Here is a 72089-nt window from a genome sequence, read left to right as displayed (position 1 = left end):
TAATATAAAACTTTTATGAATATTCGAGTAACGAAATCTACGTCTTTAAAAAAAACGTCAATGCATTGAGTATACTACAATTTATATAAAAACTTCTTTATTAACTTTTTTGCTGCTAGTTTTTTTATTAATTGTGTTACAAGCTATTTACAAAAAAAAAACTTTATATAACGTTATACTAGACTAATTTTTGTTTTTTTTTATCCCGGTAATGTAAACATTTGTTTTAATTCAATTTTATTTACACAAAATTACGCAGATTTGAGAATAAAAAAGATCATAGAAAAGATAATAAAAAAGATCATAAAAAAAAAAAACTCTGTTATCAAAAACCCACAATTAAAACAGAGTTTAAAAATTAAAGTCTCTTTCAAATTCATTAGTTAAGATTAAGACCGTACTAACTAGGATCATTTCTATAGTATGCCTCCTGTCATTGTAATTCTACAAAGACAACCCGTCAAACCATGATGATGAGCTGATGTCACGGTACCTGAGCGTGATGTCGAGTTTGTATAGATGATCGTTCTGTTAGTCCAAGCGACGAGCAGAGGGTACCGTTACCGGCTGAATGGTTCTTTAATTAATATGTAAACAAATCAGTATCTCTAACTGGAGTTATATATACAGAAAAAAGTGCATGATTTTTCCTCCTTATTTAAAGAACTTTTGCTAGAGTTAAATTATTGTTGTGTCGTGTTATAGTATCTGTAATGACGTATTCTCCTTAGAAGATTCGTAAATATAAGCGAAAAAACCATTTTTCAGAATATGTAAGAATAAACAAATATATAAAAAATAAAAAGCTAATTAAAAAAAAAAAACATAGTTTGTGCTAAGAACAAACCCTTCGTTAATTAGTAAAATATACCCATTTATTTATTAGTAATCTAAGTTTCCTTTAATTCCAAATTTGCGGTTAATTAAAACCGGAAATAGTCGTTGGACGCAAATAAAGTTATAAAGACAAACAACTAAACGAGGTTGAGGAGTTCTGATTTACGTAATGGAAAAAATTGCATACCATTAGAATGGTTTTGAGTTTCCATTAAATGCAATTAGGGATGAAAATTTTTATACCGGGAAATTTTAAAAAAAAGATTAAATTTTTTAAAAAGTTATTTTTAATTAATAGGTAAATTTTTATGTCTTATTTAGGCAATTGTTACGGACAACTTTGTGGTAAAATATTGTGAAGCAGGTTATAAAAATTTTAGAATGCCTTCTTTGAAAAACACTTTTTTTTAGCATTTTGTTGAGTTTTTTTTTTATTGTAACTATAAGGAGCAACTATAATAATCTGTTTTCAAAATTTTCTAAAATTATTTTATTCTTTTATTTGCTAAGCATATTGATGTTCATTGCCGTAGCAAGCTTTGTTTAAGACAAAATTACAAAAACATAATTTGCAACCCCACCCCTAAAGGGGATGAGGCATTTTTGTCTATTAAATTGGCCTTCAAATTACTGAAAACTGTAAAATTGTATATAAAAAGACTTGATTGAATATTTACAGTATTTTACAATTTTTTTTTGATTAACGGAATTCCGGATTTTTTTCTCAACTTTTAGTTTATCCGGATATCCAAAACGTTTTCCATAGATACAAGTTTAGGTATTTTTGTAATATATTTGCTTTTTAAACTTTTTCACTTATTACTCATAGAAAATTCGGAAAAGTTAAAAACAAAATTAGAAATAATTCAGTTAAAGGCAAAATTATAAGGAAATATATTCCGAATTTTTTCCGGATATTTTACACAAACAATTTTCCGGATATTTAAAATATGGTCTGGATGATCTATGAATGATCTATGATCTATGGTCTGGATGATCTGAATGATCTATGAATGAAAGACAAAAAGTAAAGAAATATTTTTGCTTAATTTGAACTATTTAAAAATAAAGTTAGCAACAAAAATAAAGAACAAATGATTTCGAGGTCATAAATTACGCCGCTATGATTGAATAAGTGCTTTTAGAACTTGAGTCTCACTCGCCACAACCTTGCTAGGGCACTTTTGATTTTATAAACCAATAAATTAAAAAAATTATGCAATACTTTATTGTGGTTTAAATGTACTATGTATAACAACAAAAACAACAATAATAATAACAACAACAACAACATTTAACGTACTTTTCTACCATTACTACCAACTGGGCGGTTTGTGTGTGTGTGTGTGTATGTGTGTGTGAGAGTGTGTTTTACAAGAGTTATACAAAGCAAATTAATTTTTTTATTATTTTAACAAAAATTCAGATCAAACGTGTTTTCTAATGTCATTTTTAGATAAATTATTATAATCTAACAAAGCTAGTTCATTTATAACCTGTACCATTTATAAAAATGTTTTAAATGCAGTCTTTATACATAAAAATCTTCATATCTTTTTTAAAATTTATATACAATCTTTAATCTAGGGTTGCCAGACGTCTGGCTCATACGGAGGAGAATACAGCGCCAAAACTGTAAAAATAATTTATCTTTTTTAATGTGTTCTCCTTCGTAAAAGCCGGACATCTGGCAACCCTAATCTTTAAATGTAAAAAATCTTTGTTTCTTCAAAACACTGTAAAACAAAACGCAATAAAATTTATTAATCTTAAAAAGATTTTATTCTTTGTATTTTGTGAATATTTTAGATCGTAGTTGAAAGAAAAGATAAAAAGTAAATAAGTAAAATTATGTTATACACAAGCTTAAAAGCTAACTCGGAAAACATCTACTTTCTTTTATTCTACAAAATTGATATACGTAAAAGTAATAAATAACAACTTGAGTGTTTCATTGTTTTTTGGTATCGTATTTTATTTCGTCATCCATACTGACGTAAAAAACTGTTTACAAAGATGTTCATCGAATACGTATACAAAAAAAAAAAACAAAAAAAAAAACAGAAAAAATAATTATGAACATAAATCAAAAAAATTGCCGTAAAAGAATATGAATTTACAAAAAAGTTTACAATTTCCCAATGACCCCGTTAAAGTACGAATGTAATAATAGTTTTATTGTTTCGTCTAAAAAATGTGTTTTGTCTAAAAAAAAATTTCTTAAAAAATTGTTTCAAAAATGCGCGATAAAGATTGATAAACTTGATTATAAAATTTTGACCAAAAGATGAGCGTTTTTTGCTTGTGGGTCTTTATTTTATGTTTTTGGTTGAAATATTTAAAGAATACCCAAATACTACGATAATAAAACGAATATTTTTGAAACAAGGAAATTAATTTTATAAAACTATATAATTATATATTTTTTTATTTATAACTATATAACTTATTTATACAATTTATTTGTAACTATATAGTTATATAAAATAAATTATATAGCTATAAATTTGCTGAAAATTTTTGGAAATTTTGAGCAAAATTTCTTAAAAAATTTCCAAAAATTTTCAACAAAATTGCAATATTAAATTAAAACCATTGCTATAGTTACACTATAGTTAATTAATTTTTTGTGCTTTTTTTTTAAATGTTTTGTTTACATTTGACGTAATATAAATTGCATATTTTCAAATACAAACAAGGCTTCTAAAAGAAGATCGCAATAATCTTATCGTCAGAAGCCTTTTACAAAAGAGAGTAAAATATTACAAAAACGCCTTTTTACAATAAGAGTACGTAAAAGATAACACAAAAACATTAAATCGTACTTAGATAAATGAAAATAAATTGTAAGCAAGTATAAAAAAAAACTTGAACCTACATGACAATAAAAATTAATTTTTATCACAAGATAAATTAAAAATATTCTAAGATATTTTCAAAAGAGAAAATGAGATCTTTTAATTTATTTTTAAGAATAGGATAAGTTAGGGGTAAGCCGAAGTTAGGCAAAATAATTTTGTTCCAGAGATGAGCTGCATGATAAGTGATACAGAATTGATTGAATTTTGTTCGACAGAGTGGTTCATTTAAATAATAATTATTCCTCGTGTTAAACTTGCTTAATGGTTTCAAAATAAAAAGGTCTTTAAAAATTAAAGGAGATAAATCATACTTCCTCATATAAACAACTGATAAACGATATACAACTACTAAACGTATTGCGTTTACAATACGATTAGTTTATATATATATCGAGGATTTTCATTTGATTAAAAAGTATTAAGGAATGTGCGAACCGATCCGCAGAATTAATTAAACGGATTGCATGTTTCTGACGGCAATAGTAACATTGTAACTTGCTTTGATCAGTGCTACCACAGGCAATAACTCCATAACTTGCATAACTGTGAGTAAAAGAATAACAAAGTTTAGTTAAATTATTTTTATGTAAATGAGTAAGCGCCTTATATAAAATTCCGATACTTTTTGAAACTTTCGAGCAGACATAGTTAATATGATGTTTCCATGTGATGTTCTCGTCAATGAAAACCCCAAAGTATTTAGTTACAAAATCTCTTTTTATTTCAATATGTATAGTCAATAAGATTTTTTGATGATTTATGCAAGTCGTTGATATATATTAAAAACAAAAGAGGGCCTGAGATGGAACCTCGCGGAACACCACAGGAAACACTTAAAAACTGTTTATGATTAAGTTCATTACAAGAAAGAAATTGTTTTCTGTTAGATAAATAACTTTGAAACCATTTAATTACTCTTTCATTTATTCCGTTATAATTAAGTTTGAAGCAAAGAATCATGATCGACAGTATCAAATGCTTTTGAAAGATCGATAAAAATTCCTATTGTGAATTGAGATTTTTCAAAAGAATTGGAAATTTCATGTATCAACTGAATAATTGCATACTCAGTTGAGTTATTCTTTTTAAAGCCAAACTGATTGTTATATAATAAATTATTTAAATACTCTTTTGAACATGATTCTTTCTAGTATTTTTGAAAATATAGATAAGATAGAGATAGGCCGGTAATTACTAATGTCGGATTTGTCACCTTTGAATAGTGGAATAACTTTAGCAATTTTCAATTGATCAGGAAAGACTCCTTGTTCTATAGATGATTTAAGGACTTTAAAAAGAATATATTTTATTTGTTCAAAGCAATCTAAAATTATGTTACCATTGATTTCATCAGGTCCAACTGCTTTATTTTATTTAATGTTTTAAAGGCTTTTTCGAACTCATCAAATAGTTACTTTTTAGATAACTCATACGAGTGAATGCAATTACCATCGGTATTAGGAAATCTTTAAATGAGGCTTCAGTGTTCGGAATTAATTTAGATAGTTTAGGGCCAATTTCAACAAAGAATGTTTTAAATTCGTGAGCTATTGTTTGAGAATTATTTATAGTATTGTTATCCACTTTGATCATATGTGGCAGGGAACCTGAGTATGGCTTTGATTTACCGATAATTTCTTTTATTATTTACCAGGACCGTTTACAATTATTTTTTGCTTTATTGTGAATTTTAGAATAGTAATGTTTTTTTAAGATTTTTCGAACTTTTTCAAAAAGATTTTTGTAATCTTTGTATATTTTCTCATTGGCGAATGATTTGTTTTTTAGATATTATATGTATAATTTCTGCTTAACTTTTGATGATTTTTTTTTTTTAACTTTTGGTAACCCAGGGAGAATTAACGTTTTTTTGATTTATTGTTTTTTCATATAAAGGAATATTTGCATCATAAATAGAGTAAAATGTATTCAAAAAAATATCGTAAATGTTGTTTGCGTTATCAATAAAGTCGATGTTTTTCCAATGAAGCAACGATAATTGTGTTTTAAATTGCTCAACATTTTTTTGGTTATAGTTGCGTAATCGAACTTTTATGTTAGTTTTAATCATAATTTTAGAGTTGAAGTTAATGGTAAAAAAGATAGGGAAATGGTCAGATATATCTGTTTTTAAGATACCTTTATTTAAGTCACTGTTAAAAAATTAGTTGTTAGAATGTTATCAATTAGAGTACCTGATATTGGAGTTACTCTGGTAGGGCGATTTGTTAAAGGAATGGCTCCCATTTCAAAAATAGAATCATTTTTTGGCTTTTTTGGCTTTTGGCTTTTTAACTGACAAGACGCGTTTTTAGACGCGTAAGTATTTGTTTGTTTTTTCGAACTTTTTCTACAGATTTAAACGATAGTTTTTATTTCATCTGTGTTCTTACTTTACAATTATTTTTTTCTATGCACTTTTTCTTCTTCATATATTTCTTATCTGCACTCTAAGACATTTTTACTATTCGATAGCCTTACTTTTCTACTAACATTTTAATCGATCGAGTAAATTTATTTTGTTGTAATTATCTGCTTACTTTACATACATATATTTATAAAAATATATATCTAATCGAGGGTTTTATTTGTATCTAAATTATTCTTATTTTCCAATTTTTTTGATACTTTTTAAACGAGTTCTAAAGTTCTTTTCTTTCCATTCTTCTTCCTCTCATAGTTTTCATACCGAATAGTTTTGCTGTGCACCTGGTCTACTTATCTGTTTGTTTTATTTTAAATTTAGATTTCTATAAGCTTTTTTATTGTTCTTTCATCATACCTAAAGTTTTTATATCTTTATATAATATTGTTTATAAATATAGATATATTATATATTATAGAATATTGTTTATAAATATAGATTGTTAAACAAATATTTTTCCTGAAATCTTTAATATATATATATATATATATATATATATATATATATATATATATATATATATATATATATATATATATATATATATATATAATATATATATATAATATATATATAATATATAAACAATATTAGGTGTTTTACTATTATATTCATTTTTAACGAAAAAACTTACCAGCATATTTAATATATATTAGATTTTTGATAAAAATATATATATATATATATATAAAAAGCAGGAACGCAAAGAATTAAATGTCACCATCTATGGATTACAAGTTGACAAAAATGACAAATTACAAGTAAATAACTTACTTAGAGCTATTGAATCCGATGGAACTAGAGTTAGATCTATTCGCCGCCTTAAATCTAAAGGAATCATTGATCCTTTGCTTATCGAGCTTGAAGATGTAAATAGCAAAAATATTGTTCTTAAAGCATCAATTAAGTTAAGAAAAATCGAAGAATATGTAAATGTGTACATAGGTCGTGATTTAACAGCAAGTCAAAGATTCATTCTCATAGAAAATTTGATAGAACGAAACGAAAAAAACGCGTCAAGAAGTGAAGAAGAAAAAATAAAGTTTCATTACGGTATTAGAAATGATAATTTTACTAGAATTTTCCACAAATAGCCACTAGCAACCACTAATTTAGAACCTTCATCAAAAATAACTTTAAAACAAATGATAAATAACGACTATACTCAAATAAAATCTAAACATATTCAAGATCAACCTTTCGACAAAAACACTTCTTACTTTGTCTCGGATAAAGCCACTATTTTTCTTAAAAGATTTAAATTATGCTTTTCTAATCAATTCTCAGTGTTTCATCTAAATATTCGTAGTATTACCAAAAACTTTGAAGAACTCAAAATCCTACTACTTAATTTAAACTTTAACTTTAGCTTAATTTGTTTAACGGAAAGCTGGATTTTAGATACATCATTTTATCAAAATTCTAATTTTATTTTGCCTAATTACAAAGCCATTTGCTTTGTAATTGGGCTTTGAACGTAAATCTTTGAAAACAGTTGGAGGTATATGTGTCTATGTGCTTGAAGAATTCACTTATAAAATTAGATATGACCTGTCGTTTTCTGAGCCGGATTTCGAATCTTTCACTTTCAGAAATTTATAACAAACCATCAAAAAATATTATCGTAACAACTTCATACCGACCACCAAACGGAAGTTTAAACAACTTTAAAAATCACTTAAATGACTCTTTTGAAATCGCATGCAAAAAAAAGAAAGCTCGTTTTTATTTGTTGGAGACTTTAACGTGGATCTCAAATATGGTGAAAATATTAAAATACAACAATTTTATAATCGCTTTAATGAGTTTGGAATGGTGCCTATAATAAAGAAACCAACAAGAATCACGCAAAACTGTTATTCTGCAATCGACAATATTTTCACAAACACTCTTTTCCATTCCACATTTAAATCAGGCATTATTCGAAGTGACATAAGTGACCATTTTCCAGTCTTTGCAATTTTCAAAAAACCAAAAAATATACTAAAGAAAAATTCATTCTTAAAAAAAAGAATCTTTACCACCCAAGCAAAAAATATGTTTAAACTAGAGTTGTCTTCAATAAATTGGAACTTTGTATATCTCGAGACATGCGCTAACAAAAGCTACAACCTATTTCTAAACAAATTTCTTAATTTGTACGACAAGCATTTTTCTAGCAAAACTAACCGAATTAAAACTAAAAGACTTCTCAACCCTTGGTTCTCAAAAAACCTTTTAAAGTGTTCGAAGCGAAAACAAACGCTATATATATACGTTTTATTAAATCAAAGAAAGATCGCGACAAGCATAATTACTTAAACCACAAACGTCTATATGAAAGAATCAAAAAAATAGCCCGAACTACATATTTCAAAAACAAGCTATTGAGCCTAAAAGGTAACGGGAAAAAAACATGGGATGCAATTAAAGAGATTTTTGGTAAACAAAAAATTCACAATAAAGCCTTACCAAGCGTGATTACCGTTGACGACACTCAGATCTCTGATGGTAAATTGGTAGCAACAAAATTTAATGAGTTTTTCGTAAACATAGGTCCAAACTTAGCCAGTAAAATTAAACACACTCCTGTTCATTTCTCGAACTATCTATCGAAGTCTGATAAAAACTTAGAATTTAAAATACTCACTAGTAAAGAACTTGAGGATCCGATGAAAAAACTCAATACTAATAAAGCAACAGGTTATGATTTTATTTCAGCAAGCATAATCAAAGATTGCTATGGATTTATTAAAGATGTTTTATTAGATGTTTTTGACAAATCGCTCAATACAGGTGTTTTTCCAGATAAACTTAAAATTGCAATTATTACACCTATTTTTAAAACAGGAGATGAAAGTCTGGTTTCAAATTATCGACCTATTTCAGTGTTACCAGTTTTTTCTAAAATCTTCGAGCGTATAATGTATAATAGGCTATTTTCCTTTTTGGACGAAAACAATCTTCTTTATTGTAACCAATATGGTTTTCGAAATTACTCTACGGAGTAGAGTAATTTCGAAAACCATATTTTTTCGAAAACCATTTTTTCAAATTACTCTACGGAGTAGAGTAATTTGATCGAAATATATATATATATATATATATATATATATATATATATATATATATATATATATATATATATATATATATATATATATATATATATATATATATATATATATATGTATATATATATATATATATATATATATATATATATATATATATATATATATATATATATATATATATATATATATATATATATATATATATATATATATATATATATATATATATATATGGTCGTATCGCTTATTTCATTCCTACTAAAAGATTGGTCACATACGGAAAGATTTGCATCACAGCTTACCGGATATGTTTTCTATGTAAACTTGCAGCCACGATTTTATAAATTGACATGCGAGGTCGGCGGTCAGTTAAGCTAATAAACTAATACTTTGTTTTATTCATTTACTTGGTATAAGTTTTTTCTATTTTTGTAGCGTATTTTATAAAATTATATTATACATAAAGGTTTCCAGCGAGGAAGTTACACTCTTCGTGACTTGTTGCATCACTGCACACAAGTCACGAAGAGGCTGATACAAAAGTATTCTTGTTCTCTAAGCACTCATCATATATATATATATATATATATATATATATATATATATATATATATATATATATATATTTGAAAAAATTATTAACGTGACGTCATCAGTACCAAATAAAGGCCCAAATTTAATCCTTAAAGCACTTTTAGAACTGCTCGTAAGTTTTTCTTAAGATGTTATTATTTATTATAAGGTTTTCTCAAGAAGTTGTCTAACGTTTGACGTAAACATATATTTTTTAGTTTGATAAAAAAATATACATCAGCATGACGTCACCAGTATCAAATAAGGGCCCAAATTTGACCCTGTAAGCACTTTTAGAATTGTTCGTAAGTTTTTCTCAAAATGTTGTTATTTATTATAAGGTTTTCTCAAGAGGATATCTAACGTTTGACGTAAATCTGTATTTTTTACTTTGATAAAAAATATATATTTAAGCGTGACGTCATCAGTACCAAATAAGGGCCTAAATTTGACCCTTTAATCACATTCAGAAAAGCACGTAAAGTTTTTCTCAATTAAGACATCAACCTTAAACTATTTAAATAGTTTTTGTAATGTCCACTTGATTTCCAAGAAAAAATTACACGTAGCGTCCACACTAGAAACAATGCAAAGTTTTCATTACTCATTTATAGAAAATTTTAGCACGTTTAACTTTTTTGAGAAAGTTGTTTTTGCTGGCGTGTTTATTCAGAAATAGTAAGAAACTAATTTTAATTAATTATTCTATGATAGCAATTACGAAATAGTATAGCAACAAATTAACTGATTTATATTGTGTTTTTATACTAATAGAGTGTTATTATTTATATTTATGGAGCTTTAAAAGTTTTAAAATGTATCTTTAAAACTTTTATAAAAAAGTTAAAATAATATTTTAATTTAAAGATATTAAAAATGCACGAGGTGATCATTGTTATTATTTTTAGCAGTTTCCTTTGTTATTTCAATCCACGATGGCAGAAAGAAAAAAATTGTCTGGTGCGCAATATCGTAAACGACGGGCTGCAAATGAAGGGTTTATAACAAAACAGGCTGGTTCTTTGTTAAAGTATCTATGTTCACCGCAGAGAAATGAAAATGGCACAGATGAGTTAAAAAAACAAGTTGAAGCAGACAGGGAAGCCGATGAGATGACAGTATCAGAAGAGTTTGAATTACATAAAGTAATACACGTAGCACACAAAGAATCTGAAGTGCATAAAATTGATAAATTCTCTGATCTATATGCTAACTAACGCGATCTGGCAACTTGGGTCGTATTTGATGATGAAATGCGACAACTTGTAATAGAACATGGACCAAAACAAGTCGATCAGTTTGACTTTCCTAAGAACAGTATGCAAAGAAAATTTTCAAAAAACCATTACAACGGCCGACTTGTCAATGGAGATGAAGTTTGCAGACATTGGTTGCAGTATTCTGTAAGTAATGAATTTGTGTATTGCTTCTGCTGCCAACTGTTTTCCAGTAGCACAATAGCTGCGTCATCTCTTTCTTCCAATGGTTCACATGATTGGAAAAAATATGTCCGCAATTCTGTCATGGCATGAGAAAAGCAGTGAACATCTAGCGAATTTTCAGTCATGGAAAGAGTTTGAGCTGCAACTGCAAAACAATAAAGCAATTAATGCCGAACATTTACGTCTTGATAAAAAAGAAAAACAGTATTGGCAGCAAATCTTGAAGCGGCTGATAGCTTTAGTTAGAGTTCTTGGTATGCAAAATCTTTTATCCAATGCAATCAAACAAAAAATTCTAACATCTGCTTGTTATGCTAAGTACTTTTCAATAATTATAGATTGCACACCTGATGCGGGTCATGTTGAACAAATGACTATGATCATTCGCTTTTTAGATGTGATTTCAAATCCAGAAAATGGCATTGCAACAACAGCATCTATAAAGGAATATTTCTTGGATTTTGTGCCTCTTAAGGAGACAACTGGTGCTGTTATGGCTGAAACTATCATCAAGCAGTTAGGCAAGATGTCTTTATCTATTGAAAACTTACGCGGTCAAGGATATGATAATGGCAGAAATATGAGGGGGGAAAATAAGAGTGTCCAACAAAGAATTTTAGATGTCAATCCCCGAGCATTGTTTATTCCTTGCTGTGCACATACATTGACTTTGGCTGTTAATGATGCTGTTAAATGATGCTGTTAAATGTTGCTTAGAAGCAACAGCCTTCTTTGATCTGGTGCAACGTGTATATGTATTCTTTTCTGCATCAAATCGTCGCTGGGAAGTTTTAACACAACATGTTTCTGATCTCACTGTTAAACCACTGAATGAAACAAGGTGGGAAAGCCGAATTGATGCTTTAAAACCTCTCTGTTATCAACTTGGTGATATCTACGATGCTCTGGCAGTGATTGCTCAAAACACACTTTTGCATATAAACCATACAAAAAAAAGTTTAAAAAAAACTTAAAAAAAAAACTAAACAACAATATAAACTGTTAAACTTCATTTAAAACATTAAATGCCTTAAGAGTAAAAATGTTTAAAAAAAGTGATGCAAATACAAATAATTTAAACAAAAGGAAATATACAAATACACATACTATAAAGGTGAAACAAACTCTACTATAAAGGTAAAAACAACATAAAATAAAAAAATATACTTAAAAAACGATAAAAAATAAACATTAGTCTGATTCACTTTTGCTAGATGCCTCCTCTTCATATTGTTGTAGTTCGTTCAATTTTTCTGGTTGCAAGAACTCTAATGCCTCACCGGAAATAGCATTTCTTTTATTCTTGAGCCTCTTTCGGACACTACTCAACAAAGGATCGGAACTTAACAGAAGTCTGTTTATGATATCCCTATTACAAATTTCTCTTGAAAATTTCCTCGAGAAATTCTGTCTATAATCACGGAAGTGCTTGTTTCGAGCCTCAGCCGTCTCTTCCGATAATTGACCAATAGGCAATATAGATTGATCAATTATTGTGGCACCATGTCTCAATATCTTGTGCATTGAAGGAGTCTTTGGATACCATCCATAATTTTCAATAAAGTTCTGCTGTCAGTTCTGCAAACTTTTCAAATTTTTTGATATTTATTTTATATCCACTTGATAAGGTTTCCAAAATGATACTACAATTTTTAGTAAGTCCAATGTTAACTCCTGTAATGCAGGATGAGGTTTGATGATCTGAGAAAAATCTTCTTGATGTATTGCCATCATTAGTATTCCCAAAACCTGCAGTTGGAATATCCACCAGCAGCCCCATTTTCTCTTTGAATTTGTTTTGAATATTTTTTTTTGTTTCAGCTACAGTTATTTTATCATCTTGTGTTCTCGCTTGCCATTTTTTTATGGGAATGTGGTATGATAAATGTAGTAAAGATTCTAAATACCTAATCCTTGTATGCAATATCGATAAACCAAATTTAAGGGCATCTGGGTTATCTATTTTTTTTATGGTTAAATTATTAAAGTCTTTTGATGTTAGTTCACATATATAGCACCTCATAGTAGATGTCGTGTTGGTTGCAGCATTGCATACTTTTGCATCAACCATTGTAAATGCCAAGGTATGCTTTATATGTATAAAACCACCTAAAAACTTCGATATTTCTGTTTTTTTTAAGTTTTTTATTTGATCTTCTACATAGCAGATTTCTTCATTTGTTATGTCTTTAGTTTCATGGATAAAACGAATTCGAATTGGGCAACAATATCTTGTAGAAGAGGGCACAGAGTTTTGCCAAATAATCTTCTGGCTACCAATATGACAAATAAGCCGTAGGGGCACAAATGAACTTTGAAAAATGTTAGAGTCACTATCTGTACTATTTTGGAATTTTTGTTTAAATGTTTGCTGCTGTGAGCCATCACAACCCCATTTTGATAACATTTCTAAATTGCTTCTTTCTTCTTCGTTTAAGGTTTCCAAAACTTCATCTAAATGGTGTGTGTTTTTTTGATAACATTCGTCTGAATGGAATTGAAGTTTTCTCTATATTTGTTTGCCTTTTCCGGTGAGCAGCTAATATCTTCATTATTCTAGACGCATCACAATGTCCTGCATCACGCTGACTCATTTGGGCAGCATAGGTTAGTTGTGCATAAGATATTTGGTCTCTCAAAGCTTTTGTTCAACGTCTCTTGCTTGGCGAACTCAACAACTCGAAATCTTTTGATGGTCGACCAGGCCTTTTTATTATACAGGTGGGTAAACTTATGATAGCATTGAGCCATATTTCATTGTGCTTCAAAAAACGTTCTTCTATGTAGTTAGCAGCTATCCATTTTTGTTTAAAATGAAACTTGAAAGTATTTAAGGCGTTTTTTAGTGAACTTTGTTCATTTTTAGAACATTTTGTAATAATTTTGAGATGATCTTCTAAAAACACAAATTTGTCATCAATTTTTTTCTTTGGGCATTGTTTCATAACATCGTAGAGTTCTTTTCTAGTCATCTCTTTCACCATTGGTTGGGATTCTGAAAAAAAAATGAAATAAGTTTTTATTCAAAAGACAACGTTTTTGTCGTATTATTTAATCAAAATTAAATGGGAGTAATATTTGATGAGAACCTATCATGGAAAAAACATATTAGTCTTATTGAAGCAAAAATATCTTCTGCTATAAGTGTATTATATAAATCTAGGGCCTTTCTTGATTATAAATCACGCAAAATGCTTTACTTCAGTCTTGTTCATTGTCATCTCTCTTACGCTAATATTGTTTGGGCTAACACACACAAAACTAAATTAATAAGATTACAGAGGCTACAAAACCACGCATGTAAAGCGGTTAACTACTTAAAAAGATTAGAAAACCCTTCCCCTGTAATGAAATACATGAATGTGTTAAATATATCAAAACTTAATTCGCTACAAATATTAATATTTATGTATAAATATAAGAATAAATTGCTGCCAAAAGTATTTTCTGATATTTTTACATTGGCGTTTTCACAAAAATACAATCTTCGATCAAATAGCAACCATAACTATCAATTGAGCAGAGAAAAATCGCAAGTGTCAAAATTCTCAACTATTAACCAAGGTCCGTCATTATGGAATCAATTAAAAAATAACAATATAAAAGATTTGAAAAGCACTTCCTCTTTTAAACGACAAATGAAATTGCATCTCCTTAACTTCTGATATATATGCGAGTATGTTTATATATGTGTGTGTAAGTATGTTTGTATATGTGTTTGTGTATGTGCATATATGAGGATGCATATATGAGTTTTTATTCTACACCTTGTATTTTTCAGAAAAAATATTTTATTGTAAATTTACTAAAGTCATGGGCTTTAAATGTTATTAAATGTTATTGTAAATTATGTTATTGAGTTTTATTCTTCACGTAGTATTTTTCAGAAAAAATGTTTTATTGTAAATTTACTAAAGCCATGTGGGCTTTAAATGTTATTGTAAAGGGGCTCTATGAAAAGATTGTGGTGACACCAATCATCCGTATCTTCTTTTAGCCCCTGTCTGTTTTATATTTATTCTTTGTGTAACGTAAAAGTTTCATTGTAATTTTATTATTTTATTTTTATATAAACAGCGAAGAAAAAAAAAAAAAAAAAAAAAATTTTAAAAAATGGAAGATTTATGTGGAACATTTTATTTCAAAAATGCTAACTAGAATTACTAATGTTTAAGTTACATAAAAAATCTTTGCTAAATTCGGCTTAATTCATATACGAAAACAATTTTGAATATAGATTTACAAATAAAAATCTAATAGTTTTAGTCTCGAATATATGTTTAAAAAAATCTCACTTTGTTAAGTAAAAAGAAACTATACATTTATTTTGTATGTACATACCTTCTTCTTCAACGTTCATCGTGATTTATTAAAGGTTTTACAGCATACAAGCTTAAATAATACTTTTAAAAGTTGTGTTTGACGGGAAGCGTAAAAAACAAATACAATGAGCTCACACGAAGTCCGAGTTTAAACTTTTTTTATACCTGGAAGGGGGAGTGGGCAACACTAAAAATGTTGTTTAGTGATGTAGCCTTTATAAATATTTCATAATATATAGTTAATAGTATACTTTTACAAAATTTTTGTAATCGACTTTTGATCGACTATTACTTTGAAATACTCCACTGTGCGACGTGTTGTTTGAGATCAATATGACTAGTAAGCAACTTCAGGCAAAAGAAATTAGATATGCATGGCGCCATAAACTATTTAAAAAAAAAGAAGTTTCTTGTAAATCGCAGAAATGAAATGGAGTTTAAGAAAATACTAGTAGATGTAGTTGAAATTGCAGTCAGTTTAGAGATACCTGCACTTTTTGAACCCGAATCAACCCGTATCAGAAGAAAGAATAAACAATTTACGTATGAAGGAGATGACAGACATATTCAAGATCCAAAAGAAAAATTCAAAATAAACTTTTACTTTTCTATTCTTGACACAGCAATACAATCGGTTGAAGAAAGATTTTCTCTTACACAAACAATAAGTTCGTTGTTTGGTTTTCTCTATGATATTCACAGTTTACAGAGTGTAACTAGCAAAGAAGTTATGGAACATTGCTTGAATCTTGAGAAAGCTTTGCAACATGGAGACTCCAAAGATATCGATGCAGTTGATCTATGTAGTGAACTGAAATCAATTTCAAGACGAGTTGCAAGGTGTACATTGCCACTAGATTTACTAAGTTTTATTTAAAAAAATAATCTAACAGATCGTGTCCCCAACACTGTTATAGGTTTAAAAATCATCTTGATACTTCCAGTTTCCGTGGCTAGCGGTGAGCGAAGCTTCTCAAAACTCAAGCTGATAAAAACATTTTTGAGAACGTCTATGCAGCAAGAAAGACTTGCTGGATTAGCTACTTATTACTCTGTCAAGTGAACATAATACTACTAGAATCATTAATCTGACGGAACTCGTTTCTACAATTGCAAAAACAAAGGCGCGAAAAGTGAAGTTTTGAAGTTATTTATTAATATATTATAAAGTTACATGAATATACGCTTTTTAATGAATATGGATGTATGTATTCTTCCGAATGTATATACAAAATGTAATAACATAACTTAAGCATTCCTTTGCGAAAGTAAATTGGGTAGGGGGTAGGAGCGCAGCGTGTCAGATTCGCCTAGGGTGCCAAATACTTTGGCACCGACCCTGCTTGAAATATATATATTTTCAAAAGTATAAAACCTGACCAACAACAGTTTGAACACGTTAGCTTCATTTTCACGCTAAATTAATTCGGATTATGCAAATAAATTCATGGCTAAAATATTTTACAATGATTTTATCATTCATTTTATCATTTTTTTATCAACATTTTACAATGATACTTTTTTATCATTCGACAATGAGAAAAACCGTAACTTTAAGAAGGATAAAAATGACTAAAATAAATTAATTTTAGTTCTTAAGATATATTTTAAATAAACTTTCATGTGTCTACATCAATGTTCATTTGCTAAAAGTTGACGAAAAATAGAATAAAATTTGTCTACTTTTTCATTTTCCGCCGTTCCACCCATATTGCAACACGGTGCTCGGCGATGAGACAAAAATAATGTCTTCTTCTTGCACCGGACATTAATTTTATTTGTAAATTTATACAGATTGTAAAATTTCTTCAACGGCAAAATATAATGTTCAAAAAAAGAAAAAAAGAAAAAAAAAAAAGTGTTTTTAAAGTCGTGATCCACATGTTATCGTAAAAGCCTACACTACCTAAATAAGACTGATTTTAGAATATTGCTCTCCGGTTTGGTCGCCAAACCGCAGTGAAATAAACAAAAAAGTGGAAAGAGTGCAAAGACGTTTTACTAGCAGAATAGGTAACCTAAACTACTTTTCATGTTTTAATAGACTTAAAATTCTCGGTTCGGAACTGCTTGAAATTCGTCACCTTAAGCAAGACATGATTACATGTAACAAAGTTCTGAACAATTTAGTTTGCCTATATCAGGGGTTCCCAACATTTTTGTACTCTCGAGCACATTCTAAAATATTGGTAGGGTGGCGGACACCACCTATTTTATTCGGGACAGTACGAACATGTGACTACTTCAGGGTTTCTGCGTGTACAAGAAGTGATGCGCAAACAGCACTCCTCGCTCCAGGCGAGCGTCTGACAACGCAACTATACAAGTTGCAACAAGTACTGTCAGCAAAGAAACATATATACAATTTCGCAAACATATGAATGTAGTATTGGCTAACTAGTTTTTGTTTTATAACTGTGGTCTTATGTATAATATATATATATATATATATATATATATATATATATATATATATATATATATATATATATATATATATATATATATATATATTGTAAATTATCTAGCATATGCATTATGTGATTGTAGGGCATGTTGTCAGAGTCCTTCATATTTTATGGACCTGCGTGTCCTTTAGAACATGATTGACTGCTCTAATAAATTTTAATCTAACCTAACTTTTCAAGCGTGTGAAATGGCTATGGATGCCATGAGTTGCTATAATTATTACTTTAACATTGCAGAAGATGCATTGAAATTTTGATTAGTGAGGTTACGAATTGAGGTAAGCTAATTTTATGGTCGTTTTAATGAATAAATTGAAAGAGACATTCTTAAAGACTTTTATATTATTTAAATCTTATTAGATTCTGTATTTTATATATATATATATATATATATATATATATATATATATATATATATATATATATATATATATATATATATATATATATATATTTATATAATATGTATATAAAGACGTGTCCTCCACTGACACACTCGCCACTCTCATATCCTCCACCACAGCATCTATAAACCTCCTCTTAGGTTTACCTCTCCTCCTCTTACCTGGAAGTTCCATACCCAAAACCTTTCTGCCAATATAGCTCTCCTGTTTAATTTATTTCTAACAACAAACAAAAAAAAGTATAATATGAAACAAAAAATCCACGTTAATGATCCTAATTGATTGCTGAAGAATTTAATAGCTACGTTACGATTGGATTCATATCAGAAAAGGTATGAAAGTTAGAACATTAAAAGTAATCAAGTCAACATCACATCGATGTGAGGAAAATTTTTTAGTTTTAAGCAATCATGGTAATAAGAGGCGGGAGAGAATGACAGTTGCAAATTTAAATGACTTTAATTTTTTGAAAATTTATTTCAACAATCAACATGATCAATTTAAAAAATTTAAGGTTCATAGATAATTGTAATAAATCATAAAATTTTATTGACTCTTACAAAATTATTAAAAAATTTTATTTGAAGTTTTACATTAATAAATAAAACAGGAAATATTTCCTGAAAAATTAAAATTTGCTAAAGTTTTACCAATATTTAAAGGAGATTGGGCATTAGTTTGAAACTATTGTTTCAAACTAATGCCCAATATCTATTTAAATGTATACGTCTACGGCTTTAGTAGTCTATGATATATATCATATCATGAAAAAAAAAGAATATATGTACATTCCACTTTCTCCATACCTATTTAAGTCAGTCGATAACAACACTGCGATTAGGGCCATACCAGTCAATTTATTTACGCATTAATTATTATTATTGTGTAAAAATTTAAAAAGTATAAATAACAAATAAATATAGATATAATTAAACGAAAATAATAGTTTAAATTTGTTCTGAAATAAAAAAAAAGAAATAAAAATAATGGTGTTCTGAAATAAAAAAATAGTTAATAAATCAAAAGTAAGACTTGGGTAATAAAAATAATTTGGTTAATAAAAATAATTTGGTTAATAAAAAATAATTTGGTTAATAAAAAATAATTTGGGTTAAAAAAAGTAATTTGGGTAATAAAGATAATTTGGGTAATAAAAATAATTTGGGTAATAAAAATAATTTGGGTAATAAAATCAATTTGGTTAATAAAATTAATTTGGGTAATAAAAGTAATTTGGATAATAAAAATAATTTGAGTAATAAAAATAATTTGGTTAATAAAAGTAATTTGGGTAATAAAAAAAATTTGGTTAAAAAAAGTAATTTGGATAATAAAAATTATTTGGGTAATAAAAATAATTTGGGTAATAAAATCAATTTGGTTAATAAAAGTAATTTGGGTAATAAAATAATTTGGGTAATAAAAATAATTTGGGTAATAAAAATAATTTGGGTAATAAAAATAAATTGGGTAATAAAAATAATTTGGGTAATAAAAATAATTTGGGTAATAAAAATAATTTGGTTAATAAAAATAATTTGGTTAATAAAAAATAATTTGGGTTAAAAAAAGTAATTTGGGTAATAAAGATAATTTGGGTAATAAAAATAGTTTGGGTAATGACAATAATTTGGTAATAAAATCAATTTGGTTAATAAAATTAATTTGGGTAATAAAAATAATTTGGGTAATAAAAGTAATTTGGATAATAAAAATAATTTGGATAATAAAAATTATTTGGGTAATAAAAATAATTTGGGTAATAAAATCAATTTGGTTAATAAAAGTAATTTGGGTAATAAAATAATTTGGGTAATAAAAATAATTTGGGTAATAAAAATAATTTAGGTAATAAAAATAATTTGGGTAATAAAAATAATTTGGGTAATAAAAATAATTTGGGTTATAAAAATAATTTGGGTAATAAAAATAATTTGGGTAATAAAAATAATTTGGGTTATAAAAATAATTTGGGTAATAAAAATAATTTGGGTAATAAAAATAATTCGGGTAATAAAAATAATTTGGGTAATAAAAATATTTTGGGTAATAAAAATAATTGGGGAAAAATTTTATCCAAAAAGAAGTAAAATAAATGTTTTAGTAAAAACGGAAATTTTTTTTTTATCAGAACATAAACTTTGCAAAGAATAAATCGTGAAAATTTTAATAAATTTTACAAACTAGTTTAAAAGTAAGTTTATTTATATTTATACATCTTATTTATTCATCTATTTTTACGCGATTTATGTTGAAAATGTACGATGGCTGATTGTTGGATGTTGTAACATGAAATTCCAGACCAAAAGTTCAAATGGAAGTTGTACTCTCAACGCTTTTAATAACTTATAATGTGTATACTCTTGTTTAAATAACTTGTAATGTACTCTTGTTTTACAATTATGATAAAAGTTCTCGTTCATGCAAATTAGTTGTTTGCAGGTTATTGTGTAAGACTTAATTAGTGTGTATAATGATTATATGCATATAGAAATAATTACGAACAATAATAATATCAAATCAAATGCTGTATATTTGAACATAAATGTTGCTACAACTACCGTAGTGTAAATTGAATTTAAATGTAAATAGTAGAGCTGCTGATTTTGACTTAATTGTTTAACAAAAATAGTTGTTCGGCAAAAAAAAAAAGCAAATATATTCTATTAATACCAATATTATCTACTAGCTTAATTGCATAACATCATTTAACTGATTTAGAAATACTTAACTCTGTAGTTTTCTACATTTAGGAGGTCCAGAATGTTTATTCGCTTTCTTTCCGTCTGTGAGGTTATACAAAATATTTTTATTCATCAACATTTAACAAAAATGTTTTAAGATTTATAACAGGACTGAAAAAGGTGGTTTAAGAACATGCATTAGATTTTTTTAAGGGGAAAGGCAAAAAAAAATTTTCGCTACGCTTATGTATCCGAAAAGGTTTTTGCATCAAAGAACATTGTATTCTTTAATATTTAATGCGTTAAGTAAACACCTAACGAAAATGAATAAAATAATAATGGTAATAATAATAAAAATAATACTTATATTAATAAACATAAGACATCACAATATAAAAACAATAAACATCACCAATATTAATAATGCTAACAATAGTAATAATAATAGTAAAAATAATAGATAAATAATGATAAAAATAATAATGATAAAGTTAATAAGACAATAGGAAAAATATTAATAAAATCAAAAATAATAATGCCAATGATAACGATTCAATTTATTGTTTTTTTTATTGATAATTTATTCAATTTATTATTTCTATTAAAATAGCAATTTTAATAGAAATAACAATAACAAAAAAAAAAATAATAATAAGAAAAAATATCAAAACTTAAAAAATACTTATTAAAAATAAATTAAGATTAAGGAAAAAAAAAACTTTAAAAAAATAGAAAACTTAATATTGTTACATCCATACATAAACGAGCTTATACACGTATATAGTATAGTATACACTTATATACGGGGCCATGCCGAGCCAATTTTGCGCCTCGGGCCCCCCCATAAAAAAAAGAAGACAGTTAAACGAAAAAAATGATTTATTGATCACAAAATTTATCACATCAAGTTATAAGTAAAATTTGTCATTAAGGTTGCACAAACTTTAATTCAATGTCACTTTTCTGGCTTTTCTTGAGGCAAATTCACTAATGACATCATCAAAATCAATGTTGTTTGCCACTTCATTTTCAATTGAAATTATAACCAAACTAGACAAACGTTCTTGGCCCATTGTTGACCTCATATAGTGTTTTATGAGCTTAAGTTTACTGAAACTTCTCTCACACGTAGCAACTGTGACTGGTATGGTGAGGAAGATGCGAATAGCAATTGTTGTGTTGGGATAAGCATCGGTCAAAGAATATTTATAAATGAGCTGCAAAATGTCGATCGGGCTAGATTTTTTAAAGTTGTCTATCATTGCGGCAGCTTGATTTTTAAAGCTTGCCATTTCTGACTGGAAATCGGAAGAATCTCTGCCTTGTAAATTTGAGATAAATTTGCAGCTTTTTTCTTGAGTTCATCCACTGAACTTTTAGAGAGAGTGAATGCATAATGGGGAAGTCAAAATCAGAGGATACAGCTTAAAACCGCCACTCAATTTGTGTAATAATGCTGTCAAACACAAGGTTGCACTGAGATCCGAGTTCTGTTTCTGATGTGAAAAAGTGAGAGTCATCTTCAGCTTCATAAAGGCCATCCGCTTCACTTTGCGCTTCCTTTTGATTGGAAAGCCACCATCAATTCCGCTCTGGTTAGCTTTTTCTGTGGCATTGATAATGTTGTCCACCCCAACATCTCGAAAATTCTGAATGGAAGCCTTCCATCATTTCATTTTTTTTGCGGCAATGTCAATTGAAATGATTTTTGACTGAAGCAGTTTGTTTTCCCGGTCAATTAGAGAAAGAATTTGACACCAGAAATCCAACAAACACAAAAAACTGAAATCAATTTGAATGAGAAGTTATTTTGCACTGCTAACTGTGACAGCATTTGTCATGGGATTGTGGATTATGGATTTCAAAACTTGAAGAACATTTTTGATTTGTCTGTGCAATGGTGTGATTGCTTCTTTTTTGGCAGACGATCTTGTGTCACTGTTTCCCTTTAATGAGATGGTCAACTTATTTGACCTTCTGGTCAAATAAGTTGACCATCTCATTAAGATGGTCATCCTTTATTGACCGATGTCTTATGTTGTTCCCCGAAGGGCAAGATTGTTCTTGGCACAGAACAAAATTGCATCAACAATCACTTTCATGATGTCTCTCCACTTTTTCATCTCTCCACTGATAACTCTCTGCAGATCAGAATCCAGGGTTTTTCCTTCCTTGAGGTTTTTTTCAAGAGTTTTCCAATCAGAATAGCATCTTTGGTGTTCATTGCTGTTTTCATGCTCAGGAATTCTTGGGTTTTAGTTTTTTCCAGTCACAAAACCCTTTAGAAATTTCTGAGAAATCATTGGTTTTGTTGTTGAAAATAACAAACACCAAAAACAAAATAAGGAATCTTTTTTATTGCTGTACTGCAGCCAAGTGCGAACAAATTTTTCACCGTTGGGATGAATTTTTTCGTACTATTTTGAGCTGAAGTGTCGCATTCTGCTGTCAAAATCACACAGCGTGTTTAGGAAAAATTATCTTCTGTCTTGCTCTGGCCCATGCTCAATCAAAAAGCATCTTTTGTCCGTTATTATAGGCTATGTTGCTGGATCCTTGTGTTGAAAATTTTATTCCGAGGCTACTGGAATTTCTGAGATTTCTGAATGAAGTTCATCCTCGTCCATTTCAGCTGGGCCTGAAAGCTGGGCATTTTCATCTTCCCTTGTTGGTTCTGAATCAGTTGTGCAAAATTCTTCTTGACTTTGGCTGATGATCTTCTCTTCAGTTAAATCCATATGATGATCTGAACTTAAGTCAATTATAGGATCTGTTGAATTGTCATTAACTTCAATACAAATATCCTCTGAAATAATATTTTTTTCCACTGAGTTTGTTACTAACCACTTTTTGAAACAGTTTTGTAATTTCTCGTCACTTTCTTGGCACTGTTTTCTTTTCTTCTTTAATTCAGCACCAGATAATTTTTTGGTTTAATTCAAAATAGAATCATAATGTTCAAAAGTTATCAAAGGTATGTTAGTGTTAAAGGGCGTTCTTTTGTTCAGTAAATGAGCTTTAATATTTAGGAGTTTGAGTCAAGAGGCGGAATTTTAAATAATTTTCTTATCAACAGCAGCGACGCCGTGAAAACTTGTTTCGTAAACTGATTATTGTTTTTTTAATTTATTAAAATTTGCGCCCTTTCAATTATGGTGCCTCAGGCCGCGGCCCGGCCGGCCCCGCCCATGGTACGGCTTTGCTTATATACGTACACACAAATGTATACATACATACAGAAATACACATACGCACCCACATACAATCACTTACAAAAATATATACACACACGGATCGAAATAGGTACAGGGGAGGGGGCGATAGCCCCCGACATTTGGGTTGATTTTAGTTTTTTCCATTCAATTTCTTGCTACCTTAGTTGGCCCCCTTAATTTCCGTTTCAACCCCCCTCCCTAAAAAAAAACATTGACTTACCTACGCCACTGCATACACATATAGATATGCAGTTTTAAAAACTTTTTTGTATCTATATACAACTTTAAAATTAATAATTTAATACATGAAAGTCTTTTATTGTCGTTACTCGCACAGTAGAGTTGACTCTTGAAGTAACTTATTTTAAAAACTATTTGATTAGCAAGTGTTTAAAACTTTTATTTTTATAAAAATGAACTTGAGAATCTGAAAGCATTTATTAGAAGGAATCAGACAAATTAATCCATTTAGCCAAGTATTTAAGTAGATATAGAATAAGGCATTTGTGGTAAAAAAAAAAAAAAAGTTAATTAGAAAAATCCCAGGAAAAAAAAAAAGAATTTCAAACTGGTGTATTAAACTTAAACTTTATCAAGATTTACGTAATAATTTCAATTATTTTAAGATTTTTAATTAGAGATTTTAAAAGGCTTTTTCTCAGAGGAAGGATTTTTTTGACCCCGGCCAACATATCTAAAAAACTTAAAGTCGTTTAATCGATGAATTTTTCAGGATGAATGCGTTTTATTAACTTAAGCAATTTAAGCATGACAGATTTTTTTTTTTTTAAAAGAAAAAAAAAAAAAAATTAAATCCAGTCCATGTACTCGATTTCGGTCCACTGTATTTAAAAGTTAAATGAAAAATCTGCTTGGCTGCTAGATACATTTGACCGGGACTTTCAATATTTTTGTGGTTTTGAAACCAGTTACCGGTGTTATTTTACGCAAAAAAAAAACAAAAAAAACTTAATGTTATTTTTTCAGTTAATTTGTTATTATATTTTATGTAAACGATATTAAATTTGTAATTACTTTTAAAAAATTATTAAAAAAATCCTTAGGGGGTTTCCACTTTAACAAACACGCTTTAATGAGATTACTATCGTTATTTTTATAAAATACTTGATTAGAAAATATATCTAATATATATCTATACTTCAGTTAAATCCTACTTTCTATATTCGTCTTGTAAAATGAAACGGTAAAAGCAGCGATGCAATGTAATTACAACAAAATTTACGTCTAATGAAAAATCATAATTTTTCAACAAAGCTTCAAAATAACTTTTTATATTAAAATTATTAGATCGTTATAAAGCTTTGTTTGCCAAATCAAATATAGTTACATTTTTCAGCGTCATTTATCGTTTCAGTAATAGACAATAATAAGATCTAAAGAAGTCCCTGTCTCGACAAATCCTCATATGTTTTTTTATTTACAACATTTCCTACTGAATCTTCGAATTCTTCTTCAACGTCAGCTTGAAATCTTTCTTTAGCTTTAACTTCTTTTAGTTTATCCCAGAGTGAAAGCGCATCTTCAATTTTAGTAACGTTAGCAAAGTGTGCCGTGTTTGGAATATTTAGAACTCGCATTCCATGCGCATGGCGCCATTCGGAAAAATGACGTTGGAAAGCTTTAGGGCCACGATATTGTTGATTGCCACATATTTCACATTTATAATATAAATTAAGTCCATGCAATTTATAAAGCCAGTAGGGAATGGGTTTTCCATCCCAACCTGATAAAAAAATTAAAAAAACTATATTTACATAAAAAATGACAAATAAAAAATAACACTCAATAATGAAAATCAAAACACAAAATTTCATTATTTTTTTTAAGTTTTTTCTTTAATAAAAATACTACTTAACAAAAAATGTATTATTTATCTGAAGTTTTATCGAACAGCATTAAATCTGCATATTTTATATTAAAAAAAAAACAAAAAAAAAAACTACCTAAAGGTAGATTCTTTGGATTATATAACACCTGCTCTTCCTCATCACCGGATTCTTCAGCATTTGTATGATCCTCTTCTTCTTCATCAAGCTCATCAGATGTTCGAGCTTGTTTACGCTCGACATTTTCTCGTGTTGCCTGACGTTCTTCACTAACTAACTCCACAAGTCGATAAACCTAACATTAAAAACAGTTGATTTAATTTTTATATATAAAATTAAAATAGTGAGCACAAGAGAAAAAGAAAAACAAACTATAAGACTTCTGAAAAAATTGGACTTCTATTTTATACACACACGCACACACAGATATATATATATATATATATATATATATATATATATATATATATATATATATATATATATATATATATATATATATATATATATATATACACAGGATTGTGCAAATTAATTGCATCAAAATAAAAAATAAAAATCCTGGAGTTTTTCTCCAATATAATAAAAACTTATACACTGATATTTTGTGGGTCCTCCTAGTGCTGTTATGACTTTCTGTACATAATTTGGCATAGAACCTGGATTTCTGGCTCTTCAAATCAAATCTGAAGGATAGTAGTGGTAAGCTTAGTTTTAGTTAAGCAGACATATTTTGGAAGTCTTTTTTTACAATTGCCAATTGATTCTCAATTGGATTGAGATCTGAAAAGTTGCCAGGCCATTCAAGTATATTTTCTACCATTAACTTATTGACTTTTTTGGATGTATGACATGTGACTAAAATCCTGCTTAAATATTCCATTTCCATTTGGAAACACTTTTTATATCTTTGGAATTAAATGTGTTACAGAACCTCAATGTAAGTGTCAGAGTTCATCATGCCAGTAACTGGGTAGAGTGCTCCTGGTTCAACAACCCAAAAACATCTTCTTTTCTTGGTACTTGGCATATTGTTCAATATAACTGGGTCTTATAGATTCACCAGAGCAACGAACAAGCTTTGATCACTGGCCTTGCACTTCAAAATGTGGTTCATCCAAAAATAAAACCTGCAATCAATAAATAAACAAGTTAACAATTATTAGGCATGTTATTAAATAAACAATTATCAAACCTATCCAATTTAATATCTTCAGTTTTAAAAAATAGTATGATATAAATACAATAAATAAAATAGCTGTAAATTAAACAACTACATTCTTCTCCATTGTTCTTTAGTCCACTTTTTGTATTCCTTTGCCCACAAGAAACGCCTCCTTTTCATGGCATCTGTAAGTAATGGTTGTTTAGAAAGTTTTTTGGCAAACTCTTTAACAGCTATAAACCTGCTCTGCATAGTACTCATGGATGTTATGTGTAGCTAAATCATTCATTAGTTTGTAACTTGTCTCTTGTTTTTGATCACATTTTCCATGTCTTAATGGTAATAAGGTGTTGCAAAGTAATGCTCCTTGATATGGCTAACTGTAGATTGGTTTACTGAACATAATGTGGCTATGTTTGAGATTTATCAGAATACTAAAGTGAAGTTAATATTTTAGATCTTTTTTTTGGTGAAGTGTCCATCTTTTTTTATTTACTTTTTTAAAATTTACTTATCCTTTAAATCACTTAAGCTATGCATCATTGTTTAATGCATAACTAGTTTATATATACATAGTTATGGCCAAAAAGATCCGATGACTCATAATTAATATAGATAACTACATTAAAATCTAAAATGTGTGATTGCATACATATGTAATTGCATAGTTATCAACCAATAGGAAAACATTTTACATGCTTTATAGACATTTAAAATTGTGTCTAATTCAATCATTATTATCTTTGAGTATGGTTACTATGGTTACAGCATCACTTGCTAAATGGAAACGAGTAAAACTTTTATTGGAATATGACAAGTCTGAATGAATAATTGGTTCACGTTTGAAGATGTCTAACATACCTGTTCATGATGATATTCAGTGCACCAAGTTAACATATGTTAACATATGTTAACATAATCTATCCGGGAAAATCCTGTGGAAGACCAGAATAATTTCAAAAACCAACAACACAATATGCTATTTGACTGTAAAGAACATACAGATTTCAAATTTTATCACAAAGCTTTTTTTTAAAAAAAATATTTGAGACTAAAAATTTTCAAAAAGCTTAAAAATTGGACTGCGAAAATCTGTTGATGTGTCAAGTTCTCAGATGAAGTGCAAATTCTCAGATGAAGTGCAAGTTCTCAGATGAAGTACAAGTTAAACAGTTTGCAGCACAACACAATGTTTGTCAGCCACGAAACTCAAACTTCAATCATGTTGCACCTTCTGTCCAGTAACTTTGATTTGGGGTGCAATCACTTTCAATGGCTGTGCTTATGTCAATCGTTGTGGTTTACATCCTTTACAATAAGGTGACATAAAATGGTGCATTTAATTGTTTTCAAATAACAAATCTTGATATTTTATGCACCATGATGCAATTTGCCATCAAAACAAAAAGATACTCTTTTATGTTCATGTAAATTGTTTTTTAAATTAAACATTTTTAGTAATAAATGTGTACATTAAACAGTACAAAAACTGTTTTTTGTTCTAAATATTGGGTGGTCAGATCTTTTTGGTCATAACTGTATATATACATAAATTGCACAATAGTCTCTCAAACATATATTTAAAGATTACATATTTTATTATTTAATATATTTTATTTTCTTAAAAGCACACTTAAAAATATCATTTTAATTTATTATTTTTATATTTCTATATAATATATTTAAACATTATATAATAGTTTGATTATATACAGTCAGCAAAACAAGCTTGACAAAAAATATCAACAATAATTGTGCTGCAAATATTTTTGTGTTTTGAGTGTTTGCTTAGAAAATAAGTTTTGTTAATAAAATTTAATAAAGTTTATGAACAACTTCTTAAGTGATTTTCAAAGAAAATAGTTGCATGCACTCATAAAAACAGAAATACAGAGTTTACAACCATCGTGCCACTAGAAGTACCCTGTTTAATTTATTTCTCAGTAGCATTTTTTGTCAAGTTTCATGTTTTAAAGTTTTAGAGAGTTTTAAAAAAATTTGAAACTATTTTTTATTTTTATGTTTAGATTATTACTCATTTTTAGAAACATTTTTAGAGATATTTAAACTAATGGTGGAAAAAAGTCTTTGTGACTTGCAAGTAGAGGTTCTTTCAAGTATTCTGCTACTTCAGCTATCATTGTGCCATGAGGAGTGGACATGTCTAGAACAATAAAAGACGTTTAGTTCATAGGCCTACAATATTTAAGGTACAATAAAAAAACAGAAGTCCTTACAATACTTACTACAGAATTTGTGTTGATCAGTTAGTTATAAAATGACCAGACAGCATCTGGAGCAGGTGCATTGCATTTTTGATTTTTAGCAATTGTAATTTTAAAATCCTCGTCAATGGCCAAAATTTTAACTCACCTAATATTAAAATAATAGCTTGCTCAGCCCTTATCCTGCACCTAAAAATCTTTTTTTAAATCTGGGATCTAGTATTGTTGCAAATGCATATATAGGTTCTTTCTCCCGGTCTGCATCAATGCAAAGATTCACACAGTGTTTCTTTGAAATTTTCATAGTCCATAGTGCAATTAATTTACATATTAACTGCATCTATTATTGAAATAATTTCTGATGTGGTCACTTTTGATCAGAAGCATGGTGGCTCTAAAAAGCCTATTCAAATTTTTTTTGAAAAGGCCTATATATGCAGGTTTTTACAATATATGCAGGATGAAAAGGTCCATACACATACATACATTACATACATACATACATACATACATATACTTAATTTTTAGAAAAAACAACTTTTAATGGAACTTAAAGTTTCATGCCTATCAGCAATCATCAACCATGAAGTATAAAATCAAAAATATAAAAAACCGTTTAAAAATTACAAACTACGTTAGAATGAGTTCTGATGTTATAGTACAAGAAGACGCAATGGAAAACTAATCTCCGCTATCAAATAATGAAAGGAGAAATTTATTTTTGTGTCTGCATTTAGAGACTAATTCACCTCTTTTGTTTAGTAGATTGTTTCCTTTGTAAGATAATATTTTGAATTTCTCATTTAAACAAAGCTTACAAATTTTTGATGCAGGACTGTATGATTTACAGCGTTTAATAATATTTCATTTGATTGAAGTTGTGAAATTGTTTTCTTTTAATTCCCATACTTCCTTAGACAACTCAGTGTCGTTTTTGTATTTTTTTAAGTTAAAAGATTTTTGATGGTTCGCATAACGTAGCTTAAATGAGGTTTCGCTTATCCCAATGTATACTTTATCATTGTATTGAGGTTTATTTGAGCTTACAGTGGCTTGGTAAACAATGTTGTTAGACAAGCAATTGTTGTTCAGTGGACAAAGAGATTTTTTAATGCAATTGCAGGCTTTTTCTGATAATTTTACATCACCATATAAAATATTTTTGTTGTGTGAGTTGATGATAGATTTGATGTTTGGCATACAGGAGTAGCCTATCTTAATTGTGTTTCTGTTAAATATTTTGTGTAGTTAGTGGTTTTTAGGAAAATGCTTGTCAATTAGGGTTAAAAAGCGTTGACCAATTTTGGTTGTAACACTTTTAATAAATGAGGATTGTACCAGATTATGTTTCGTTTGTTGTTATTTTTTGGAACATTTTTTGTGCTTGGTTTATATGTCAACTTATAAGTGTATCCCGATTGCTTTAATGCGTCTTCATGAAGGTGTGTCGATTTATTAAAAATAACTTCACTTGATGAGTTGGCAGACAATCTTAGCTCAATATTTTTTGGAAGATTATTTATTATGCTAGGTGGATGGTTAGAATCAGCATGCACATAACTTAGGTTATTTTCAGGCTTGCATTTTTTATATTTTTGATTTTGTACTTCATGGCTAATGATTGCCAATAGGCATGAAACTTTAAGTTCCATTAAATGTTGTTTTTTCTAAAATTTAAGTATAAAACGCTCTGTTTTTGAAAAAATATATATTTTCTTAAATATTGAGCACTCTGCAATGATCAAGAGTTTAGTATTTTTAATACTAAATCATACAACAACAATATATATATATATATATATATATATATATATATATATATATTTATATATATATATATATGTATATATATACTCAATTTAATGGCTTAAATTAAGCGTATTGTGATCGTGAATGGCCAATAATGATTTATATTTAGTTTGATTTACTGAATAAATAAAGTACATAGTTCAAGATAAATTATTATCAAATAGCCAATTTGGTTTTCTTCCTGGTAGAAATACAATTGATACCATCATACAAGTAATTGATGACTGGGTATACGCTATTGACCGCAATACCTCATTAACTGCTGTATTCTTTGATTTTTTAAAAGCATTCAACCTCGTTGACCGCATCCTTATGCACAAACTTAAAATCAACCTCCCATCATGGTTATCATCCTAGATTGCAAAGTGGCTTTCAAACCGTAAACAACATGTTATATTTAACAGCAAGCCTACTGAATGGAAAGATGTTTTATCAGGAGTGATTTAAATATCTTTCCATTCAGTAGGCTTCAGTAAGAGAAGAAAGCGCCCTTGGCCTGATTCTATTTTTAATCTATGTACTAGACATAAATGACTACCTCTTGAAGGGCATTACACACAAGAAATATGCAAATGATATCCTAGCTTACATAACTGGTAATAACTTCCTTTCCACAAGAAGTGGCAGTCTACAACGATGGTTCAATGATAATAAAATGTTTCTCAACATAGCCAAATGCAAAGTTATTTATATTGGCAAAGGTGAAAAGCCAGTCATAATATTAAAAAGCAAAATTCTTGAAGTTGTAAACTTATTCAAATACCTTAACATCAACCTCAACTCAAGTCTCAATTTTGACAAGCAATCGTCTAGTCTACATAAGAAAATTGCCCCTTATGAGTATCTTTTTAAGCAGTTCCGAATATTTGGTGGATGGTCTCAACTCATGCTTATACCCTGAGGCAATAAGTGCCCACCGCACTTATTGCCTCAGCCACTTTATTTACAATGCAGTTATCCTTATCTCAACGACCAATAAAACTAAATCTAGGATGCAAGTATTTCAAAACTGCCTTCTAAAAGCTGCTGGTTTTGATCCACATGATGCAAGTTACTATGGTATCCTTCCTATTGAAGAACATCTTGATTTCGTATGTCTCAGCACACTTAAATGAATTTTAAACAAACTTAACCATCCAATCACAGTCAGTTTACATAAAAACAATCACTTACATTCAACTTTCAAATTTAATACCAGTTCTACAAAATCAACAATGTATCTACAAAAATTTATCTGCCACCTTTGTAATGATGCAAATAAACCTGGAGCTAACTCTACCCTTTACCTAAAAAATTACATCCCTATTAAACATATATCTAGCAACAGTAACAATGTCAGATTTAGAACATAGTGCAAGTGAGGAAGAAAGTTTATTTAAATCATAAAAATTTTCAATAGTTAATTATTTTTTTTCTTGAAAATATCTAAAAGTAGAAACATTCTATTGCAAACATTAAACCAGTGATTACTGCAAACATTAAACCAAAAAAAAAATTATAAAATAAATTAAAAAAAATTATTTTACTACTGTTCAAAGAAATTATTTTCTAAAAAAATAATTTAAGCATATACTTAGGAACTATAATCTGATTTATTAGACCAATTTTTTTTTCACTTTTTATTGCAAACAATTTGAATGAAAAAATTGAATGAAAATATCAACTTAAAAACATATTTGAATGAAAAAATTAATTATACTTAAATTTTTAATTAAAATTAATTAGACTTAAATTTTGTAAATTTAGTATGCTAGATCATGAAATAATTAATTATAAAAAAATGTGGTATCTAATGATTTTTTGCTTTGACGTTACTCACTTGGTCTATAGATTATAGATTGGTATGTATAGATTGGTATGTATAGATTGGTATGTATAGATTGGTCTATAGATTATAGATTGGTATGGTCTATAGACATGTTTTTGCGCAAATATGAAGTTTTAAAGTTTCATGACAATAATGTTTTAATTTATTAATAAGAACAATCCTATTTATTTACTTTGCTTTCTTTTAAACACGTTTTTTATTATTAATGTTATAAACTGTTATATAACAGCAATCTTACGTTACATACATACATACATACATACATACATACATACATACATACATACATACATACATACATACATACATACATACACAAGCTGTATATTATGAAAACAACTTTGCAGTCTGTTTTATTGTAATTTTATAGCTTTTCACAATAACAATTCATTACTCTTTGAAAATAACATGTGTTTTATCAAGTGACAGATCTAGGCAGGAAGGAGGGGGGAATATGCATCCCCCTCCACCAGAATCTAATACTTCTAAAATATCTTAAAAATGGAGGACCTTTTTTCTTTAAGGAGACACAAATATGAAACATAATTATTTCAACCCTCCCCCCCTATAAAAAAAAAATCCTGGCTTTATCGCCAGCCTGAATGTATTAAATAGTTTTCTATAACTACTTAAAGTGGCTGAAATATTATATTTGCATTTTTACTTTTACTTTTTAAGTATCATGTTAAGTGAAAACAGTTATGAAAAGTAATATCGTAATAGTATTAAATACGTTACTTCCTTATTACATTCTAACTTGTTCATTACACTATAACTGCAACCTATACTTTAAATTATAACAATAACTTAAGCTATATTAAACTCTGCCAAACGAGAAAACTATAAGATAATATGAGAGATATTATGTTTAAAAAAAAACAATTACAAACTAATGTAGAAAAGATACAGTTTTATACTAACGCAGCCCTTTACCCCCCCTGTCCCCTGCTAACTGCAAAGTGGTGCCAGGAATGGAAGGAGGGGGTAAGGTTTAAAAATTTTTATATACCAGTTCTACAAAATCAACAATGTATCTACAAAAATTTATCTGAATTTTTAAAAATGGAATTACTTATATATATATATGGGCAATTCCATTTTTAACTTACGTTACACGCGCAACAACTTTATCAAATATTTGCCTATTTAAATTGTAAATTAAACTTTTTAGTCTAAAGAATAAAATTTCTTTGAAATTTTCATAGTCCATAGTGCAATTAATTTACATATTAACTGCATCTATTATTGAAATAATTTCTGATGTGGTCACTTTTGATCAGAAGCATGGTGGCTCTAAAAAGCCTATTCAAATTTTTTTTGAAAAGGCCTATATATGCAGGTTTTTACAATATATGCAGGATGAAAAGGTCCATACACATACATACATTACATACATACATACATACATACATATACTTAATTTTTAGAAAAAACAACTTTTAATGGAACTTAAAGTTTCATGCCTATCAGCAATCATCAACCATGAAGTATAAAATCAAAAATATAAAAAACCGTTTAAAAATTACAAACTACGTTAGAATGAGTTCTGATGTTATAGTACAAGAAGACGCAATGGAAAACTAATCTCCGCTATCAAATAATGAAAGGAGAAATTTATTTTTGTGTCTGCATTTAGAGACTAATTCACCTCTTTTGTTTAGTAGATTGTTTCCTTTGTAAGATAATATTTTGAATTTCTCATTTAAACAAAGCTTACAAATTTTTGATGCAGGACTGTATGATTTACAGCGTTTAATAATATTTCATTTGATTGAAGTTGTGAAATTGTTTTCTTTTAATTCCCATACTTCCTTAGACAACTCAGTGTCGTTTTTGTATTTTTTTAAGTTAAAAGATTTTTGATGGTTCGCATAACGTAGCTTAAATGAGGTTTCGCTTATCCCAATGTATACTTTATCATTGTATTGAGGTTTATTTGAGCTTACAGTGGCTTGGTAAACAATGTTGTTAGACAAGCAATTGTTGTTCAGTGGACAAAGAGATTTTTTAATGCAATTGCAGGCTTTTTCTGATAATTTTACATCACCATATAAAATATTTTTGTTGTGTGAGTTGATGATAGATTTGATGTTTGGCATACAGGAGTAGCCTATCTTAATTGTGTTTCTGTTAAATATTTTGTGTAGTTAGTGGTTTTTAGGAAAATGCTTGTCAATTAGGGTTAAAAAGCGTTGACCAATTTTGGTTGTAACACTTTTAATAAATGAGGATTGTACCAGATTATGTTTCGTTTGTTGTTATTTTTTGGAACATTTTTTGTGCTTGGTTTATATGTCAACTTATAAGTGTATCCCGATTGCTTTAATGCGTCTTCATGAAGGTGTGTCGATTTATTAAAAATAACTTCACTTGATGAGTTGGCAGACAATCTTAGCTCAATATTTTTTGGAAGATTATTTATTATGCTAGGTGGATGGTTAGAATCAGCATGCACATAACTTAGGTTATTTTCAGGCTTGCATTTTTTATATTTTTGATTTTGTACTTCATGGCTAATGATTGCCAATAGGCATGAAACTTTAAGTTCCATTAAATGTTGTTTTTTCTAAAATTTAAGTATAAAACGCTCTGTTTTTGAAAAAATATATATTTTCTTAAATATTGAGCACTCTGCAACGATCAAGAGTTTAGTATTTTTAATACTAAATCATACAACAACAATATATATATATATATATATATATATATATATATATATATATATATATATATATATTTATATATATATATATATGTATATATATACTCAATTTAATGGCTTAAATTAAGCGTATTGTGATCGTGAATGGCCAATAATGATTTATATTTAGTTTGATTTACTGAATAAATAAAGTACATAGTTCAAGATAAATTATTATCAAATAGCCAATTTGGTTTTCTTCCTGGTAGAAATACAATTGATACCATCATACAAGTAATTGATGACTGGGTATACGCTATTGACCGCAATACCTCATTAACTGCTGTATTCTTTGATTTTTTAAAAGCATTCAACCTCGTTGACCGCATCCTTATGCACAAACTTAAAATCAACCTCCCATCATGGTTATCATCCTAGATTGCAAAGTGGCTTTCAAACCGTAAACAACATGTTATATTTAACAGCAAGCCTACTGAATGGAAAGATGTTTTATCAGGAGTGATTTAAATATCTTTCCATTCAGTAGGCTTCAGTAAGAGAAGAAAGCGCCCTTGGCCTGATTCTATTTTTAATCTATGTACTAGACATAAATGACTACCTCTTGAAGGGCATTACACACAAGAAATATGCAAATGATATCCTAGCTTACATAACTGGTAATAACTTCCTTTCCACAAGAAGTGGCAGTCTACAACGATGGTTCAATGATAATAAAATGTTTCTCAACATAGCCAAATGCAAAGTTATTTATATTGGCAAAGGTGAAAAGCCAGTCATAATATTAAAAAGCAAAATTCTTGAAGTTGTAAACTTATTCAAATACCTTAACATCAACCTCAACTCAAGTCTCAATTTTGACAAGCAATCGTCTAGTCTACATAAGAAAATTGCCCCTTATGAGTATCTTTTTAAGCAGTTCCGAATATTTGGTGGATGGTCTCAACTCATGCTTATACCCTGAGGCAATAAGTGCCCACCGCACTTATTGCCTCAGCCACTTTATTTACAATGCAGTTATCCTTATCTCAACGACCAATAAAACTAAATCTAGGATGCAAGTATTTCAAAACTGCCTTCTAAAAGCTGCTGGTTTTGATCCACATGATGCAAGTTACTATGGTATCCTTCCTATTGAAGAACATCTTGATTTCGTATGTCTCAGCACACTTAAATGAATTTTAAACAAACTTAACCATCCAATCACAGTCAGTTTACATAAAAACAATCACTTACATTCAACTTTCAAATTTAATACCAGTTCTACAAAATCAACAATGTATCTACAAAAATTTATCTGCCACCTTTGTAATGATGCAAATAAACCTGGAGCTAACTCTACCCTTTACCTAAAAAATTACATCCCTATTAAACATATATCTAGCAACAGTAACAATGTCAGATTTAGAACATAGTGCAAGTGAGGAAGAAAGTTTATTTAAATCATAAAAATTTTCAATAGTTAATTATTTTTTTTCTTGAAAATATCTAAAAGTAGAAACATTCTATTGCAAACATTAAACCAGTGATTACTGCAAACATTAAACCAAAAAAAAAATTATAAAATAAATTAAAAAAAATTATTTTACTACTGTTCAAAGAAATTATTTTCTAAAAAAATAATTTAAGCATATACTTAGGAACTATAATCTGATTTATTAGACCAATTTTTTTTTCACTTTTTATTGCAAACAATTTGAATGAAAAAATTGAATGAAAATATCAACTTAAAAACATATTTGAATGAAAAAATTAATTATACTTAAATTTTTAATTAAAATTAATTAGACTTAAATTTTGTAAATTTAGTATGCTAGATCATGAAATAATTAATTATAAAAAAATGTGGTATCTAATGATTTTTTGCTTTGACGTTACTCACTTGGTCTATAGATTATAGATTGGTATGTATAGATTGGTATGTATAGATTGGTATGTATAGATTGGTCTATAGATTATAGATTGGTATGGTCTATAGACATGTTTTTGCGCAAATATGAAGTTTTAAAGTTTCATGACAATAATGTTTTAATTTATTAATAAGAACAATCCTATTTATTTACTTTGCTTTCTTTTAAACACGTTTTTTATTATTAATGTTATAAACTGTTATATAACAGCAATCTTACGTTACATACATACATACATACATACATACATACATACATACATACATACATACATACATACACAAGCTGTATATTATGAAAACAACTTTGCAGTCTGTTTTATTGTAATTTTATAGCTTTTCACAATAACAATTCATTACTCTTTGAAAATAACATGTGTTTTATCAAGTGACAGATCTAGGCAGGAAGGAGGGGGGAATATGCATCCCCCTCCACCAGAATCTAATACTTCTAAAATATCTTAAAAATGGAGGACCTTTTTTCTTTAAGGAGACACAAATATGAAACATAATTATTTCAACCCTCCCCCCCTATAAAAAAAAAATCCTGGCTTTATCGCCAGCCTGAATGTATTAAATAGTTTTCTATAACTACTTAAAGTGGCTGAAATATTATATTTGCATTTTTACTTTTACTTTTTAAGTATCATGTTAAGTGAAAACAGTTATGAAAAGTAATATCGTAATAGTATTAAATACGTTACTTCCTTATTACATTCTAACTTGTTCATTACACTATAACTGCAACCTATACTTTAAATTATAACAATAACTTAAGCTATATTAAACTCTGCCAAACGAGAAAACTATAAGATAATATGAGAGATATTATGTTTAAAAAAAAACAATTACAAACTAATGTAGAAAAGATACAGTTTTATACTAACGCAGCCCTTTACCCCCCCTGTCCCCTGCTAACTGCAAAGTGGTGCCAGGAATGGAAGGAGGGGGTAAGGTTTAAAAATTTTTATATACCAGTTCTACAAAATCAACAATGTATCTACAAAAATTTATCTGAATTTTTAAAAATGGAATTACTTATATATATATATGGGCAATTCCATTTTTAACTTACGTTACACGCGCAACAACTTTATCAAATATTTGCCTATTTAAATTGTAAATTAAACTTTTTAGTCTAAAGAATAAAATAAGCTAAAAACTTTTGAGCCTGACCAAAAAAAAGGGAACTTATTACTGAAAATGCCACTTAACTTACATTACACGGAAAATAAGGTAAAAAAATTGCTTCAACTTTTAGGTCAGATTTCTGCGAATCAGTAAAGCGGTTTGCATTAGAAACTTTCACAAGATGTTAAGAATTCTATACCAATTAAAAAAATATATAAAAATTTATCAGACCAGCTAAGGAAAATAAACTGGTTTTTATAATACTATATATTTAACTCACGTTACATCACTTATGTTACTGAGTGATTATTTTTGTGGATTTTTTGTATCTATTATTATTTCATGGTTAAAATAACATTTTACCATGGTACTTTTTTTAAGTCTCTGCAATAAAAAATAAAAATAGACTTTATTATAGAAGGAAAGACTGAAACTGGCATTTAGACATTTAAAAACACAATTGCTGCAAAAAAGTATACAAAAAATATGAAAAATCTATATCAGAAAAAGCCAAGACAAATCCAAAACTTATCTATTGATATATAAATATGAAACTTAAAGTTGAGTATCTATCTCCTAATAATTTTATATCTCAAAATCAGCACAGATTTTAAATAAGTTCCAAATAAATTATGCATTAGGAATTTATTAAAAACTGTTAATCAGGTTTCATATTCAATGGCAAGAGGCTATAGTGTAGATGCTTTATATCTAGATTATGAAAAAGCCTTAAACACACCTCTTCATGATCTTATGCTCCAAAAACCTTACTTTACGTAAGAGACACCAGGTTATGGTGTTTCTTACATGCTACATAATTGGATAAAGTCTTTTCTAACAGAATACAATGAGTTGTCATGGGCTCCGCTACTTCATATTGGTTACCAGTCACTAGTGATGTCTCACAAGGATCTGTTCTAGGACCTCTTCTATTTATCTTAATGATCAATAACATTACAGATCTAGTTAGCAAGCAAAGGAGTTATATGCTGATGACAGCAAAGTTATTTCCACCAAAACCTTTGACAGCTCAATTAGGCTTCAGAACGATATAGATCAAATCACATCTTAGACTACAATCTGGCACTTAGATCTTAACTAAAAAAAATGCCTTACCTTACACTTTAATAAAATCGAAAATCCCAACCACCATCACTATATCTTGACTCCACTTCTCAATTCCTCTTACAATGAAAGAGATTTTAGCATTTGCATTTTACACAACCTCAAATGGGGCATGCATGTCAAAATAATATTACCAAAAGCTAACTCATTCCTTGGTCAACTAAAGAGAGCTATTATCTATAAAAATGAAAAAGCCTGCAAAAGACTTTACACATTGTAGTCAGACCTTGTCTCAAGTATGCTGCTCCTGTACACGCAACATTAAAAAACTTGAAAAAGTTCAAAACTGCGCAACCAAAGAAATTCTTTGATCATCACATCTTTATCTCACCTCACTAAATAAAAGACGCAATTGAGGTTATTTAATCTACAACTTCAAGTTTATGAATAACTTAAAATATTAGCTGGCTTAACCCACAAACTGGCTATCCACCTGTTCCAATAACTCAAGGACACTCTCAGCATTAGAATTATCCACCTTAATGCTAGTACAGCTAGATTAGTAGACAATGTCTACTAATCTAAAGTGTTGCTGATAATGCTTATTCAAATGACTGATGATGCTTATTCAAAACTTAAATTAAATCTTTTTTACTTAATCGTAATAAAAGTTTGTTCGTTTATATTTGTGTTACATAAAAACAATTTTAAAAGTATCAAACTTATTTAATTTTTACAAAGTTTTAATCACAAAATTTTCTTTAAATTACTTTCTAAATCATATTTCAGTGTGGTTTTTAAACTTATTAAAATTTCAAATTAGAAAAAAATGTTTCACAATGAACAGTTATGAAGGAACATTTTAAATTTGAAAATAAGCAGAAACGCAGCAACAAAAAAAAATATTTATAAAATCATTTCAATAAAAAAAGTGATCTAAATATATACTAATTAGAGTTTAAAAAATTTAGTCAAATGCAATGTTTTTTTAACAATTATTCTAGAAAAACAACTGTTGCTGATGATTGTTTTTCTGATGTATTTATGATATGATACAAAACAGTACAGTGTATAACTTAAAAAAAATATTACTAAAACATAATCAATTTTATTTTATTCACAAGCTTTTTTACCTAAATATCAAAAAAGCCCATGAAAAAGCTTATACAAAACAAACATAAATATAGTAAATATAAAAATATTTGTGGATTTTCTAGAATGTAGAAAAAAATAAATATTTAGATAAAAAGTAAAAAAACCCATGCAGGAATCCCCCATGGCTTCTGGGGCCACTATGCCTCTGCTTTTGATGACATCTTCAAAAACTTTTAGTACAGAAATGAGAGAAACCAAGCTGTCCCATTCTTTAATAAAAAAACTCTGTGTTTTGTCTACCATCAGAATCACACCTTTTTGTCCTGAAACTTTTCTATAGGTAGCAGTCAGTGAGAAAATGCATTAATTGTTGAAACAACCGTCTTTAACAACTAACTGAAGTGAACTGCAAGATGAGGTATGTGTGAAAACTCCTCTACTTTCATTGCTGTAATAATTTTTCTGGCATCATCTCTAACTATTATATTGAGTTTCTTAAGTAGCCCTTAATGCTCAAGCAAGTCATTCATAAATTTAGCAAGATTGTAGGACTTGTATGGAAAAGGTACCACATTGAGCCAATGTGAATTTGTTTCATACCTTCTGTGAGGAAGTGTGCTGTTAGGCTCATGCAGTCAACATTAGTTGTGGAGCTCAACATGTTGGTAGTTATACTAGTGTGATTAGCTTTCTTTGCCAAGTACAAATTTTATCTGTTACCTTCTGGTAAATATTGGGAATTTCAACAGTTTAGAAGTATTTTCTGCCTGGTATCGTATACCTTGGCTCAAAAAACTGAAGTAACCTTTTGAAACGAGGGTTCTTTACTGTATTAACAAGTTGATTATTAGTGCATGTCATTTCATCAGTAAGCCTTGTAATTTTTATTGCCCTCGAATCTATAGATTTGAGGGACCTGGAATGAGTCTTTGCAAACACTCGGTGTATTGTTGGTTAATTATGAGATAAAGATATAGGTCTAATATTTCCAGTACTGAGTACAGAAGAAGACCTTTTTTTATTGATTTTTGCATCCTCAGACCTAACAATTGGACTTCAAAGGTCATAGGACTTTCAAAAGTAGAGTTAGGACTGAACCTGCAACAGAACTATCCTTGCATACATTAAAATCGACAATGCTATCTTTATCCTGTTTCTGATTTTCCAATTTAGATTTATAAAAAGTTCTTAAATCCTTTAGCATGTTCAATGTTATGTATGACTGATAAAATCTGCTGCCACATCTTGATATGAGTGTTTTGTAAAAATTGCCTATTGCATAATTAGTGTCATTAATTTTGACTGTAAAATAGCCCCATAACTTGATTTTTTATTATCATTAAAAAAAAAATGTAATTATAGATCTGAAGATGTTAACACAATAAGTGAATAATGAGACATAAATATAGGAACATTTAAATAATAATATTGTTATTTGTAAACAACTTACTTGAGCCTCCAAAGACGCAATTTCCTTTTGTTTTTTAGCATTATCTGCACCTTTTCCTTTACTTCGAACTTTGGCAAATGCAGATGATTCTAAGTTTTCTAAACTCATTCCTTTTGTGCTGAACAAACGCCTTGCTCTTTCTTCAAGAGTACCCCCACACTTCAAATTCAAAGCTTGAAGCGCAGATTTTAAACGATCTAGACCTAGGGAACTAAGTTCTTCTGGTGATGAAAATAATGATAAATCAAGTAGAGCTCCTAAACAAACAAAAGCTCTTTGTTTGCAACAATTTACATTTTTGAATAAAGCAAATATAAAAGTTAATAAAAAAGATTAAGGCCACTTATGTAATAAAGGCATGTTAAATAGTATTATGTTATGTTATGCAATAAAGGCAATAATGTAATAACTCTTGATATGTCAAGAAATATTGTTGCATCTGTTAAGATAAACTTTTATTCCAATTCCTAGTTTTAAATTATTTTTAAAAGGTTATTTATTTATAAAATTTGAGATTACAAAACATTTAAAAAATATACAGGGCTTGAATTAAGTGACTGCGAATTACGATATCTGCAAAATGCTTCTGGTCTTTAAATTATTAGCTTTGATCACTGAAATCAATAGCTGTTATTCAATAAAAAATATTCATATTGATCTTGAAATATAAAATCTTATTATAAAACCATATTATTACTATTATTTTTATTATTATTAAAAATTATGATTCAAACTTTAAATTTTAATTCATTTTATAAATCATCAGATAAAACTAGAAAAATAAAGCACAATAAAGTATGATAAAAAAACAACTGCTAATCACAACAGTCTAATGGAACTTAGTGGTGATTAAATACTTTAAATAAAAGAAACAGTGAAACAAGATATTAAATACTTTTATATCTCATTTAAATCTTAATTCAATATTTTCTTATAAATTAAATACTTGTAACTCTTTTGCAGATACATACAAAATTAAAGACAGGAATTTTAAAATATATAAAAACCAATTTAAACTATTTATAACTATTTTAAAACAAAGCAAAAAAACTCTAATGACTTTAAATATATATTTTTTATTATTATTTTTATTATCAATTAATTAACTTTTAACCTATAACAAATATTGTAAGTCGCAATCATTTAATTCGAGTCTTGTTATTACTGATTTTTGAAAATAAAAATGATTACTGATAACATGAAAAAATTAGTGACTACTGATAACAAAAACCTGCATGAGTTAAAGCACTTCCAGCTTCTTTTGGCCATCCTATAAATGAACCAGCATCAAACTTTGAATTAAAGTCATCCAAAGCCTCCTTTAACTCCTTTTCTAAATTCAAAAGAGGTTTAGCACGCTGAAGAAAATGATATAGATAATCTATAAGAGTGTTGAGGTAATTTTCAAAATCATGGTTTTTTTTATCTTTGCTGATTTCAAATAAACGATCAAAAGTCATGAGATAAGTTAAATAGTCTATATGTTCTATGTTTTTTAAGTTGATAAACTGAGTGTAAGCTTCATGTAAATCAAGGTATTTTCCAAATCCCTCTTCATCAGTGAATTCAACCATAATTTCTTGTTCATCAACAGGTTTTTCTCTAGCTTCTTTTAACCTTAATGCAAAAGAAAAACTATTTAAGATTGCTAACTTTTTATATATTTCTCACAATTTTTAAACTTTTAATAAACAAAACTAAAAGAATAACTATATTAAGAAAGCTGAAACAAACATATCTATATAAAAAAAAAGCATAAAAAACTAGCATACATATACAAAAAAAATAAATAAATAAATAACATAAGCATCATGCACTAAAAACATCTATTAACATTTTATCTTTACTTGAATAATTGAAAATGTTTTTAAATTGAAAATTAAAAATAGAAAGAACTTTATATTTAAGAGTTCTCCTATGACAATGTAACATCACGCTTGAGCATTTATCAATTCATAAAATCAGTACTATTTGTGAGTTGTGTTTCTTGTTGACTGGCAAAATAAATCATATTTAACACTTTTTATTAGATTTTTTTTTTTAATATTTTTTACATATATTATTAAAAAATACAAACATAAACAAACACAAAAACTAACAATGAACTATTTAACTTATGAAGAATTAAAAGTATATGTAGAAAAAACTTTATATGTTCTCCTAAAATTATACATTATATATTTAAAAGTTCTCCTAAAATTAAACTTTATATGTAAGAGTTTTCCTTAAATAAAACTTTATATGTAAGAATTCTCCTAAAATCAAACTTAATATGTAAGAGTTCTCCTAACATTTTGTAATCTTTTTAATTTATGTTAAGTAATTAAATATAAAATAATTAAATGCTAAATGAAAAATATGAATACTAATTAAAAGACAGGAGAACCTGAAGAAGAGAAAATCCTAACATCACTAACCTTGGGTTTAAAAAAAAGAAGGGTATTATTAGAAAAAATTACGTTATTGAATCTTAATTAACAATAAATTCAATTATGTGGTTTTGAATTTTGAGCTGTATTGATTTCTCCAAATTTACAATTAGGCAAACTATGATAAAGAAAATTATAATTTTTGATTTATGGAAAGGTTTTTTAAATCTTCCTGTAGATCAAGTATTATATCGGTTTGATATTTTACAAAAAATATTTTCGAAAACCTTGGGAATTTTTTCTGATGTTGAAACATGAATTGCATGATTTTGAAAACATTTATTTAATAAATATCAAGATCCCTCATGCTTTTAAGAAAAGGTTTAGATGGGAGAAACTTTGAAAAAAAAAAAAAAAAAATCCCTGAAACATGTTTCTGTTGTTTATAGAGACATTTGAGTTTAGATTTTTTTTGTACTACCCCAAACAATATTACCATAACATAAATAATTATGAATACAAAGTACAAGTTAGTGTAGTGTTATATAAAATTTTATGAGTTTTATATAAAATATATCTTGAGATTATATTGCTAATTTATTTAATATGAAATCGCGAAGATAGTTTTATCAGTGTTTAAAGATAGACTAACTTCCAAATTAAAATTCTTAATCAAATTTTTGTTTGATGACTTATGTAACAATTGTCTTATTAATGACTTTGTCTAATTGTCTTTGTCTAATTGATGACTTATGTAACAATTGTTACATGACTTATGTAACAATTGTCGTTATAATAATATTTTTGTTACTTCTGTTCAAAAAATACTGAAACTTATAGGCCCGCAATGTTAGCATTGTTAGTTAATTTGAAATTTTAGGGCTTGAATTCACAATCGTAGATGTGAAAAGCATTCGCTATCTGCGAATCAAAAATCACAATCGCAATCACGATTGCTTTTTACATTTATGCAATGAGTTTTTTCTTAAACATTTTTTTTTATTTTTTATTTGTTAATTATTTTTCTTTTTTTGTCGTTCTTAAAAGTATAGAATGTTTTTGTCTAAGTTTTTTATTTAAATTACTACTCATATATCCTACTCATATTTTAAAGTTAAATTTAGTTTGATTTACTAAATGGATAAAGTACATCACAGTAAATTTACCTATAAACTAATCACAACAATCAGTTAAGTTACTACAGTTAAGTTACTCAATTACTAAATTTACTTAATATACTCAAAGACTAACAAAAGTTAGCAATAGAAATGTTTCATTTTATATCTTATATGTTGTTATATCTTATAGGTTTATTATAAGTTTCTAAAGTGAATGAGGCAAAGCCTGGTTCAGAAAACAACAGGTCATATCTAGTTTATAAAAAAGTTCTTCAAACCCAGACACATATTCTAAAAACATTGTTTCGTTAGTTTCTTAAAATTTTTTTGATAAATCTCGATTAGATTATGAAAAACGCAATACCATTTTTTTAATATTTAAATAAAGCAATATCAAGATAAAAATTTTTCCATAAATAGGCAAGTTATTATAAGGAACTTAAAAAAAAAATCTATTTGAACAAGAGAATTTTAGTCTTCTAAAATTCATTTATTCAAATAATTTTAAAATTGATTTTAAAAGAAAAAAATTTAAAAAACTTAAAAGAATTTTAACGCTTGCTGACAATAATTATAAATTTAATCACAACAACATCCATAATACCCAGTGGCATAGGGAGTATCATTACTGAAAGTCAAACATAAACTGATTTAGAAGATAAGTTTTATTTATATCGTAAACATTTTGAATAGTTAAAAATTTTATGTAAAAGTGTCATTATTTTTGTTTCTTAAAAATAATTATAGAAATTAAAACATTGAACGAAAAATAAAACTAAAATAAATTAAAGTAAAAAAAAAAAAAATTTTATACTTCTGTACAAAAAAATAAAAATAAAAAAATTTAAGCATATACTTTAATTTATAAAGATATAATTTGACTTATTGCAAAAAAATTAAATAAAAACATCAATTTAAAAATAGTATTGTTACAACTTTTAAATAATTTGACTGTCAATTAAAATTGTCTAATACATCTTCTAAATCAACTAAGTCGACTAAAAGTGGATTTAGTCAAACGATGGGAAAAAATTGTTTTGTGAAATAAATTGTAATAAAAGTTTTAATGTAATTCTTATTCACTTTTTATTTTTTTAACATCATATCGTTCAACTATTAATGGAACAAAACAATATGAGAGCAGGGCCACTCCAATGACGGGACAATTTATTCCTAAGATCCAATATTTTTGTACTGTCTTAAATACTTGCTGAATATCAAAAAGTCTATACAATCATATTGTAAATATGGTATTATATGTAAATATGATATTGAGATTTTAGAGCTTCAAAATTTAATTTTTCCCCAGGGTTTCCCCAGGTTCCCTTCTAAGTTTCTCCAGGGTTCTAAGTCAGTTTGGAAGAGCCCTGCATGAAAGTATTCATAAAAACCACAAATAAAGAGTAAACAAAAAAATAAAATTTAATTAGAAATTAAATGCAAAAGTTCAACTTGATATAAATAATGCTATGAGTTAGATAAAACTCAACTAGTCGACTTTTAGTCGAAGTCGATATCAACACTACTGAAAAACTCTTTTAGTCGACTTTTAGTCGAAGTCGATATTAACATTACAAAAAAAATTTTGAATGAAAAAATTAATTATACTTAAATTTTTTAAAGTATGCAAGTTAAATAAGCAAATAAATTAGAAAAAATATGTTTTCTAGTTGTTTTTTTTTAAATCTTACTCATTTGGTCTATAGATATAGCATGTTTTTGCGCAAATTTGACATTTAATGTTTTTATTTATTAGAACATTTCTATCTATTTACTTTAAATAGACGTTTTATTTTAAACATCTTTTATATTATTAATGTTATTAACTGTATAAAACAGCATCAAAACAACCTGACAAAGTTACTGTATAAAACAACATCAAAACAACCTGACAAAGTTATATTATTAATGTTATTAACTGTATAAAACAGCATCAAAACAACCTGACAAAGTTACTGTATAAAACAACATCAAAACAACCTGACAAAGTTATATTATTAATGTTATTAACTGTTCAAAACAGCATCAAAACAACCTGACAAAGTTACTGCATAAAACAGCATCAAAACAACCTGACAAAGTTATATTATTAATGTTATTAACTGTATAAAACAGCATCAAAACAACCTGACAAAGTTACTGTATAAAACAGCATCAAAACAACCTGACAAAGTTATATTATTAATGTTATTAACTGTATAAAACAGCATCAAAACAACCTGACAAAGTTACTGTATAAAACAGCATCAAAACAACCTGACAAAGTTGTTTTGTATTAACACAACTTTGCAGTATTATTTTATAGTTTTTTACAATTGTAATTTAATACTCTTTAATAATAAAACATGTTTTACAGTCAGCATGAATGCAGGGGTATTAAATAGTTTGCTATAACTAAGTAAAGTGGTTTAAATATTGTAATATTTGAGTTTTTACTTTTTTAAGTATTAAGTTAATGTTAAGTAATAACAATTACTTTTTTAAAAACAATTACTCTTTTAATTAAAAATATTTAAAAGAGTGTTATTGTAATAGTATTGAATGCATTAATTGCTTATTACACTATAACTGCAACTTAAACTTTAAATTATAATTTTAGCTGTAAATTAAACAGTAACTTATGCTACTTTAAACCCCATTAAATGGGAATACTACAAGATAATATTTAAATATATCCTCTACTAAATTCAACTAAGTAACTTGTAACTCAACTAAATAAGCTCTAAGTATCTAGCTCTAAGAAATTTGATCGAAAACCATATTGGTTATAATAAAGAAATTTGTTTTCCTGCAAAAACGTAAATTGCCAATTATACACAATATGCTCAAAGCTTTTTGAAAATACTGGTAACACAGATATAGATATACTGTTATTAGACTATCATCTCCTGTTTTAAAAATTGATGTAATAACTGATACTTTTAGTCAGGGATGCGGAGTCCCAAAAAGGACTCTGGATTTGAAAGTCACAAATAGATTACTTTATCCTAGTTTTTGGTATCCAGGAGCTCTAAAAATATAAATAAGTTTATGGACTACTAATAGGAAAAAAATTAAGACTTTTAGGTTAGAAGAACAGTCGTTTTTTGAGCCCGGAGTCCTTAGGTATAATGGCGGCAAAGACTCCGGGACTCCGGGCTTAAAAACAATAAATTTCAAGTTATTAAATCTCATGAATTTTTTTATTATAGCAGATAATAAGTCAACAAACATGTTTAGAGCTTCTGGACACTACAGGTTTGGAAAAAATAGAGATATAAAGCCGGAGTCCTTTTGGGACTCCACATCCCTCCTTTTAGTTTATGAAAAACACCTGTTTGCTAAAAATTTGTTAAAAATATTTTAAAACTTCCTTAATTAATCCATATCTTTACTTATGCTAGTTAAAATAGAATCAAAGTCTGTTGCATTTTTTTATTTAAACATTTTTTTATCTAGCAATCAATTTCTCTATGAGTAAGGCTTTTAAACAAAAACTTTTTATTAGATTTCAGTAGATAGTTTGAAAAATGTACGGGACTGAGTTTAATAAGATAATATTTTATTAAACTTATTAAACTTTTGATGGTTTATTATAAGTTTCTAAAGTGAATGAGGCAAAGCCTGGTTCAGAAAACGACAGGTCATATCTAATTTATAAAAAAAGTTCTTCAAACCCAGACACATATTCTAAAAACATTGTTTTGTTAGTTTCTTAAAATTCTGTTCATAAATTATGGACTTTTTAAAAAAAAAAATTTTGTTCAAAAATAATTTTTGTAATTAGGTAAGATAAAATTTGAGTTTTGATAAAATATTGCAGAAATTTAGTTTTTGGCTAAACAAGCTAAAGCTAAAGTTGATGTTTAAATTAACTAATATTAAATATTAAATTAATTAAATTAATAAAATCTTTAGATCTTTAAAGTTTTTACTAATACTACAAATATTTAAATGGAACACTAAAAATTGATTTGCTGAACATATTTTAAATTGTTTGAGAAAACTAGTGCTTCACTCAAGTCAAATTAACGTAAAGTTTGTTTATGTTGAACAGTTAATCTTGAATATGTTTAGATTTTTTTAAATTTTTATCAAAAAAATCAAAAATGTTAAAGTTAAATATTTTTAGTTGTTAGTGGCTAACAGTAGTTAAACTCTGAAAATTTTTAGTTTTTAGTGGCTATTTGTGAAAAACTTGAATAACATTGTTATTTCTAATCTTGAAATGAAACTTTAAGTTTTCTTCCTCATTTCTTGACACATTTTTTTAAATTTGTTCTTTTATTTTATTCTTGAGAACAAAACTTTGACTTGCTAGTAAATTGCATCCTATATACACATTTTTATATTCTTTGAGTTTTCTTAATCTAACTGCTGCTTTAAGAATCCTTTCAGCATCTTTAATGAGCAAAGGATTGATGCTTCCTTTAGAATATAGTTGGTGAATAGACTCCAATCTTGTTTCATCTGATTCAATAGCATTAAGTGATTTGTTTACTCGTAATTTGTCATTTTCCATTTTTTCCATCAGTGAAAAACTTTGCGTAACTTTCACCCCATATATGATGACGTTTGTTTCTCTGTTCTTTACAATCCTTTGTAGTTTCAAAAAGAAGTACTAGTTGTTCATTAATTTTTTAGCAGCCCCTGATACAACTTTAGACAACAAAGTTCCACTGGTAATTTATTTTTCCATTTCTTTAATTTTACTTTTTAGCTGCTTGTTTTTTTTAACACATTCTACAGCCTTAATTTTCAAATTCTTCATTTCATTCTTGAAATTTTTACTTCTGTCATCTATTATCTTTTTTGTCTGTTTTTCTTATTGTATTTTTAAATTAGTCATGATTTTTGCTAATTTCTCTTAGATATTTTTATTAATTTCTAATGCAATTAAGTTATATTGTTTTCTAATGCAATTAAGTTATAGAAATTCTATATACTTTTGTCTAATAATAATTTGGTGTGTATTTATATCAGCCCAAATAGTTATTATTATTATTATTATATTTATATTATTATTATTTATACTACTATTATATTTATATTATTATTATATTTATATTATATTATATTTATATTATTATTTATATTATTATTATATTTATATTTTATTAGCCCAAATAGTTATTATTCTTTATATTAGCTATTATCTATATTATATTTTTATTTTGTTAAAGTTTAAAGAGAATTAGAAAATTGTTCCTTCTTTTTTTTTTTTACATTTTAGTTTGCAATTATTATTTCTTTACTATTTAGGTCTTGTTAAGAAAGCATCACGCCATTTGAATTTTACGTACAAAATGGCAATTTCACCTACCCATGAAGCCATTTACGTTAGGCCTAAACCTTTTTAAAAATTTGATTAATTAAACAGTCTTTTAAAATAATTTATTCGGAAAACATTAGGCAGTAATTGATTGTTTTAAAAACATTTTCACTGCTATTGTAAAATTATTTTTTTTTGGTAAAAAAAAATAAATAAATAAAAAGTTAAATTATTTTTTCTACTTTCTGCTTTTAAAAAATTTGTAATTTAAATTTATTTTAGTATTTAATTGATATCATTATTTAAATTAAATTTATCTATAAATTTAAATTTATTTTATTTAGTTTAATTTTTTTAATAACCTAAAGTTAATAGTTAAAGCAAAGAAAACTTTTTAAAATAAATTTCAAGTTATTTAAAAATTAATTTCAAGTTATTTAAAAATAAATTTCAAGTTATTTAAAAATAAATTTCAAGTTATTTTAAAATAAATTTCAAGTTATTTTAAAATAAATTTCAAGTTATTTTAAAATAAAATTTAAGTTATTTTAAAATAAATTTCAAGTTATTTTAAAATAAATTTCAAGTTATTTTAAAATAAATTTCAAGTTATTTTAAAATAAATTTCAAGTTATTTTAAAATAAATTTCAAGTTATTTTAAAATAAATTTCAAGTTATTTTAAAATAAATTTCAAGTTATTTTAAAATAAATTTCAAGTTATTTTAAAATATTTGTTTTGCATTTAAATATTTTGTTTATTTAGTTAAAGTTTCAAATCAAAAATTTTTTTTCATCCTAATACGAAAATGCTTAATGCAATTATAACTGCATATAAATGCATTGCCGGATAAACCTTAATAAAGCTTACAGAAAAAATTATTTTGGAGAACTTTTTATTCAACTTTATATAACAATTTTATGAAAAGATGATTTTTTTAAGTTTTAAAATCGTATTATATAATATTTTTTTTTGTTTTAAATGTTTTTAGTTTTTATTATTATTATTTTTTGACCGTTAAGAAATACTTCTTGAAAAACTTTCTTTAAAAAAAAAACTTATTTGTGAGAAAGCAAACTTAAAACAATAAGGTTGTGTGTTTTATAATGAATGTTTTAAGAAATAAATAGCCTCAGTTTTTTCAAATAAGTAAATTTTTTTTTCAAACGACATTTAAATTTTTATATATTTTTTTTATAACAATGTTTTAATTAAAGATACTTCATAAATATTTTATAAAGATAAAGACTTTAAACTACACAATTGACATAATCTAAATTTTAACGTTGATATGTAAATATGATTATTAAGTAAAGTTACATTTACTTGCATTACGTTTTTTCATTACGCAACAAAATTTCATAACAAGGTCTGCTTTTATTATTAGACTTACTAATTTATTTTTTATTTTTTCACATCTTTAATTATTTATTGTTAATTATATATACTTTATTTCTAGTTAGATACGTAAAATTTTTCAATTTCATATTTCAGTTGTAACATCTCTTATTATTTTATTATCATTAGATTATCTAATTAGGAATTTTTATTATTTAATTTTTGATCGTTATTATACTTTTATAATTATTATATATTCTTATGATTTATTGAGGATTGATATTATTTTAATTTTATTCATTGTTTATTATTTTATCATTGTTATTAATTAATAGTTTAAACCTATACTTTTTATTTACAAATTCGATAATATTTAATATAATCAAGTAACTATTTTGTTTACTATTACTAATTACTGTTGCTATTTTTTCATTTACTAATTATTGTTTAATTATTTTATCATTTTGATTTTCTATATTTTCTATTCTATAAACAATCTTACATCTAAATCAAGAAAAATTTTTTGGTGCAAATATTGCAACAAAAAAATAATCATAAAGCCATCCATTGCGACTATTGCTCCTTTTGGATTCATGCAAAATGTAATCCAATTGACAAACATACTATAAGCTTTCCAATGACTCTTTGAATGGTTTTGCCCTAACTGCTTATCAAACAATATGCCATTTGGTAAACTCTCTGATCTGGAACTTAATTAACTCTTTCCTGCAAGAATTCTCCTTATAAAATAAAATCTGATGAATCACCTGATTACCTCTTCCACCTGATTACCTCTAAAACTTACTTAAAAACATGAAGAATTTGTTTAATCCTACAACTAAATGCAAATACCTTGACATTAATGAACTAAATGAATCTATTAATCCTTGTACAGAAAATTATCTCTATCTTAACATATAATAATACATTTCTCCTCTCCAATTTTACATCAATGATCTCTCCAATCTTATTAGTACCATTAATACTCCTCCTATGATGATAGGAATTACCGAGTCTAATTTATATGCAGAGGATTCTAAAACAACTGACATTACCATACAAGGATATAACATTGAACATTGTCCAACAAAGTCAAAAAAGGTGGTGCACTTCTTTACTTAAATTCAAACCTTAATTAGATAATTTGTTGCAATCTCCCAATTTATGCCTGCAAACTTCTAAAGCCTGTTTTTGTTGAAGTTATAAATCCACTTAAGAGTAATACTATTTTTGGATGCATATATCAACATCCTTCTTTCACATTGAATTTTTATCTATTCATTTTAATCCTCTCCTTGAAAAGTTAAGCCATGAAACAAAATTTCAACATAGATTTATTGAATTATAGAGAACCACATGTTGTTTCTAATTATTTTGGATCTTTATGCTCTCATTCTCTATTTCCAACCATATTTCTTTCAACACGTGTAAGTGCAAAAATAAAAATCCTTATTGATAACATTTTCATGAATTCATTTTCTTCTGTCTCTGGTAATCTTACAATTTCAATCTCTGACCACATGACACAATTTGTTGGTATTCCTAATAACTCCTAAAAGAATATGATAACATAAATAAATCTATAAATTTTTTTCTTAAAATATTTCAAAAAGTATTAGAACGATATGTAATGGAATTAAGGAAATTATTAACATCAAACCTTCTACTAATACTAAGTCTTTTAGTCTCAAAATCAATGAAAATATTATCTCAGATCATACCAGTGTTGGTAATATACTTTGTAAATTTTCAAGACAAACTATCTAAAAATATTGTTCCTTTTAAATATGTTTTGCAACTTTCTTAAAATACCCAGTACTAATTATTTTTTCATCGATCCTGTGACTGAAGATGACGTGTCAAATCTCATAAAAAGTATTCCTAAAAATAATAAAAACCTTGATCCCAATAATCTATCAACATTTCTTCTAAAACTGGTATCTCACATTATCTCCAAACCTCTATGTACAATGGTGAATAACACTTTCAAAAATGATATTTTTCCAGAAGCTTTTAAGGTAACTAAAGTAATTCCTTTACACAAAATGGATTCTCTTTTAGACTACTCCAATTTTCAACATATTTCTTTTCTTTCCAACTCAAGTAAACTGTTTAAAATAGCAATTTTCCGAAGACTCAAGCATTTTTTTCGCATTAAACACTAAACAATTCATTTATTAATAAAAATAACAGAGAAAGTTAGAAAAGCCATTAATAATAAACACTTTGTGTGTGGAGTGTTTATTGACATAAAAAAAGCATTTGATACAGTTGAGCACACAATCCTCCAAGAAAAACTGCAACACTACAGTATTAAAGGTATTTCTTTTCTCTGGTTTTCCTTTTATCTTTGTAATAGAATACAATTTATTTCAATTAATAGTATCCACAAGGCTCAGTTTTAAAACCGTTACTTTTTTTTATCTTTATCAATGATTTAAATGTTTCACTTATATTTTCTACTGTGTATCGCTTTGTGGATAACACCAACTTGCTCCTAATTAACAAATAATTTAAAAAACTTAACATAAACACAAATCACGATCTAGCTAATATTGATTAATGGCTCTGTTCCAATAAATTTTCTCTTAACTCTAAAAAAACAGAAATTATTATATTTAAATCTGTTCAAACAAAAATAGCATTGAAATTGCGCAGATCGAACTGCGTGCTGGCTAAAATCTGTCATTATGTTAATTTATGCTTAATATATATCATGCTACTTTTCATTCTCATGTTAGATATGGGTGTCAAGTTTAGGGACAATCTAAATAGCTTGCAAGACTAACTCATCTTTAAAAAAAAGCTCTAAAGTTAATTTATTTCCAACATACTAATTCAAACTATAACATACTCTATATTTTATCTAAAGTCCTTAAATTATTATTCAGCTCTCAAACCGCCTATTTGTTTGGAACCAAAATCACAATAACCTACCTCTTACATTTATCAACTTTTTTAATTATGGAGAAAATTGAAACTATATTCTATGATCTGCTTGCAACTTTATGTTATCTATACCAAAATATCAAACTGTTCATTACAGCTATGAATCCATACAACATAAAAGCATATCCATACAGCATAAAAGCATACAAACTTGGAACAATCTCCTTTCTCAACTAAAATCTCTTAAATTATTATCAAAATTTAAAATTGTTCGATTTAAGTATTTTTTTAGAAAAATAGTTTATAAATCTTATACCTTTCTACAACTTATTATATATAACCCTAATCCTAAGCTTCTATTTACCTCATTTTTTTCTTTTTTTTCTGTTGCGTTATAATACTAATTTTAATATCTTTAGTTAAATTTATTATTTTCTTAAACTGAAATATCTTCATAAGTATTCTCTATATCACTATTTGTGTTATTATTATTTTTATCATAATAAATTTTATTATTCTTACAGTTGTTAATATTGTTATAATTATTTTTGTATTACTGTTTTTGTTATATTATTAGCATTATTTTTATTGTTATTATTAGAATTATTATTATTAATATTATTATTATTATTACTATTATTATTATTATTATTATTATTATTATTATTATTATTATTATTATTATTATTATTATTATTATTATTATTATTATTATTATAGACTTTTTATAATCTTTACTATTTCTTTTAAATCGCTATTATCACTACTATTATTTTTATTTATTTCTACTTGTATTATAATTATTTTAATAATTTTACTATTATTGGATTTGACAGGTATACTTCATATTAGTACCTATTTGTAAACATCCTAGATGTAACAACTTTATTCAAAATATATTTGATTTGATTTTTTTTAATTTAAATAAATAAAATAATGGTATCAAAAGATTCAACAATAAAAGTGTTTATATATCTACAATTTTTTCAGCAAACATTTATTTGTGCATTATGTTTTTTTATTATGCTCAAATTAAGACAAATTTATATAAATCATTATACAAATTTATAACTAACTATTATTAGTATATGAAATATATAATTCATTACATAATATAAAATTATTAAACATTAACTTAGTGGGTAACAATTTCAAATCATATAAATGAGTTGGAGCAAATTAAAAAAAAATACAGTGTAGTTTCCACAAGAGTTTTTAATTTTATTAATAAAGAAAATAAAACTGGTTTGTGTTTATGAAAAAAAAATCATTTTGTGAGAGTAGTAAATTGAATATATATAAACATATAGAAATATATAACATATATAGCAAGTATTTTAATCAATAGTTAACAAATTCTTTTACTTCATAAATTCAATTTGCATAGGCTCTGAAACTTCATTAGGATATTTTCTATGGTAATGCTTAATCATACGTAATCTCCCATAAAACTCAGCAAACTCGTTTGGACCAGAAATGAGAGCTATTTCTTCTTTCAATAATGAATCTTCATCAGAATACAATTTCTCAAGTTTTTCTAAACAAAGCATTTCAGAATTATTGCATAAACTTTTTTTTTTTTAATTATTTTCTGTTTTTACAAAGTAATCTTTAAAAATTTAAGTTTATTTGAAAAAAAAAAAAAAAAAAAAAAGCCAAAATGCTCTAACTACATGTTACAGGAACAACACACAAATGTTATGTTTATTGATAGGTAGGGATGGCAAACCATAACACAAATGATACTGTACAATTTACAATCAGTCATACATGCTAATATATAAGTAATAATTATGATGTTTGAGTAATAATTGATGGAGTTTGAATAAGCAGCAAACCTTTCTCTATAGAATGTTGAATAATGACAGGGTGCGACAAATCGTTTTTTTTGAATAAACGTTGACGTTCGTTTCTTTATTCATTGACGAACGCCTAATTTAAGAGGTATGTTAAATAACAGGGCCAACAATGCAGGAAAGGGGAAGGGCCACTTTTTTTCTAAAGGCCATTTTCTTTTTTTAAAATAGTTATTAAACTTTATAAATTTTTTATTTATTCAAAATAATTTTTCACGCATTTGCTAAGTACGCACAAATTAATGATAACTAATATACAATATGACTGTAAATTGCTATCTATAAATACAAAATAGTGAATTTTTCTCCATTTAGTTTGTTAAATTTATTTACTTATAAAAAAACTTAAAGAAATTTAAATAAAAGGGAACCAAAAATAAAATAAAAGTTGTTTTGACATTTCTTTTTTTAAAACATCTAAAAATAATAATATAATACTCCCTCTGTTCCAAAATACTGTTTCGATTTGCATTTAATATAAAGAATTATTGAAAATAAATTATGCTTTTAATTAAAAGTATTTTGTGTATAACATTTAGATGTTTGTCTATAATATTACGAACAATCCATGGCAATAATATTATCTTTTACCAGCACACCATTAATTTATAAAAAGGACATTTTTTTTATGAAATATTTTGTTCTGAAACAGTTTCGATTTTTTTAAAAATGAACTATAAACTTAAAAATTTAAAAACATTGTAAAATTTTTAGTGGAAAAAAATTATATATAGTAATAGCTTTTGAGAAATTCTTATTTTATATTAAATTATTTAATAGTGATTAAAACCATTTAGTTTAAATACTTCATGCTTAATAGATGACTTTATTGTTTTTAAATCTGTAACAAATAAAGTCAAGAGTTTAATTGCTAGCGTTCTTATTGCATTTACTGCAATAACAATAAACTTAGAAACAGACAACATTTTGGTTTTAAAAAAATTTCAAATACATTTTGAATATTTTAAATGAATAAAAGAGATACACGTGAATTTACAATTTTTTTTGCAAAAATCATAACACGCAAGGGGGTGCAAGGGCCCCCTTGGTTTTCTTGTCATCGTGGCTCATGATAAACGTTTTCAAATATTTTTTTATTTTCTAATTGTTTTCAAATAATTCTAATTAATTTCAAATAATTTTTTATTTTTTAATTAAATCATTTTATTAAAAATATTTGATTTTTTTCTCATTAAAATTAGCAATGAAATCAAATCGGAATAGTATTTCGCAACAAAAAAAAACGTGAAATCCGAAGAGTATTTCGGAACAGAGAGAGTAATAAGTATTTATTAAATTATTGTATTAAGTTATTATTAAATACTTAATATGATATTATATTTATAATATTAAGTATTTAATAATAAAATATCACATTATTGGTGTTGTTAAACGCACAGTAAAAAATGAAAACTATAATAAACATAATAGTTTTATATATTCTATTAAATTATATATATGCCTGCAAACCTTATAATTAAAGTAATGTTTGTTGGTCTTTTTTAAAGTTTTGAAAAAAATTTTTATCTTTCAAAAACTATGACCATATAAAGTTTTAACCCCCTCTCAATGGGGTACCTCAAGTTTCTATCCTTGGTCCTATTGTGTTTCTTACCTACATTAATGATCTTCCTGGCAACCTTATATCTAAAGTAGCTCTTTTTGCTGATGACTCAACTTATACTCCTGTCTTGACAATAAAGTCATCTATTAAGCATGAAGTATTTAAACTAAATGGTTTTAATCACTATTAAATATTAAAAAGGTTTTCTTAGAACAAACGTAAGAATCACTTTTTTCCTTCCGCTCTTCCCAAAGACAACAAACTATAGATCTATATATATATATATATATATATATATATATATATATATATATAAATATATATATATTAGAGTGGTTCAAAAAACAACTTTTTTTTAAATAGTCTGCTGCACTTAACTAAATGTGTTCTATATAATACAAAAACACTAGGTTTAAAATTTTTTTGAATAAAAAATATTTTTAATATATAAATATATATATATATATACACATATATATATATATATATGTGTGTGTGTGTGTGTGTGTGTGTGTGTGTGTGTGTGTGTGTGTGTGTGTGTGTATATATATATACACACACGCACATATATATATCAAATATTAAATATAATTAAATATAATAAATGTAAATAAACAATGTTTTTTGTGTCAATGTATAACACTGAAACCAATTAAGGGAAAATCGAGGAAGATAAAATTATCTGAGAAGTTTTTATACAGGACTGCTAACTGTGTTAACCTTTAAGCATACCAAAATAGAATTTCAGTAAATTTCAGTATTAATTGTCCTATTTATATCTGAAATTAAAACTTAAATTAAGATATTACCATTAAAGTTAAATTTAGTAGCTTAAATAATGAATTTTTGAATGCCTGGTGTCACACTAGAATTCTAAATTATTAGAATTTTATATTTTATTAAAATTAAATATAAATTCTAACTAATAAAATAAAATTAAAATTTAATAAATTTCTGAATACACAAATTAAAATTCATATAAGGAGAATACCATAATTAAATACTATATTAAATATTGTTTAAAACTTGTTATACTTGAAAAAAGCCAGCAAAAATTGTAACACAGATTCAAAATTTATCAATTATTAATTCCAAAAATTGCTTATATTTAAATGAAAATTAAATTAAATATAGCTTCTTTTAAAAAAAATTTGAGTTACATAACTAACACCAATTTTCAACTAAACGATAATATGGACCACAGTGTTCCATAGCAAAAGTTGAAACATCTTTAACTTGCTCGTAATCAAAGTAATAAATTCATTGAAGTAGTTAATAACATTTAGTTTTAAAGCAAAAACTCTGAAAACAACTTTAATGCTAATAATGATATTATCTAGTCTAGTTTTTAAATTAGATAGAATTAAGTTTTAACATTTATAAACATGTATTTAATCTTTTACATCAAGCTCTATACTTTATTTTTTTTAATAAAACAATATTACTACATTAAAAGCAACATTAAAGCACCATTATAGCAAAATAAAAGCAACCTGTCACTTGCGTATATCGATCAAGAAGTAAACTGACACGATGATCAGAATTTATTTGCTCTTTTAAACTATTCTTTTTCATGACTAATTCATGTGTCATTGCATCCTCTAATCTTTCTCTTTCTTCATGATACCTTCTTTGTTGTTCAATAACGGTTTCCATGGTTTAATATTTTGTCTAAAACAACAACAATAACACCACAAATTTTTTTAAAATAAAATATAATACATATAAACACATATAAAACAAGATCAGCTGTTCTGCAGGATTTTTTGTTGTTGTTGACATATTTATATATGATTAACAAAGTTGTACAGAGCTTAAAAAGACATAAAAAATGAGGGGTCTTTCAACTTTAGAATTTAAGTGTATCCAAAGTTATTGCATTTTTTGTGAAAACTGATTTTTGGAAAAACTCTTTGTATTTAACAAGGGAAAATTTGCTGTGAAATAGCACTGAAATAAAAACATCAGAAATCTAGCGCAAAAATGAAAACAAACGATAGGCAAAGTAAAAAAAAACATAATATACATAAGTTCTAAACTTCAAGAAAATATATATAATTACTTGCTTTGAATAGAGGAATGCTATAATTGCTTTTTTCACAGGAAACCTTTTTAAAAAAAGTTTTTTTTTTTTTAAAAACAACCTTAAAGTTTTTAGACACTGAGAACTATGAAATTATGTATAAATATTAAAAGGTTCCTTATTTCATTAGATTCCTTATACTTTTTTTTTAATCTTTATGAAAATTTTAAACAAATTTGATGTTTTTTGGTACTTGAAATCCTTACCTTCAAAAACTTCTTTTTAACAAAATGCTCCTGTGGCAAGTCTTTTTATCAATAGTGGCCTTAAGACATGAATAATATATTAAAGAAGTCATATAAAACATTACACTTTCTTTATATGGTTTGAAAGGAGTTGAGTTAAACTAATTGATGCACAAAACCTTAGGGATCTAGCTTAATTAAAAAATATATATATGAGAGTAAAGTTCATGAAAATTACATCCTTTTTTTCAAACGTCAAATATTTTTATTTAAAAAAATAGAAATTGCTAACAAGATACCAAAAATTTCTATTTGAGAATATTTTCAATATTAGAATAAAATAGATTAGATAAAAGTGTAAAATCTGTTACCTATATAAAAAACATTCAATTTAAAAAAAAATTAAAATAAAACTACAGAAAGTAAAAGAGAGAGAGAAATATACTATAACAAACTTTGTACAAAAAATAATATTAGTAAAAAATATATACTAAAATAGTATAGAGTTGTATGAAATAAAAATGTATAACTTTTTTTTAAAAAAAAAACGAAAAAAAAAAATTATTAAATTAAAAAAATATTGTGATATTAAGTATTTATTTGAATGAATTAAAAATTCAAGCGAAATTCAGCACATAACATAAATTAGTCTAAGCTAACTCAAGTGAACAAATTTAACTTAAGTTAACCTAGACTATTAGGCAAAGTATTTAACTTCAATTTTTTTTATTTTAGATTTATCATAATGATTATCAGTAAATTAATTTAACATCGCAAATTATTAAAATTATAATTTTGTGTTATTAAATATTAATTTGAATGAATTAATACTTTAAGCAAAATTCAGCACATAAAATAAATTATTCTAAGTTAACTTAAATGAGCAAAGTTTACTCAAGTTAACTTAGACGATTACGTTAGGCAAAATATTTTACTTCAATTTTTTATTTTAAATTTATCATAATGATAATCAGTAAATTAATTTAACTTCACGACTTATCAATGTAAATTATTAAATTGAATAAATTAAGTCTAACATTGTAATAATTAAACTTTGAAATTCAGCCGAATATTATAAATTTATGAACTTGAATATAAAATACAAACTTTATTAAATTACAAGCCATAAAATATTTGCAAATAAAAGTTAGAGCAATTTTGTTCTCCCGGACTTAACGAAACAAATTGTTGAATATTACGGTTGCGACCAATAATGGCGACTTTGACGCTGCAATTGTTTTATATTATTTTATATAATAAATAATTTTGCAATTATTTATTTTATAAGTTCTGTTTTTAAAAGAAAAAAAATCTAAACCGTGTAATTTAGATATCAAACAGATTGAGAGCTATGTACATTATTACAAGGTTTGGCTTTAGTAAGTTGAAGATCGAGTCTAGATGTAGTGGTTAGGGATAAATACTTATTTTTTAGTTATTTAGGTACTCCAAGAAGTATTTACCTCTCTTACGATCTTATTACAGAGCACCATGCAATAGCATATAACTAGAAGTTTTACGCTTTTTTCCTTACCTTTTATTAATGTTAGTTTAGAGCTGGCTTGAAGCCAACCCGGTGGGCACAGGACGTAAAAAAGACGTCTTTTAAACGTCTATTGAACGTTTTGGACGTCTTTTGAACGTTCAAAAGACGTCTTATTTAGGTCCTGTGCCCACTGGGAAAGACCTCCAGTTCCGAAACCACAACTCCAACCACTACACCACGACTGCTAGATAAACCACTGCACCACGACTAAATAGAAGAGTAGGTAGAATGTGCGTAACAGTAAAAATAACTAGGTTCTCAAAATCAAATAAGACACACCCAAAAAATTAGATTATCTAAACTCAACGAAAATACAATAAATGATATTATAGATTTTTGTAACATATTTAATGACACTTGCTAAATAAAATTTCAACCAGGTTCTAGTCAAAAAATTAATCAAACAATATAAAAAAAACTAAAGAAACATTATTTCATTCAAAATTAAAATAAATTCTTTTACCAAATTTTCTAACATTTATTAACGATGTTAAAATAAAAGTTATATATAATCATAGTTGTCATAGTTATAAATAATCAAAAGTTATAAATAATATAATCAAAAGTTATAAATCATAATAATCAAAAGTTATAAATAATCATTATCATTTATGAAAATCGGAAAATTGATTTAACACAGAAAAATTACATTGCAACTTTATGCAACAAAATTTAAAAAAATAATGAAAAAACAAAAATGGAACATTTTTTAATTTAAATTTGGAAATTTTAGTAGTTTTTTTTACTAAACTTAGCATTGCGCTCTCCTCCGTAAAAACCGGGATGCTAGCAGCCATAAACTAGGTTTCCCTTTATTTGAAAATAAGCATATAGTGCGTTTAATAAAATTTAAAGATCTTTATACTCATGGTAAACCTTTTTTATTCGAAACAAATATTTCTAAATATTTATCAACTAAATTTTTTTAATATTTTTTGCTTTGTGCTCAAATAAAAGATGAATGCCAATATCTTTCCAAAACTTATATGACACTAAGCAGAGAAACAAATATGACCTAAGAAATGATCTTATTTATCAACACTATTCTCTAGTGTAATGATGTTATAATGACTAAAGTTTTACTTCTCTCAAAAAGCAAAACGTTTTTTTTAATGAGGTATGTTTTACTTTCTTTCCAAGCTGCGATAAAATTCCACGCTGCGATAAGAAGTCGTGTAAGCAATGTTGGTTCTTCTTTTAGTTAAACAAGGTTCTTTTCAACACTTATAATGATCTTTTTTTCTTGTGTTTAAAACGTTGGCAGTAAACACTTATTAACACTTTCATATTGGTTCATATCCAGTTATGCACTTTTTAATGAAACGCTGGTAGAAAGCATTGCCTATCGTTGCATATTGTATTAACTTTTCTGAAATCTTTAAGTAATGCTGGTTTGGAAACAATGTTCATCACTAAATCATTTTTTTGAAAATTGACTTCAAACGTTATATACTCATTCATAGATTTTTAAACAATTCCAACAACTTTGTTACAGATCTATTTAGTTGATAATATTGACTTATAATATTGAGTTTGAAAAGTAATATTATTCTATTTATAGAATAATATTACTTCTAATAATAATAATAATAATATTATTATATCATAAAATCTTTTAGACAGTGCATTTATTGGCAGTAAGCTAAAAGCGTTGCAAAACATGAGGATTTTGAGTAAGGTCTTTCACACCATCAATGATTCCTCAAGAATCATTGAATTTATCTTAAATTCATTAAGAATTCCCAGATCTCGTTCTGTGGTAGTTACCTCTAATTGTATAAGAGTGACATCATTATTCGTCATTGAGTACTCATGCTTAGACTTTCTTGCGAGTCCATCATGTATTACCTTAAATTTTTCGGGGTTAATATGCATTTGCCATTCATGGGATCAGTCGACTGCAACTTCAATATCTACTTAAAGAATCCCTTCGAGATTAGAACCGATGATATTTATAGCTTTGCTGTACATCTGCGAACAATTTAATTTGGTGATTAATTTTGTCCGGTATGTCGCTGATGAAGAAGATAAACAATAGAAGACCTAGTGGCGTCCGATTAGCCATTTCTTTATCCCAAGTATTAAACTGCTTGTGATACCGTGTGCTTGTAGTTTGTGTTGGGGGTGTTTATGTGATATCTTGTAAAAGGCTTCGGCAAAATCAGAATTTGGTAAACATTAAATAGTTACAGCACTTGATTTATTTTAAATTTAACTCAGAGTTTTACGCAAATTAGAGATCATCAAATCAGAGGCGAATCTACCGATGATTTTGAGTTTTGAAGAATTTTGTTTTTTAATAAGATATTCATTTTATTCCTAGATACGCCCATTCCTCAGAAGTTTTAAAAACGTAACAATATATAATTTTAAGGACAGATTTTAGATGCCACAGTTGTGTTACTTATTAATTCTTCAGACTATTTTATTTCCTATATACTTTTTTTTTATTTTATTTCCTATATACTTTTTTTTATTTTATTTCCTATATACTTTTTTTTATTTTATTTCCTATATACTTTTTTTTATTTTATTTCCTATATACTTTTTTTTATTTTATTTCCTATATACTTTTTTTTATTTTATTTCCTATATACTTTTTTTTATTTTATTTCCTATATACTTTTTTTTATTTTATTTCCTATATACTTTTTTTTATTTTATTTCCTATATACTTTTTTTTATTTTATTTCCTATATACTTTTTTTTATTTTATTTCCTATATACTTTTTTTTATTTTATTTCCTATATACTTTTTTTTTCAGGATATTTTTTTTGCAATGATGACATATAACAAATTTATTATTAATTATTGGAGCATCTACATTATCTCATACATATGACTTGGTTCCTTTAAATTTTGTGTTATTTATGTTACTTACATTATTTAATTCTTGTTTGTTAAATGACATTTCAGAAGTATATATTATCAATACCGTTATTTGTTTATAAAAAACTGTATACGCACTTAGCATACGAATATCAATAAATAAATAGCACTAAATTACTCAGTTAATTAAACATTTTTGGTTCATAAAACATAATTAAATATATCTATAATGACATGTTTCATAAGTTTTTTTTTCCGAGAAAGACTGTTCCGCAAGTTATTCTTGCAATAGAGTTCATTTCGACATTTAATTTTTATAGTTTATCAATATTTTAAAAAGTAAAAGTAAATTTGCTTGTGGTTAAAATTTGATTTTGAAAATAACATTTAGTTAAAAACATTTTGGTACATAAAGATGTTTAATTTTTACAACTTTATCCTTTTAGCAAACAAATTTTCATAATAGACTTCGATACGTCGTTTAGCAAAAGCACTCATTTCGCAAATGCTTCATCCGAAAGCGCTAATTTTCGTATTTAACAAAAAAGCTTTATTTTAAAATTCAACTTGCGAAATGCTATGTTTCGGAATGAGTATTTAATGAGTATTTGCAAAATTGATGAACATCTGCAGTTGTTTATTTTGGTTTTGTTTATTTCGGTACGATAAAAGTTTGTTTCTCGTTATCAATATTCCATTTTTTCCGAAATTTCACAAAACCTTCAGGTTAAAAACTCTATTTTAATTCCTATTTATTGTCTTTGATTTTTCAATTCTATCATGACTTTAAACTGTCATTTGCGTAAAATAAAAATTAGTCTATGTTGCCGCTCAACACAATATAATGTTTGTTTGTCTTGGAATCATACAAAATGCGACAGGCTTAATTACACTAAGTTTACTACAATTAAATTGCTCATTGCGGCAATATACACAGTTTACTACAATTAAGTTGCTCATTGCGGCATGGTGTAAACTGCATGAATCCATCTTCCGTCTAATAAAATTCTTATGAAACTGTATGAAACCGTCTATTTTCGTCTAATAAAATTCTTAAAATTGATGAATTACCTCTGCCTACAAATTTTTTCCGTCTTTTTATTTAAATAAAATTTCTAATCAAATTAATAATTTAACGGGTCATTTCAGAAACGCCATAACTAATTTTTGGAAAAAAATGATGAAGCACGGAATCATGTTATATGCGGCTATATTCATGTTACATACATGTCAGAACTTTTGTTCAACACTTTATAATGCGTTACTAAAGATCTGACTAATATAATTTCTCAAAGAAATATGTTTCACCCTCAGATAACACAATATCGTCTTATTTTTGTCTAAAAATGAATTATGGTGTTTCTGAAATGACCCTTTCAATTATGTTTAATCTTGTGTTTTAGATTCCATTAGACAATTTGTAATTATTATGATATAAACGAGTTCTGTAAACTTTGATAAAATCTTTGCTTTTTTCATCATCGAAAGGAAATTTTACAGTTCTGTTTCTGATTACTTACCTCAGTTTTGTATTTGTCTCAATAACAATAAATGAATTATACCATATAGACACAATTTATATAATTTAAAAAAAAACTTCAACAAAGAAATTTTAAATCTGATTTATCAAAAATTGACTGGGATGGTGTTACAAAGTCCAATGATACTAACTCGCGTTTTCAAACGTTTTATACTGAAACAACATTGATTTTAAATCGCGACGCCCCACTTGAAAAAATTAATACCAAGAGCTTCAAACGTCGATTTAAACCATGGATTACAAATAGAATAAAAAAACTATATCTAAGTGAGCAATTTTTTCCAGAAAAATCCAATAAATAAGTTTTTTCTCAGAAAACGCAAAAAAATCGTCGCGAACATTGGATTAACAATCTAATAAATGTCAAAAACTTTAATAAATCATCTCCCAACTGTTTATAAGAAAATGAAACTGATAAATCTTACCCAACTTTTATCTATGAAACACTTTTTTTTTTTTAAATGTTACTCATAAAAAGTCTTAAATATCCAAATTTACATGGTCTACTATTACCTCCAACAAATATTTTTAAAATTTCATCTTTTATACTTAAATTGAATCCAAGAAAGTTATTAGGTTCAAACAGCACTCCCACAAACATTCTTAAAAATTTTAACAGAGAATTTTCAATGACTTTATTTGCATAATCTAAATTAATTTAATGTGAAAATGGAGCTAACATGTTCAATTTGTTGTTGTTTACATTTAAAATTACATTTATAATAAAAATAAATTCATACATGCCGATCCTTTACTTAAAAACTTGATTGCTTTTAATATCTATCAAATTAACATCTACCAAAATATTTTATTTATGCTCAAATATAAGGACTTGTTCCAACTCATTTTACTAATAACTTTTTTCAAACCAACGCCAATTGATATATCACACGAGGAACAGGAAACTTCACAGAGTTTCCTTACAACTACATAGTATTATTATAATATATTAATGCATATTTTCAATGACAACCACAAGCAAGTCCTTAGTAGCTCTGTCGTGGGACGGACTTGCGCATATTTTTTAAATGCATAGGTTAATAGCCAGCACTTTATATTATAAACCACGAATTTTTAATATTATTTTTTACTCAATGTTAAACGCGCATGCGCAAAACAGCATTGTTAACGCTCTTTAGATATTGTAAATATGTGTGGTGGACATTTATATAAACTGGAGACATATAAATATTATTTGTTTTTGAAATATATAATGATGATTGTTGTAAAAAATATATATATTCTTAATTTTGTTATTTTTGGTGCCCCAAGAAGACCTAACGTATTGTCACAGAGTACCGCGGAAGTGCATTTAACTAGGAAAGTTCACGTCCTTACCGTGTTGCGAAAATACGTCCAGAGTTCGTTTCGAACTTGGAGCTGCTGAAGCAAGCGCTCTAACCACTGCACCACGCGAATTTTTAACCATCTAAATAAATTTTAAGAGGTTGTTAATAATGAACTTTAAAAGCAACTTTGAAAAAGAATAAAATAATTTTTTTAAGTTGCTTTTGCGGAAAAAAATGATAACTTTCATAAATGTTATGGAAAATCACTCAGGAAGAGTGCTGTCATTTATTTAAAATTCCTTCTGTTAATTACTTTTAATGAATGAGTTTAATATTCCGGTATAAAGAACTGCAAAATTTGAAAAGCAGTGAAAGGACAGCTTCATAATTCAAATGTTTACCGGCTCAACAAAGATCCAGAAAAAGGTGGAAATGGTAAACTGAAGCAGACAGGCCCAAGAAGATTTGTAAGAAATAAAGAACTTCGAAATTCTGTTGACTGCAAAGTGCGACGAAATCCAAATCGATCAATATTTTTAAAAATTATAAATTCTAAAAATTTATAACTTTTTAAAATATAAAGTCCGTGAATGACAAGAGGACTCATTAAGTCGTCAAAAAGGAAACAAAAACTTTACCAAAAATTAAAAAAAAAAAAGAACTAAAAAAATGAAGTAAAATACAAAAAATATAAAAAAAAATTTTAAAAGTTAAAAAAGCAATCCAAAAAAAACTCTTCATTGCTTAATAAAACATTTGCTAGGAAAACATGGAATGTAGTTAAAGAAATAACAGGAGTGGAAAATGGGAAAAACGATAATTTGCCAAAAAGATTGCAAAGAGATGATAATAGAGGAGATACTTTTGTTAATAAAGAAATTGCAGAAACATTTAATAACTTTTTATAAATATAGGCAAAAAACCTTGCCGGTGCAATTCCTGAGGGAAAAAAATCATTTAAATCCTTTTTGAAAAAATCTGATTCCTTCATGGAGGAATCGGAATCTTTTAATTGATGAACTTCGACAAGCGATTAGTACGCTGAAAACAAATAAAAGTGCGGGTCTGGATGAAGTTAACCCTGACGTTGTAAAAGCGGTCTCAGATATAATAGTCTCTTTTTAAAATTTTGATTCTTTCCCTAAAAAACGGCATTTTTCCTGACCAACTAAAATCAGCAAAAATAATTCCGATATACAAAAGCGGTGATGACTCGATAAAATCTAACTACAGACCGATTTCTATACTTTCCTGTGCACAACGTTATGCACAACAAACTGTACAATTATCTTGAAAAAAACAACACTCTTTACCATAAACAGTTTGGTTTTCGCCATAACCATTCCACTGAACATGCAGTAATTGATCTTGCCAACCAAATTTTAAAAGGTTTTGGTAAAAACAGTTACACACTCGGGATTTTTCTAGATCTATCAAAAGCATTTGATACTGTCAACCACAAGATTCTTATTTATAAACTACGCAATTATGGAGTAGTTCACTCCAACTTAAAGTGGCTGCAATGTTATTTACAAAATTGTAAACAAGGAGTACCATATGACTTAACATGTTCTTCATTTGAATCAATAAGTTGCGGAGTGGTTTATAGCAAATAAACTTTCATTAAATATTGAAAAAACGAAATATATTTTGTTTGCTAAACCATCTAAATCCGAGAACCTTCCTCTTAAGTTATCTGAACTAACAAAAAACAATATTAAAATAAAAAGAGTTTTTTCAATACAAATACTCGGAATAATTTTTTATGAACATTTAAATTGGAAAAGCCAAATAAAGCTTGTCGAAAACAAAATTTCAAAGACTCTGGAGATTATGTACAATACAAAACTTCTTTTGAATAAATTATGTTTAAAAAATTTATACTTTTCATTTATACATAGTCATATTAACTATTGTAATATTGCCTGGGCAAACAATCATTCATCTTTCCTAAAAATTATTTATATAAAACAAAAGCAAGTAAATCGATTAGTTTTGGATGCAGATAGATATGAAAGTGCCGAGCCGTTACTCAAGGAAATAAATGCTCTAAACGTATACGAACTAAATATATACCATAACTTGTTATTTATGTTTAAACTTCAAAATGAAATGATTCCAAAATATTTTTTTAAAGTTTCACTCGAATTAATCATAAATGTGAAACAAGACACTCAATGAGTAATTACTACATCTCACTAACATCACTCAAAAAATCTGACTTCTCGACTATATACCGGGGACCACGCTTGTGGATATCGGTTCTTGACGAAAATATGAAAAAAATAAAATTTATTAACACATTTAAAAGAACTATAAAAAAACACTTACTAAATTTAAACATAACGTACATTCTCTATAAAAAACACTTACTAAATTTAAACATAACGTACATTCTCACTTTTTTTAAAAATTGAAATAATTTTTTATTTTTAATGTATTTATTTATTTTTAATATTGTATTGAATATGTATACGAATATGTATTGTTTTTAATTTTTTATTTGTTATTTTTAATAATTTTTTTCAATTTTTTTTCTTTTCTTTTTTAACTTTATTTATTTTATTTTAATTTCTTTTTTAACCTTTAAATTTTTATTCTTTTTCAAACTTATTAATTTCACTCTTTTACATAATATTGGAAGAAGTCAAATTTTATTTTATTTCAAGAAGGGGCTTGATGATAAGACACTTTGACTTCTACTTGCCCCAGTCAGCTTGTAATTATATATATTTGTTTAAATTTATAGATAACTGTAAAATGTGTAAAATGACGAAAATAAATAATAATAATATTTAACATAACTAGAGAGGCTTGTGTGTCAAGGAGAACACTTAACGAGTCATCCATGAAGACTTAGGTATAAAGAGCTTTGTAAAGTCAAATAGGCTACAAGAGCTAAACGAAAAAAAAAGAACAAAGCAGCCTTTTATAATGATTCAAAACCCACCAAAGTGTTCCAGTTGTCTACAGTGACGAAAAATCTTCACAATCGAGCCTGAACCAAACGGATACAATCACAGAGTTTTAGAGAAATCTAGAAGAACAGTTCTGTTGAAAATTCGGACTATACATTGAAGACAGCACCGTATAGGAGTGATGGTAGGGGGTGGCGTTTGTTCAGATGGCTTCATAACTCCACTGGTCTTTGTTCCCAAAGGTGTCAAGATAAACCAAACAACTTATATTGACTTTATAAAAGCTAACTTATTGCCTTGGGCAAGAAGAAGTTCGGTAATGATTCATAGGTTTTCATACAAGATTCTACACCTGCTCACAGTGCCTCTACACTTCTACAAGATTCTACACCTGCTCACTTGTTCAGCAACCGCAGAGAAAACCGTGGGTTTTCTCTGTGGTTGCTGAACAAGTGGTCCCCTTCTAGCTCAGATAGGAACCCCATGGACTTTGCCGTTTGGGGCTTTATGAAGTCAAAAAAGGCCCTCAAAACATATCCAAATTTGGCAGCTCTCTAAGCAGAAATAACAGAGAAATGGAAGAATGTGTCCGGACATGGTGTGACAAAGCTGCAATGCAGTGCCTGTGCGTCTGAAAAATTTAGTAAATTCTAGAAGAGACTATATTGAACAACACTGAACTTTTTATGCAGAATGTTTTCAGTGATGTAATTCAAATGGTTTTTAACATACTCAAATTTATTTTTTACTGCGATAAACTGCGCACCCCTTTATTTACAAAGTTAGTATAAGTTGCCGTGTTGTTCAATGTGTGTTTGTTTTGGACTCAAAACAAACACACAT

General features: G+C 27.0%; 1 protein-coding gene and 1 pseudogene across 2 annotated transcripts; one reads left to right on the top strand and one right to left on the bottom strand.

Annotated features, from left to right (window-relative positions):
- Positions 1-391: 391 nt before the first annotated feature.
- LOC124811702 (small nucleolar RNA U3) lies at positions 392-576 on the top strand (annotated as a pseudogene).
- Positions 577-25525: 24949 nt separating this feature from the next.
- On the bottom strand, positions 25526-62319 carry LOC100214474 (splicing factor 3A subunit 3). 2 transcript variants are annotated; one of them, XM_065806097.1, is made up of 7 exons: positions 62231-62319; positions 60349-60526; positions 56801-56972; positions 43702-44087; positions 42471-42727; positions 26252-26429; positions 25526-26031 (listed from the first exon to the last, which is right to left on the bottom strand). In XM_065806097.1, the coding sequence occupies exons 2-7, from the start codon at positions 60509-60511 to the stop codon at positions 25682-25684; spliced, it is 1506 nt and encodes a 501-aa protein (XP_065662169.1). In that variant the 5' UTR covers positions 60512-60526; positions 62231-62319; the 3' UTR covers positions 25526-25681. The 2 variants fall into 2 exon arrangements, with proteins under 2 accessions (XP_065662169.1, XP_065662168.1); XM_065806096.1 differs by lacking the exon at positions 62231-62319 and adding an exon at positions 61145-61256.
- Between the last annotated feature and the right edge of the window lie 9770 nt (positions 62320-72089).

The sequence above is a fragment of the Hydra vulgaris genome, chromosome 09 (genome assembly GCF_038396675.1).
Source record: "Hydra vulgaris chromosome 09, alternate assembly HydraT2T_AEP".
In the NCBI taxonomy this organism is placed as follows: Eukaryota; Metazoa; Cnidaria; class Hydrozoa; order Anthoathecata; family Hydridae; genus Hydra; species Hydra vulgaris.
The sequence above is the reverse complement of the archived record's forward strand: the minus strand, read 5'-3'. Positions and strand labels throughout refer to the sequence as shown.

Coding starts and splice junctions, on each gene's coding strand:
- LOC100214474 (XM_065806097.1), bottom strand. CDS start 60,511: ATGGAAACCGTTATTGAACAACAAAGAAGGTATCATGAAGAAAGAGAA. Junction 56,973..60,348: donor TCGATATACGCAAGTGACAG/GTTGCTTTTATT, acceptor TGCTTTGTTTAG/AAAAACTTGAGAAATTGTAT. Junction 26,032..26,251: donor TCCAAAGAATCTACCTTTAG/GTAGTTTTTTTT, acceptor TTTTTTTATCAG/GTTGGGATGGAAAACCCATT.